The 72,089-nt window shown below is 43.8% G+C and overlaps 1 protein-coding gene across 1 annotated transcript; it reads left to right on the top strand.

Moving 5' to 3' along the window:
* The first annotated feature begins 52,702 nt into the window (after positions 1 to 52,702).
* LOC109903040 (calcium-activated chloride channel regulator 1) lies at positions 52,703 to 65,356 on the top strand. Its single transcript, XM_020499705.2, has 14 exons — positions 52,703 to 52,880; positions 53,127 to 53,264; positions 54,119 to 54,269; positions 54,368 to 54,473; positions 59,326 to 59,485; positions 59,628 to 59,852; positions 60,023 to 60,247; positions 61,133 to 61,304; positions 61,412 to 61,518; positions 61,609 to 61,824; positions 62,021 to 62,291; positions 62,395 to 62,559; positions 62,969 to 63,202; positions 63,443 to 65,356. Exons 1-14 carry the CDS (start codon positions 52,731 to 52,733, stop codon positions 63,844 to 63,846), a joined length of 2,724 nt encoding a protein of 907 aa, XP_020355294.1. The 5' UTR covers positions 52,703 to 52,730; the 3' UTR covers positions 63,847 to 65,356.
* The last annotated feature ends 6,733 nt before the right edge of the window (positions 65,357 to 72,089 follow it).

The following is a 72,089-nucleotide window of genomic DNA, read 5'->3' as shown; positions in this document are numbered from 1 at the left end:
GCCTTGAAACAGAGAGAAGCTTTAAGCTTGCTAACTAGAATTCCACTCCTATAAAATCCCTGTTTCATTTCATGAGAGGGATGAGAGAATGGCTTGAAAGGGCAGTTGTCTTTATCTCTGGTGATACTATTAGTGTGGTAGTAATTGATGCCAAACGTCTGTGTGAAGTTCAGCCAGTGCCACAGGATGATCGTCTAACACAATGAGTTAAATAACTGTGACATAATTGAATGATTCACAACAAAAGTCTATTATTCTAGGTCCAGGAGAAAGTTAAGAGAGGTACAAAGTGGAGAGAATGTACGTAGTCCTACAGATTTGATGACCTGTTAAATTGAGACACACAATATTCACATGTCCCTTTAAAAGCCGGGGGGTGGCGGTGACGTCAGCACTAGCGCAGCCATATCAGTCAGCCATATAATGGCTTTGAGACAGCTACTAACCTCAACCCAACCTGGTCTCATACAGACAGTCCTAAAGCAGTCAGTATGCCCTAAGAAGAAAGAGAAGTGTTACGAGGCTGTCATGCTCTTGCCTCCTTCCCAAAACACTTAGTCATCTCTGTCCTACACTGAGGTTATCTGTCTGCATACTTTAAGTCTGGTATGACTTTGCCCTTTATAACATATGATTTGTCCAGAATTACATTTTCAACTAAATCACATCACATCTCTTGGCATATTGAGGGTTTATGTCTCTCCACTATAAAAATAGAATGATATATAGAATAGAATAACTTTATATTTCCCAGAGGAAACTTCAGGAGTGAGAGGTCATGATCTGGATTTGTTTGATTGGATGTTAGATTCTGGGTTGGCTTCCAGAACAGATCAGGGCAGCATTTGATGGCAGGTTAGAGTCTGGGTTAGTTGCTGGCATGACGTCAGGAGACAGCCGTCATGTTCGGGAGGACAGGGATGCTGGTGGGGGCTGGGGTGGGAGGGGGACTTGGGCAGCAATCAGCACTACAGGCCCCTCTTTCATGGGCGGAAGTCCCAACCAAGGGGAGAGTTCACACCAGTACGCCACCACCTCTCCTGAACTCAAAGAGGAGCGGAAATATTTCACATGTCTGCCTTAGCCCCAAGACCGTTTTACCGCTTAGCCTTTCAGGTCTCTCCCCTTACCCTTTCTTCTTTCCCTCCTTCTTCCTCCCCCGTTCCCCCATCACATCCCCACCGGCACCATCATATGGTCCAGATTAAAGGTGTGGGATTGTGAAGACCAGGACACCGTTAAGGCACTCTGAACACCGTTTAGTTATATGTTGACACGGTCAGTCCTTTAAGAGAGGTGTGGCACCTGTCACGAACAACAGATCGGATCACGGCAGTCCCCTTTCACATGAAATCCAGCTGAGGAAGAGAGGCTCAGAGCTATCCCAGGACAATGGGGGAAACCACAAATCATCGGGTTTCATACAGGGGCGCAAATGCAATCAATAGGGAACAACAAGGCCAGATGGGGCAGCAGAATGATTCCTGAAAAACTAAGGAAGAGGAGATAAAATAGAGAGAGAAACATCCCAATGTGTTTTTTTGCTGTAGAGCAGTTATGGCTTTGACATGTGTGGATTTTATGGTGGTTCATATAGCTGTTTGGATGATCCAGTGAGGAACTGCATGCCTCTCTAGAAGACAAAGCCCATATGAGGACAAAACCCTGGTTGATTTATTCTGTTCTCTTCTCACTACCTGTAAGTGAAACTGCAGTCAGGCCTGTTGCTTAGTGAGGCCCAAGTGTGTCCACTCTAAACTTCAAATGGCCAGCAATGAAAAGTAGGCATATTTACTCCTTGAGAGGAAACGCAAAACATTGTGTTCTGCTGAAGGTTGACAACAATTTTCTGAGCAGTTGTTTCTAGTCTCCACAAGGGAAAACATACATTTAGTGCAGCTTCAGGAGAGGCCCTGCTTCACACTCTGCCTGGTTTCTACCACATCATCCAGGAGGAGAAAAAAAAGGGAGAAAACAAACTTCATACTCAGCATCTTTGGAAAAAATTTAAACAATGAAACATACGTTTATTTTTGACCATGCCATGTTGTTATATATAATGTTTAAGTAGTATACGATGGTCAGAGGAAATGCAGAAGAATAATAACCCATAACTCCTCAGCTTTATGTATCATTAAGAGTTACAAAAATATTTTTTAAGAGTTATTAGGGAATTAAAATGACAGAAGCAATAACTATTATGGTAACAATGCCAGGTAACATACTGTAAGGAATCCCTCTGTAACTGCAGGTAAAAGCCTGGCCTTAGAGCTAATTGCTGGAGGGTGATATGTCCTAAATTCTAGCTGCCTATTAAATCAGAGGTTGACCCCTCTCTGAGGATAGGGGTTACCATAAAACAGCACTTATACAGCATTAATGCCCTAAGTGACATTCCTGAGGCTGATGGCTGTAGTACAGCTTATCCTTGGTTCACTCAGGCCTTGCAAGTTGGCTTACGTTTTGACCAGGGCCTAGGCCCTCGGAGGCAGCTTGAGAGAGAACAGAGATAAGGATGAACATAGTGTCTTGTCTTTGGCAGATTGTTACGAACCTCTCAGAGGAACGTGTCTGTCTCCCCATATGAATATGTCTGTATATTGTTTGCCCTAATCCTATTGTTTGCCCTAATATATAAGTTGTTTGCCCTAATCCTACAGGGGGCAGAGACAGGCACCTTTTGTCCCTTGTCTGTTACGACAGCTATAAGCCCCCTGGTCACTGTGTCCATCAAGGCAGCTGTCCTGGCTGCATGGCTGGTGTCAGCAACAGAGGCTAAAATAGGAAATAGCCCAGCTCTCCTTCCCATGGCTCTGCCACCTGTCCTGTCGGCTGGAACACGGGTTAAAGAGTCAGACTCCATCCCTAGCAACACAATACATCCACACAGACACACCACAATTACCTCATGTGTGGTGGGTCCTGTGTTGGTGGAACACTCTGAGTGAAGTATGCTCTCTGAGCCTGGTGTAGATGTCAGTCAAACAGACTTATGTCTCTGTGGGGCAAAACCCTGACCCAGTCTGGGGGGGGGGGGGGATTTTGGATCTGCTCCAGTGATGGCTGTCTTGAAGGAAACAAGAACAAGGCTGGTCGAGAAGGACATGATTAGGCCGGTAATACCAGGGTTGTGCAGTACACTCTAAAAATAAAAGGTTCCTGGGATATCCTTTAGTGGTTCTTCAAATTGAAACTGTGGGGGAACACCTACAGTTGAAGTCAGAAGTCTACATGCACCTTAACCAAATACATTTAAACTCTGTTTTTCACAATTCCTGACATGTAACCCTAGTAAAAATTCCCTGTCTTAGGTCAGTTAGGATCACCACTTTATTTTAAGAATGTGAAATGTCAGAATAATAGTAGAGAAAATTAGATTTCGGATTTGATTTCTTTCATCACATTCCCAGTGGGTCAGAAGTTTACATACACTCAATTAGTATTTGGTAGCATTGCCTTTAAATTGTTAAACCTGTGTCAAACGTTTCGGGTAGCCTTCCACAAGCTTCCCACAATAAGTTGAGAGAATTTTGGCCCATTCCTCCTGACAAAGCGAGTGTAACTGAGTCAGGTTTGTTGGCCTCCTTGCTCGCACATGCTTTTTTAGTTCTGCCCAAGCATTTTCTATAGGATCGAGGTCAGGGCTTTGTGATGGCCACTCCAATACCTTGACTTTGCTGTCCTTAAGCCATTTTGCCACAACTTTGGAAGTATGCTTGCGGTCATTGTCCATTTGGAAGACTCATTTGCGGCCAAGCTTTAACTTCCTGACTGATGTCTTGAGATGTTGCTTCAATATATCCACATCATTTTCCATCCTCATGATGCCCTGTAATTTGTGAAGTGCACCAGACACTCTTGCAGCAAAGCACCCCCACACCATGATGCTGCCACGGTTGGGATTGTGTTCTTCAGCTGGCAAGCCTCCCCCTTTTTCCTCCGAACATAACAATGGTCATTATGGCCAAACAGTTCTATTTTGGTTCATCAGACCAGAGGACATTTTTCCAAAAAGTACGATCTTTGTCCCCATGTGCAGTTGCAAACGATAGTCTGTCTTTTTATGGCGGTTTTGGAGCAGTGGCTTCTTCCTTGCTGAGCGGCCTTTCAGGTTATGTCGAAATAGGACTCATTTTACTGTGGATATAGATACCTTTGTACCTGTTTCCTCCAGCATCTTCACAAGGTCCTTTGCTGTTGTTCTGGGATTGATTTGCACTTTTCACACAGAGGTACGTTTATCTCTAGGAGACAGAACGCGTCTCCTTCCTGAGCGGTATGACGGCTGCGTGGTCCCATGGTGTTTATACTTGCGTACTATTGTTTGTACAGATGAACGTGGTATCTTCAGGCATTTGGAAATTGCTCCCAAGGATGAACCAGACTTGTGGAGGTCTACAATTTTTTTCTGAGGTCTTAGCTGATATCTTTTCATTTTCCCATGATGTCAAGTAAAGAGGCACAGAGCTTGATGGTAGGGCTTGAAATACATCCACAGGTAAACCTACATTTGACTCAAATTATGTCAATTAGCCTATCAGAAGTTTCTAAAGCCATGACATCATTTACTGGAATTTTCCAAGCTGTTTAAAGGCACAGTCAAGTTAGTGCATGTAAGCTTCTGACCCACTGGAATTGTGATTCAGTGAATTATAAGTGAAATAATCTGTCTGTAAACAATTGTTGGAAAAATTACTTGTGTCATGCACAAAGTAGATGTCCTATCCGACTTGTTTGTTAACAAGAAATTTGTGGAGTGGTTGAAAGCAAGTTTTAATGACTCCAAACTTCCGACTTCTACTGTAGGTGTGTAACAGTTTGGGTCTAGAGTGTCTCCCCCTTTGAAGAGGGGGATGACCGTGGCAGCTTTCCAATCTTTAGGGATGATACGAAAGAGAGGTTGAATAGGCTAATAGGGGTTGCAACAATTGTGGTGGATAAGTTTAGAAGGAGAGGGTCCAGATTGTCTAGCCCAGCTGATTTGTAGAGGTCCAGATTTTGCAGCTCTTTCAGAACATCAGCTACCTGGATTTGGGTGAAGGAGAAGTGGGGGAGGCTTGGGCACATGTTTAGCAATAACATCTGCTAACCATGTGTATGTGACCAATACAATTTGATTTGATTTGAAGCAAATTTAAGTAGGACCATACTGTTACTCTGCTCAAACCCTTTTATTACGCTACTGTCATCACCCCACTGTGAAACCATGGATACTGCTGGCTAGCCTATCTTCAAAAAAGCATCTTCAAGAGTGCATGGAAGGAACATCAACTCTGTAGTTCTGTTCAGGACTACACGTCAAGTCACAGGACACTGGACAGCTACGAAGAAGGACAACAGTAGAAGACTTGTTGGAACCATTTCGCGAAGAGCCTTACAAGCGTACCAACCCCCCTTCCAAGGCTGCCCCATTCACCAAGAGATCCCAGCGAATCCGGGCATTTCACGTGAATACATTCAAGATTTCTTGCTCAAAGCGGGCGGCGGTTTGTGTGCAAAGTATATGGTTATTGTAAGTCAGGGTAGTTTCTGAATGTGGCAATGTTAAGTGTCTCTATCCCTCTCTCTCCCTCTCCATCTCTTCTTTAACCTCTCTGGGATATGTGGGACGCTACCACCTGGCCAAAAGCCAGGGAAAATGCAGAGCGCCAAATTCAAATAAATTACTATAAAATCAAACTTTCCTTAAATCACACATGCAAGATAGCAAATTAAAGCTACACTTATTGTGAATCCAGCCAACATGTCAGATTTCAAAAAGGCTTTTCGGCGAAAGCAAACGATGCTATTATCTCGTAGATTGCGATCCATGTTTAATAAACAAACGTAAAACACAAATTAATACAAACACTACAAAACAAAGAACGTAATGAACGTAACGAAAACCGAAGCAGCCTATATTTGTGTAAACTAACACAGAGACAGGAACAAGGACACTAAGGACAATCACCCACGAAACACTCAAAGAATATGGCTGCCTAAATATGGTTCCCAATCAGAGACAACGATAAACACCTGCCTCTGATTGAGAACCACTTCAGACAGCCATAGACTTAACTAGAACACCCCACTAAGCTACAATCCCAATACATACACACCACATACAAAAACCCATGCCACACCCTGGCCTGACCAAATAAATGAAGATAAACACAAAATACTTAGACCAGGGCGTGACAGAACCCCCCCCCTAAGGTGCGGACTCCCGGACGCACCTCAAAACAATAGGGAGGGTCCGGGTGGGCGTCTGTCCATGGTGGCGGCTCCGGCGCAGGACGTGGACCCCACTCAATCAATGTCTTAGTCCCTCCTCCTCGCGTCCCTGGATAGTCCACCCTCGCCGCCGACCATGGCCTAGTAGTCCTCACCCAGAACCCCACTGGACTGAGGAGCAGATCGGGACTGAGGGGCAGCTTGGGACTGAGGCAGCTCGGGACTGAGGGGAAGCTCGGGACTGAGGGGAAGCTCAGGAGTGAGAGGAAGCTCAGGAGTGAGAGGAAGCTCAGGCAGGTTGATGGATCTACCAGATCCTGGCTGGCTGGTGGTTTCGGCAGATCCTGGCTGACTGGCAGATCCTGGCTGACTGGCGGATCCTGGCTGACTGGCGGATCCTGGCTGACTGGCGGATCTGGCAGATCCTGGCTGACTGGCGGATCCTGGCCGACTGGTGGATCCTGGCCGACTGGCAGATCCTGGCCGACTGGCAGATCCTGGCTGACTGGCAGTTCTGGCAGATCCCGGCTGACTGGCGGATCTGGAAGAGTCTGGTTGACTGGCAAATCTGGAAGAGTCTGGTTGACTGGCGGATCTGGAAGAGTCTGGTTGACTGGCGGATCTGGAAGAGTCTGGTTGACTGGCGGATCTGGAAGAGTCTGGTTGACTGGCGGATCTGGAAGAGTCTGGTTGACTGGCGGATCCTGGCCGACTGGCAGATCCTGGCCGACTGGCAGATCTGGCAGATCCCGGCTGACTGGCGGATCTGGAAGAGTCTGGTTGACTGGCAGATCTGGAAGAGTCTGGCTGACTGGCGGATCCTGGCTGACTGGGGGATCCTGGCCGACTGGCAGATCCTGGCCGACTGGCAGATCCCGGCTGACTGGCAGATCTGGAAGAGTCTGGTTGACTGGCGGATCTGGAAGAGTCTGGTTGACTGGCGGATCTGGAAGAGTCTGGTTGACTGGCGGATCTGGAAGAGTCTGGTTGACTGGCAGATCTGGAAGAGTCTGGCTGACTGGCGGATCCTGGCAGACTGACGGCTCTGGCTGCTCCATGCTGACTGGCGGCTCTGGCTGCTCCACGCTGACTGGCGGCTCTGGCTTCTCCATATAGGCTGAGCTCTGGCGGCTTCTTACAGACTGGCAGCTCTGGCGGCTCCGTGCAGACTGGCAGCTCCTTGCAGACTGGCAGCTCCTTACAGACTGGCAGCTCCTTGCAGACTGACAGCTCCTTGCAGACTGGCAGCTCCGTGCAGACTGGCAGCTCCTTGCAGACTGGCATCTCCTGGCAGACTGGCAGCTCCTTGCAGACTGGCAGCTCCTTGCAGACTGGCAGCTACTTGCAGACTGGCAGCTCCTTGCAGACTGGCAGCTCCTTGCAGACTGACAGCTCTGGCTGCTCCATGCAGACTGACAACTCTGGCTGCTTCATGCAGACTGACAGCTCTGGCTGCTCCATGCAGACTGGCTGATCTGGCTGCTTCATGCAGACTGACAGCTCTGGCTGCTCCATGCAGGCTGGCAGCTCTGGCTGCTTCATATAGGCTGGCAGCTCTGGCTGAGCTGAACAGACAGGAGACTCCAGCAGCGCTGTAGAGGAGGAAGGCTCTGGCAGCGCTGAACAGGCGGGAGACTCCGGCAGCGCAGGAGAGGAGAAAGGCTCCTGCAGCGCTGAACAAGCGGGAGACTCCGACAGCGCTGAAGATGAGGAAGGATCTGTGCTAGATAGGCGGGAGACTCCGGCAGCGCTGGAGAGGCGAAATGCTCTGGCAGCGCTGGGCAGACTGGCGGCACTGGGCAGACTGGCGGCACTGGCGGCGCTGGGCAGACTGACGGCACTGGCGGCGCTGGGCAGACTGGTGGCGCTGGGCAGACTGGCGGCGCTGGGCAGACTGGCGGCGCTTGCGGCGCTGGGCAGACTGGCGACTCTGATGGCGCTGGGCAGACTGACGGCACTGACGGCGCTGGGCAGACGGGAAGCTCCGGCAACGCTGGAGAGGAAAGCTCTGGCAGCGCTGAACAGGCGGGAGACTCCGGCTGCGCTGGAGAGGAGGAAAGCTCCGGCAGCGCTGGACAGGCGGGACGCACTGTAGGCCTGATGCGTGGTGCTGGCACTGGTGGTACTGGGCCGAGGACACACACAGGAAGCCTGGTGCGGGGAGCTGGCACTAGTGGTACCGGGCCACGCACCTCTGGGTGAGTGCAAGGAACAGGCACACCGGGTTGTGAAGGTGTACTGGAGACCTGGTGTGTATAGCCGGCATCAAATCCCCCGGAACTCCAACACACGTTTCAGGCTGAGTACGAGGAACTGACACGGGTGACATCGGACAGCTAACACGCTCCTCAGGGCGAATGCCGTGCATACTATGCCAAACCAACAGCTTTCTCTCTACTCTGTCCAATACATCCTCAACACTCTCAGACTCAGCACTCAGTTTCGCCGACAGCTCCAATTCCATCCATGGCTCCTTACGGTGAACAGGGGGAGTTGGCTCAGGTCTGACTCCTGACTCTGCCACACTCTCCCTGTGCCCCCCCCCCCAAGAAATGTTTGGTGGTGCCTCTCGGGCTTCCAGCCGCTCTGCCGTGCTAGCTCCTCATAATGCCGCCTCTCTCCTTTCGCTGCCTCCAGCTCGGCTTTGGGGCGGCAATATTCCCTGGCTCTGCCCAGGGTCCTTTCCCATCAAGGATCTCCTCCCAAGTCCATTTATCCAAATAGTGCAGCCTCTCCCACTGCTGCTGCTGCTGCCTCTGTTGCTTCTCCTGCTGCTGCCTTTGCTGCTGCTGTTGCTCCTGCTGCACCTGTCGCTTCTCCTGCTGCTGCTGTTGCTGCTGCCTCTGTTTACCACGCCGCTTGGTCCTTGGTTGGTGGGTGATTCTGTAACGGTTCTCTTGTGGTGAAGGAGAGTCGGACCAAAATGTGGCGTGTAGATTGCGATCCATGTTTAATAAACAAACGTAAAACACGAATCAATACAAACACTACAAAACAAAAAACGTAATGAAAACCGAAACAGCCTATACTTGTGTAAACTAACACAGAGACAGGAACAAGGACACTAAGGACAATCACCCAGGAAACACTCAAAGAATATGGCTGCCTAAATACGGTTCCCAATTAGAGACAACGATAAACACCTGCCTCTGATTGAGAACCACTTCAGACAGCCATAGACTTAACTAGAACACCCCACTAAGCTACAATCCCAATACATACACACCACATTAAAAAAAACATGCCACACCCTGGCCTGACCAAATAAATGAAGATAAACACAAAATACTTCGACCAGGGCGTGACACCAGATATAATGAGGGGACTGGGGAGCATGTAGCCTAGAGTCAAGATATAATGAGGGGACTGGGGAGCATGTAGCCTACAGTCCAGATATAATGAGGGAACTGGGGAGCATGTAGCCTACAGTCAAGATATAACGTGGGGACTGGGGAGCATGTAGCCTACAGTCCGGATATAATGAGGGGACTGGGGAGCATGTAGCCTACGGTCAAGATATAACGTGGGGACTGGGGAGCATGTAGCCTACAGTCCAGATATAATGAGGGCACTGGGGAGCGTGTAGCCTACAGTCTGGATATAACGAGGGAACTGGGGAGCGTGTAGCCTACAGTCCGGATATAATGAGGGTTCTGGGGAGCGTGTAGCCTACAGTCCAGATATAACGAGGGGACTGGGGAGCGTGTAGCCTGCAGTCCAGATCTAATGAGGGAACTGGGGATCATGTAGCCTACAGACCAGATATAATGAGGGGACAGGGGAGCATGTAGCCTACAGTCCAGATATAATGAGGGGACTGGGGAGTATGTAGCCTACAGTCAAGATATAATGAGGGGACTGGGGAGCATGTAGCCTACAGTCCAGATATAACGAGGGGACTGGGGAGCGTGTAGCCTGCAGTCCAGATCTAATGAGGGAACTGGGGATCATGTAGCCTACAGTCCAGATATAATGAGGGGACAGGGGAGCATGTAGCCTACAGTCCAGATATAATGAGGGACCTCGGGAGCATGTAGCCTACAGTCCAGATATAACTAGGGGACTGGGGAGCGTGTAGGCTATAGTCCGGATATAATGAGGGGACTGGGGAGCATGTAACCTACAGTCAAGATATAATGAGGGGACTGGGGAGCGTGTAGCCTACAGTCCAGATATAATGAGGGGACTGAGGGGCGTGTAGCCTACAGTCCAGATATAATGAGGGGACTAAGGAGCCTGTAGCCTACAGTCCAGATATAATGAGGGGACTGGGGAGCATGTAGCCTCCAGTCAAGATATAATGAGGGGACTGGGGAGCGTGTAGCCTACAGTCAAGATATAATGAGGGGACTGAGGAGCATGTAACCTACAGTCAAGATATAATGAGGGGACTGGGGAGCGTGTAGCCTACAGTCCGGATATAACGAGGGGACTGGGGAGCATGTAGCCTACAGTCCAGATATAACGAAGGGACTGGGGAGCGTGTAGCCTACAGTCCGGATATAACGAGGGGACTGGGGAGCATGTAACCTACAGTCAAGGTATAATGAGGGAACTGGGGAGCGTGTAGCCTACAGTCCAGATATAATGAGGGGACTGGGGATTATGTAACCTACAGTCAAGATGTAATGAGGGGCCTGAGGAGCATGTAACCTACAGTCCAGATATAGGGAGGGAACTGGGGAGCGTGTAGCCTAGAGTCCGGATATAATGAAGGGACTGGGGAGCGTGTAGCCTACAGTCCGGATATAACGAGGGGACTGGGGAGCGTGTAGCCTAAAGTCAAGATATAATGAGGGGACTGGGGAGCGTGTAACCTACAGTCAAGATATAATGAGGGGACTGAGGAGCATGTAACCTACAGTCCAGATATAATGAGGGGACTGGGGAGCATGTAGGCTACAGTCCAGATATAAGGAGGGAACTGGGGAGCATGTAGCCTACAGTCCGGATATAACGAGGGAACTGGGGAGCGTGTAACCTACAGTCAAGATATAATGAGGGGCCTGAGGAGCATGTAACCTACAGTCAAGATATAATGAGGGAACTGGGGAGCATGTAGCCTACAGTCCGGATATAACGAGGGGACTGGGGAGCGTGTAGCCTACAGTCCTGATATAATGAGGGGACTAAGGGGCGTGTAGCATACAGTCCAGATATAATGAGGGGACTGAGGAGCATGTAGCCTACAGTCAAGATATAATGAGGGGACTGAGGAGCATGTAACCTACAGTCAAGATATAATGAGGGGACTGAGGAGCATGTAACCTACAGTCCAGATATAATGAGGGGACTGAGGGGCGTGTAGCCTACAGTGCAGATATAATGAGGGGACTGGGGAGCATGTAGCCTACAGTCAAGATATAATGAGGGGACTGAGGAGCATGTAACCTACAGTCCGGATATAATGAGGGGACTGGGGAGCGTGTAGCCTACAGTCCAGATATAATGAGGGGACTGAGGGGCGTGTAGCCTACAGTCCAGATATAATGAGGGGACTGGGGAGGTTGTAGCCTACAGTCCAGATATAATGAGGGGACTGAGGGGCGTGTAGCCTTCAGTCCAGATATAATGAGGGGACTAAGGAGCATGTAGCCTACAGTCCAGATATAAGGAGGGGACTAAGGAGCATGTAGCCTACAGTCCAGATATAAGGAGGGGACTGGGGAGCATGTAGCCTCCAGTCAAGATATAATGAGGGAACTGGGGAGCATGTAGCCTACAGTCCAGATATAACGAGGGGACTGAGGAGAGTGTAGCCTACAGTCCGGATAAAATGAGGGGACTGGGGAGCATGTAGCCTACAGTCCGGATATAACGAGGGGACTCATGAGCATGTAACCTACAGTCAAGATATAATGAGGGAACTGGGGAGCGTGTAGCCTACAGTCCGGATATAACGAGGGGACTGCGGAGTGTGTAGCCTACAGTCCTGATATAATGAGGGGACTAAGGGGCGTGTAGCATACAGTCCAGATATAATGAGGGGACTGAGGAGCATGTAACCTACAGTCAAGATATAATGAGGGGACTGAGGAGCATGTAACCTACAGTCAAGATATAATGAGGGTACTGAGGAGCATGTAACCTACAGTCAAGATATAATGAGGGGACTCATGAGCATGTGACCTATAGTCAAGATATAATGAGGGAACTGGGGAGCGTGTAGCCTACAGTCCAGATATAATGAGGGGACTGGGGAGCATGTAACCTACAGTCAAGATATAATGAGGGGACTGGGGAGCATGTAGGCTACAGTCCAGATATAAGGAGGGAACTGGGGAGCATGTAGCCCACAGTCCAGATATAACGAGGGGACTAAGGAGAGTGTAGCCTACAGTCCAGATATAACGAGGGAACTGGGGAGCGTGTAGGTTACAGTCCGGATATAATGAGGGGACTGAGGAGCATGTCACCTACAGTCAAGATATAATGAGGGGACTGAGGAGCATGTAACCTACAGTCCAGATATAATGAGGGGACTGGGGAGCGCGTAGGCTACAGTCCGGATTTAATGAGGGGACTGAGGAGCATGTAGCCTACAGTCAAGATATAATGAGGGGACTGGGGAGCATGTAACCTACAGTCAAGATATAATGAGGGGCCTGAGGAGCATGTAGCCTACAGTCAAGATATAATGAGGGGACTGAGGGGCGTGTAGCCTACAGTCCAGATATAATGAGGGTACTGAGGAGAATGTAGCCTACAGTCCAGATATAATGAGGGGACTGGGGAGCATGTAGCCTACAGTCCAGATATAATGAGGGGACTGAGGGGCGTGTAGCCTACAGCCCAGATATAATGAGGGGACTGGGGAGGTTGTAGCCTACAGTCCAGATATAATGAGGGGACTGAGGAGCATGTAGCCTACAGTCCAGATATAATGAGGGGACTGAGGAGCATGTAACCTACAGTCAAGATATAATGAGGGGACTGGGGAGCGTGTAGCCTACAGTCAAGAAATAATGAGGGGACTGAGGAGCATGTAACCTACAGTCAAGATATAATGAGGGGCCTGAGGAGCATGTAACCTACAGTCAAGATATCACGAGGGGACTCATGAGCATGTAACCTACAGTCAAGATATAATGAGGGAACTGGGGAGCGTGTTGCCTACAGTCCGGATATAACTAGGGGACTGGGGAGCGTGTAGCCTACAGTCCGGACATAACATTGGGAGAGAGGATTGATCAAGTCCCTAGCTGTCTCTATGCTCTAAATGTGTGGAGACCAGAATGACCACAAGCAGTCTCTTGCACAACGGCATGGTTATTTATCCCTAAAAACTCTTTACTGACTCTACTGACTACACTCAACACACACAGGGAGGTTTCCATCCAAAGGGACTGTCAGTTAGTATAGATCAGTATGACATGTTTTCCAGTGACTCATTGCATGGACGCTCTTATAAAACCATACAATTCACATCAATGTGCATCAGCTCAGTAAATAAACATGTTGTTTCGTTTAGGTTCCTACAATCCGGCCCCCACGATGGCTCCATTACCAAAAGGAAAACAGGGAGAGTGTAAACCCACTGATAGACTACTCAGGAGGATGTGGGGCAAACATAATGGCTAATGGGCTGGGTGTGTTTCTTGGAGAGTTTAATAAAGTGTGTGTTTTTGTAGAGTGTAGAAAGGTATGTGCTTTTGGAGAGTTTTATAAAGTGCCACAGGCTACTAAGTGTGTCGTAAATTGTTCACAGATCTAGTTGCACAATCACTGTCTGGATCAACGTGCCTTCTCCACCTGGAGGAATCTAGTGTGTGTGTGTCTCTGTGTCTGTGTGTGACTGTTTTTGTGGTTGAAATGTGTCTATGTTTACAGCATGTTTGTGTGTTCACGTGTTTGTACTGTATGTGTGCTATCGTGTGTGTGTGTGCTATTTTTGTCATTGTGTGTGTGTTTGTGTGGATCAGTTCAGATTACTCTCATTATGTGCCAGCTGTTAGTTATTTTCTACGATGCTCTCATGGAAAACCTATAACGAGAAGCAATTAAAGTATTTCTATACTAATGATATTTTCTGGTGATGCACTGGTCTCACTATGGGTCCATGTCCTCCATAGGACATGTGCTTACTGTACACAATTAGGGGTTCAACAAGGGTTTTTCTAAGATCCTCAAACCTTACAGATCTTTGCACTGAAAATTGCCACCAAAAGGTTTTTCCAAGAACCCCATAGGAGGTGGGATTCATTGAGGAACCTCCTTAGTTAGTGGGGGTTCTTGAAGGAACCTAACTGCCCAACTGAAACATTTGGATTTGAATTTGAAAGGACAACAGGTGCAAGGACTTAACTGAAAAATGTAAAGATCTCCTCAATTTAAGGTAAGGTTTTTTATGATGATACCATGATCAATCTTTTCATATTTGTGCAAATGTTTCTACAACAGAAAATGGACACAATTCAATGGATATCAATCAACAAAGAGGTAAGAATATGTAGCTATAAGACTATGTTGAAGGCTAGCTGTATTGGGTGCAGATGACTGAACTGCTCAATTTTGTGTCTGTAGGTATTCAGACGAGGAGGCATACAAAGGTATGTCAGTATGTTATGCAGATCACATGTACCATCCTCCTGCCTTACCTCTTCAATGAATATCCCAGAGGCCTCTACGTTATGGACATGGTATGTGTTTGAAAACCATTATCCAAAAAATAGTGTGTTATTGTTGTAATGAGCATTATTATTAATAATAATAATAGGGGGGTAGTTCAAACATTAACCCGAAAAGGTTCTTCCAAAGGTTCTCTGAGGATCCATTTAAAGGGGTTCTTATACAGAACTTATACAGTTGAAGTTGGAAGTTTACGAAACACTTAGGTTGGAGTCATTAAAACTAATTTTTGAACCACTCCACAAACTTCTCGTTAACACACTATAGTTTTGGAGAGTCCGTTAGGATCCTGTCTCAGGATGGTAAGTTGGTGGTTGAAGATATCCCTCTAGTGGTGTGGGGGCTGTGCTTTGGCAAAGTGGGTGGGGTAATATCCTTCCTGTTTGGCCCTGTCCGGGGGTGTCCTCGGATGGGGCCACAGTGTCTCCTGACCCCTCCTGTCTCAGCCTCCAGTATTTATGCAGCAGTAGTTTATGTGTCGGGGGGCTGGGGTCAGTTTGTTATATCTGGAGTACTTCTCCTGTCCTATTCGGTGTCCTGTGTGAATCTAAGTGTGCGTTCTCTAATTCTCTCCTTCTCTCTTTCTTTCTCTCTCTCGGAGGACCTGAGCCCTAGGACCATGCCCCAGGACTACCTGACATGATGTCTCCTTGCTGTCCCCAGTCCACCTGGCCATGCTGCTGTTCCAGTTTCAACTGACCTGAGCCCTAGGACCATGCCCCAGGACTACCTGACATGATGACTCCTTGCTGTCCCCAGTCCACCTGGCCATGCTGCTGCTCCAGTTTCAACTTCCACCTGACTGTGCTGCTGCTCCAGTTTCAACTGTTCTGCCTTATTATTATTCGACCATGCTGGTCATTTATGAACATTTGAACATCTTGGCCATGTTCTGTTATAATCTCCACCCGGCACAGCCAGAAGAGGACTGGCCACCCCACATAGCCTGGTTCCTCTCTAGGTTTCTTCCTAGGTATTGGCCTTTCTAGGGAGTTTTTCCTAGCCACCGTGCTTCTACACCTGCATTGCTTGCTGTTTGGGGTTTTAGGCTGGGTTTCTGTACAGCACTTTGAGATATCAGCTGATGTACGAAGGGCTATATAAATACATTTGATTTGATTTGATTTGATTTGATCCCTAGGAGGGGACCTGAGCCCTAGGACCATGCCTCAGGACTACCTGGCATGATGACTCCTTGCTGTCCCCAGTCCACCTGGCCGTGCTGCTGCTCCAGTTTCAACTGTTCTGCCTGTAATTATTATTTGACCATGCATTTATGAACATTTGAACATCTTGGCCATGTTCTGCCACCCCTCATAGCCTGGTTCCTCTCTAGGTTTCTTCCTAGGTTTTGGCCTTTCTAGGGAGTTTTTCCTAGCCACCGTGCTTCTACACCTGCATTGCTTGCTGTTTGGGGTTTTAGGCTGGGTTTCTGTACAGCACTTTGAGATATCAGTTGATGTACGAAGGGCTATATAAATACATTTGTTTTGATTTGATTTGCTAGCGGGCCATGTCGGTGGCACTGTATTGTCCTCAAAGCACCCAAAGAAGTTGTTTAAGTTGTCTGGGAGCAAGACGTTGATGTCTGGTTTTCGTTTTGTAATCCAGGATTGTCTGTAGACCCTGCCACATACATCTTATGTTTGAGCCGTTGAATTGCGACTCCACTTTGTCTCTATACTGACGCTTTGCTTGTTTCAAATCAAATCAAATCAAATGTTATTTGTCACATACACATGGTTAGCAGATGTTAATGTGAGTGTAGCGAAATGCTTGTGCTTCTAGTTCCGACAATGCAGTAATAACCAACAAGTAATCTAACTAACAATTCCAAAACTACTGTCTTATACACAGTGTAAGGGGATAAAGAATATGTACATAAGGATATATGAATGAGTGATGGTACAGAGCAGCATAGGCAAGATACAGTAGATGGTATCGAGTACAGTATATATATATGAGATGAGTATGTAAACAAAGTGGCATAGTTAAAGTGGCTAGTGATACATGTATTACATAAGGATGCAGTCGATGATATAGAGTACAGTATATACGTATGCATATGAGATTAATAATGTAGGGTAAGTAACATTATATAAGGTAGCATTGTTTAAAGTGGCTAGTGATATATTTACATCATTTCCCATCAATTCCCATTATTAAAGTGGCTGGAGTTGAGTCAGTGTCAGTGTCAGTGTCAGTGTGTTGGCAGCAGCCACTCAATGTTAGTGGTGGCTGTTTAACAGTCTGATGGCCTTGAGATAGAAGCTGTTTTTCAGTCTCTCGGTCCCAGCTTTGATGCACCTGTACTGACCTCGCCTTCTGCATGATAGCGGGGTGAACAGGCAGTGGCTCGGGTGGTTGATGTCCTTGATGATCTTTATGGCCTTCCTGTAACATTGGGTGGTGTAGGTGTCCTGGAGGGCAGGTAGTTTGCCCCCGGTGATGCGTTGTGCAGACCTCACTACCCTCTGAAGAGCCTTACGGTTGTGGGCGGAGCAGTTGCCGTACCAGGCAGTGATACAGCCCGCCAGGATGCTCTCGATTGTGCATCTGTAGAAGTTTGTGAGTGCTTTTGGTGACAAGCCGAATTTCTTCAGCCTCCTGAGGTTGAAGAGGCGCTGCTGCGCCTTCTTCACGATGCTGTCTGTGTGAGTGGACCAATTCAGTTTGTCTGTGATGTGTATGCCGAGGAACTTAAAACTTGCTACCCTCTCCACTACTGTTCCATCGATGTGGATAGGGGGGTGTTCCCTCTGCTGTTTCCTGAAGTCCACAATCATCTCCTTAGTTTTGTTGACGTTGAGTGTGAGGTTATTTTCCTGACACCACACTCCGAGGGCCCTCACCTCCTCCCTGTAGGCCGTCTCGTCGTTGTTGGTAATCAAGCCTACCACTGTTGTGTCGTCCGCAAACTTGATGATTGAGTTGGAGGCGTGCGTGGCGACGCAGTCGTGGGTGAACAGGGAGTACAGCAGAGGGCTCAGAATGCACCCTTGTGGGGCCCCAGTGTTGAGGATCAGCGGGGTGGAGATGTTGTTGCCTACCCTCACCACCTGGGGGCGGCCCGTCAGGAAGTCCAGTACCCAGTTGCACAGGGCGGGGTCGAGACCCAGGGTCTCGAGCTTGATGACGAGCTTGGAGGGTACTATGGTGTTGAATGCCGAGCTGTAGTCGATGAACAGCATTCTCACATAGGTATTCCTCTTGTCCAGATGGGTTAGGGCAGTGTGCAGTGTGGTTGAGATTGCATCGTCTGTGGACCTATTTGGGCGGTAAGCAAATTGGAGTGGGTCTAGGGTGTCAGGTAGGGTGGAGGTGATATGGTCCTTGACTAGTCTCTCAAAGCACTTCATGATGATGGAAGTGAGTGCTACGGGGCGGTAGTCGTTTAGCTCAGTTACCTTAGCTTTCTTGGGAACAGGAACAATGGTGGCCCTCTTGAAGCATGTGGGAACAGCAGACTGGTATAGGGATTGATTGAATATGTCCGTAAACACACCGGCCAGCTGGTCTGCGCATGCTCTGAGGGCGCGGCTGGGGATGCCGTCTGGGCCTGCAGCCTTGCGAGGGTTAACACGTTTAAATGTCTTACTCACCTCGGCTGCAGTGAAGGAGAGTCCGCATGTTTTCGTTGCAGGCCGTGTCAGTGGCACTGTATTGTCCTCAAAGCGGGCAAAAAAGTTATTTAGTCTGCCTGGGAGCAAGACATCCTGGTCCGTGACTGGGCTGGATTTCTTCCTGTAGTCCGTGATTGACTGTAGACCCTGCCACATGCCTCTTGTGTCTGAGCCGTTGAATTGAGATTCTACTTTGTCTCTGTACTGACGCTTAGCTTGTTTGATAGCCTTGCGGAGGGAATAGCTGCACTGTTTGTATTCGGTCATGTTACCTGTCACCTTGCCCTGATTAAAAGCAGTAGTTCGCGCTTTCAGTTTCACGCGAATGCTGCCATCAATCCACGGTTTCTGGTTAGGGAATGTTTTAATCGTTGCTATAGGAACGACATCTTCAACGCACGTTCTAATGAACTCACACACCGAATCAGCGTATTCGTCAATATTGTTATCTGACGCAATACGAAACATATCCCAGTCCACGTGATAGAAGCTGTCTTGGAGTGTGGAGTCAGCTTGGTCGGACCAGCGTTGGACAGACCTCAGCGTGGGAGCCTCTTGTTTTAGTTTCTGTCTGTAGGCAGGGATCAACAAAATGGAGTCGTGGTCAGCTTTTCCGAAAGGAGGGCGGGGCAGGGCCTTATATGCGTCGCGGAAGTTAGAGTAACAATGATCCAAGGTTTTTCCACCCCTGGTTGCGCAATCGATATGCTGATAAAATTTAGGGAGTCTTGTTTTCAGATTAGCCTTGTTAAAATCCCCAGCTACAATGAATGCAGCCTCCGGATAAATGGATTCCAGTTTGCAAAGAGTCAAATAAAGTTCGTTCAGAGCCATCGATGTGTCTGCTTGGGGGGGGATATATACGGCTGTGATTATAATCGAAGAGAATTCTCTTGGTAGATAATGCGGTCTACATTTGATTGTGAGGAATTCTAAATCAGGTGAACAGAAGGATTTGAGTTCCTGTATGTTTCTTTCATCACACCATGTCTCGTTAGCCATAAGGCATACGCCCCCGCCCCTCTTCTTACCAGAAAGATGTTTGTTTCTGTCGGCGCGATGCGTGGAGAAACCCGCTGGCTGCACCGCCTCCGATAGCGTCTCTCCAGTGAGCCATGTTTCCGTGAAGCAAAGAACGTTACAGTCTCTGATGTCCCTCTGGAATGCTACCCTTGCTCGGATTTCATCAACCTTGTTGTCAAGAGACTGGACATTGGCGAGAAGAATGCTAGGGAGTGGTGCACGGTGTGCCCGTCTCCGGAGTCTGACCAGAAGACCGCCTCGTTTCCCTCTTTTTCTGAGTCGTTTTTTTGGGTCGCTGCATGGGATGCATTCCGTTGTCCTGTTTGAGAGGCAGAACACAGGATCCACGTCGCGAAAAACATATTCTTGGTCGTACTGATGGTGAGTTGACGCTGATCTTATATTCAGTAGTTCTTCTCGACTGTATGTAATGAAACCTAGGATGACCTGGGGTACTAATGTAAGAAATAACACGTAAATTTTTTTTTTTAAATGCATAGCTTCCTAGGAACGCGAAGCGAGGCGGTCATCTCTGTCGGCGCCGGAAGTTACTGTTTGTTTGATTGCCTTACGGAGGGAATAACTACACTGTTTGTATTTGGTCATGTTTCCAGTCACCTTGTTATGATTAAATGCGGTGGGTACGTACTTTCAGTTTAGCGCGAATGCTGCCATCAATCCATGGTTTCTGGGTAGGGAAGGTTTTAATAGTCACAGTGGGTACAACATCTCCTATACACTTCCTTATAAACTCGCTCACCGAGCCACTGTATACGTGAATGTTATTGTCTGAGGCTACCTGGAACATATCCCAATCCACGTGATCGAAGCCATCTTGAGGCGTAGAATCTGATTGGTCAGACCAGCATTGGATAGATCAAAGCACGGGCGCTTCCTGTTTTAGTTTCTGACAATAGGAGGGGATCAACAAGATGGAGTCATGGTCAGATTTTCCAAAGGGAGGTTGGGTGTGGGCCTTGTATGCATCACTGAAGTTAGAGTAGCAGTGGTCGAGGCATTTGATTGTGAGGAATTCTAGGTTAGGTGAACCAAAGGACATGAGTTGTTGTATGTTGTTACGTTTACACCATGAGTCTTTAATCAGAGAGATGTTTGTTCCTGTCGGCGCAATGCATTGAAAATCCTGTTGGCTGTATGGACTCCGACAGCATGTCGGACAGCTAGCCGTGTCTCCTTGAAACAGAGTATGTTATAATCCCGGATATCTCTTTGGAAAGCAACTCTTGCTCTAATTTTGTCGACTTTGTTAACTAGGGACTGGACATTAGTCAGCCATATCAGTGATTATCTAGGAGGTGAGTTTATTGTCTCCACCTTGTGTTGAGATTCAAAGTTCAAACCATTTTAAACGCACAGCTGCCACTTCACACTTTTTCTGGTCCAATGTGTTAATTTCTTAACCAATCATTTATACCTTTTCCTCGAAAAGGGTGTTTCTGACAGAATGTCACACTTCCTGACCTCACTCCGGGGTGGAGACTACTCACTGTGCAAAGTTATGGAAAACAATTATCTCTTATAACTTCTCAAATCAGATCCCTCTCTTAACAAAAACACTTTCATCAATTTCCATATTACATGCACAACCCATAGTATGGAAACTTCCTCCATGTAGTGGGTATTCTTTCCAAGTTACAGTATAACATTTTTAATGACATCACAAAATATCAAACAAAATGACCTTAGTGTTCTACAGATCGCCTCTGACCATTCCCCAAGTTCCAGGTTAGAAATATTGTTCCAGTATTCACTTTTGAACATGTTAGAGTGTCAGCAGGAAAAAGGTCTGAAGAGACAAAGCACATTTCTTTGGTTAATTTGGAGAACACAGGTCTGGATTTTCTCCGTTGATTTACAACAGGACGTGAGTGTCCATCCCCACTAGTTATTTCCTTCCCCCTCTACGGGTGAGAGGTGCTCTGATTGAAGTTAATCATTGCAAACCTGATCTGACCTATTTGGATTCTTGTGGACAGTCATGACAACAGAAATAATGGGTGAAAACTGAGAGAGAGAGAGAGAGAGAGAGAGAGAGAGAGAGAGAGAGAGAGAGAGAGATAGAGAGAGAGAGAGAATTCTCCGTCAGATATAGAAGTTTTTCCTTCTTGTTGAACCCTTTTTCCCCATACATAAAGTTCTTAGAACATCTCATGCCCCCCCCCCTTCCTTCTTCAAACCTCCCATCTGCTACTGCTAGCACACTTTGCAGCACATGCAGCTATAGCTGACACAGCAATTCCCTGATCAAACAGAAAGATGAGGGGTAGGGCTTCAGTGACAAACCCATGTTGTTGAATCATGGAATGTATGTGGAATCTAATACACCAGCTCCAACCCCTCCTGTGACCCTGTCGACCTTGTCCTATGGCTGGTGAGACACCTACTGTAGGCTTACATGGGGGGATACCCCTCTCCTTCTTCCTGTAACACAGCTTCCCGTAACCAAAAGCCAGTGGGTCATCTAAGACCCTTCACTGCTCTGTAACACTGTGAATACCGTGACCAGACATAAACTGATGACCTGGATTCTATTGTTTTTGTTTGTTTGTTGTATGGCTGTGATAGATATACATTCTCATTCATGGGCAAAGCCTAACCCATAAACCCTACAGCAAACTCTCCAGTATTCCCCAGAGTAGCGGTCTATCCTCTTTCAGTATATGGGATAACAGTGCGTCAGGCAGGGCAGTACTCTGTTCAGCGACAGACGGGGTCATCAGGAAGACATCTTCCTGTTAGACACAGGGTCAATGAGACAGAACACCTGTTGTTGCCAACAGCAATGCCTGTGTAACTGACAGGCGTTAACACTCCTATAACTACATGCTATGATGCATTACATACGCTGCGTTGCATTAGGAAACAGTGTACACAGACTTGCTGTGCTGCGGTGTGTCCGTATCCATACCCTCTGTGATTAGTAGCACTCCTATAACTACATGCTAAGATGCGTTATATACGCTGTGCTGCATTAGGAAACACAACACTGTCTGCAGTGTCCCTCTGATTGATTAGCACTCTTTCCCTCCCTCCCTCCCTCCCTCCCTCCCTCCCTCCCTCCCTCCCTCCCTCCCTCCCTCCCTCCCTCCCTCCCTCCCTCCCTCCCTCCCTCCCTCCTTCTCTCTCTCTCTCTGTCCTCCCTCTCTCTCTCTCTCTCTCTCTAACTGGCTAATTTCACTCTAAATAACGTCACCACAGGGTGACATTCGCTAAGCCCCTGCTCAGAGATTGCCTCGCTGTTGGAACCCGCTGGTTTGGTTTATGAACTTAGCTGGAAAGCATCTTTAGGCTGGTTCACTTCACTGAGCACACCTAATGAGTCAGAAAATCACATTTTCCATGTTTTCAGTGTTCAGTGTCAGAGGTATTTCAAAAGGGTGTTGCAAATATGAGAGAGAGAGCTACAGTGTCAAGCAAGAATTTCTTTGAGATATGCATTTCACGATTTGGTGTGAGCAGACTACTGTATGGCCGATGATCACTTGACAATGATTATGGTTATTTGATGGTTATTTCAGTGTTAGCGTAGAGTGCAGGCGATCATTGGGGATCATCAGGCAGAGGAGTGAGTGAGGGAGGGTAGCTGGGAAGCGGGGGAGAAGAGGGGGGTTAGGGATTACCCCTTTGATCTACAGACCGTGTCCACTCCAGAGACTGTCTGCCCTCGCCTTCTCAGACAGGTGAACCGTGCACCATCCCCCCCTTCACTCACCCCTGAGGTGTGAAATGAACCCCCTGTCCTCTTCCTGACACTCCTAGTCACAGGGGCAGCCTCTCTCTGAGACTGAACTTTCTCTCTGGCTCTCTGGTGAACCATTCTCCAGTGAGGAGTAACTTTGACTGAGAACTGACGTTTATGAATTTATGTGTTGGCAAAAATACCCCTACACCAGGAGACGCAGCAAATTATCTAGTGAACAGTACAGTATCTAGTGAAGTACAGTACCAGCATTACTCAGCAATGTTAAATCACACAGAGTAATTTGGTACAGCCAGGTCTGTAACAGGCATAGTTGTTCCTGTAGTGTCATGTTTTGGCTGATCTGGTATCAGGCAATCTGGACCTGAACTAAGCAGAACAGACTGCTGCAGCCAGAGAGAGAGCTGACCTGGGGCCAGCTATGAATTCTCTGACACACAGCCATCTGGCTCGACCACTCACTAATTTAAATGCACACACCTGACAACTGTCTCTGTAGCGTAGCCCAGCCATTTAGCATCGTTTGTCTCTGTCTCTCTCGCTCTTTCTCTGTCTCTCTCTCCCTCTGTCTCACTCTCTCTTTTTCTCTCTTTGTTCTCTCTGTCTCTAGCTCTCTCCCTCTCTCTGTTCTCGCTGTCTCTAGCTCTCTCTCTCTCTCTATTTTCTCTCTCTCTGTTTTCTCTCTCTGTTTTCTCTCTCTCTGTTTTCTCTCTCTCTCTCTCTCTCTCTCTCTCTCTCTCTCTCTCTCTCTCTCTCTCTCTCTCTCTCTCTCTCTATCTCTCTCTCTCTATCTCTCTCTCTCTATCACACACACACACACGCTGGGAAATATGGAGAGAAGAGCAGCCTGGCAGTCCTTGGGGCTGGAAAGGATCTATTACACAGGAACACAAAGGCCAAAACTACAATTCTCTCTCTCTCTCTCTCGCTCGCTCGCTCTCTCTCTCTCTCTCTCTCTATTTTATTTAAATGTAAGGAGCTTAATTGGCATGAGAAACATATACTTACGTTGCCAAAGCAAGTGAAATAAATAATACAAGACATTTAAAATGTCATATTATGTACACTACCGTTCAAAAGTTTGGGGTCACTTAGAAATGTCCTTGTTTTCCATGAAAACATACATGAAATGAGTGGCAAAATTAATAGGAAATATAGTCAAGACGTTGACAAGGTTATAAATAATGATTTTTAATTTAAATGTGTCAAATCAATCACATGTATTTATAAAGCCCTTCTTACATCAGCTGATGTCACAAAGTGCTGTACAGAAACACAGCCTAAAACCCCAAACAGCAAGCAATGCAGGTGTAGAAGCATGGTGGCTAGGAAAAACTCCCTAGAAAGGCCAGAACCTAGGAAGAAGCTTAGAGAGGAACCAGGCTATGAGGGGTGGCCAGTCCTCTTCTGGCTGTTCCGGGTGGAGATTATAACAGAACATGGCCAAGATGTTGAAATGTTCAAAGATGACCAGCATAGTCAAATAATAATAATCACAGAGGTTGTAGAGGGTGAAACAGGAGTAAATGTCAGTTGGCTTTTCATAGCCGATCATTCAGAGTATCTCTACCGCTCCTGCTGTCTCTAGAGAGTTGAAAACAGCAGGTCTGGGACAAAGAATCCTCCATTCAGCAATTACAGCCTTGCAGACCTTTGGCATTATAGTTGTCAATTTGCTGAGGTAATCTGAAGAGATTTCACCCCATGCTTCCTGAAGCACCTCGCACACGTTGGATTGGCTTGATGGGCACTTCTTATGTACCACACGGTCAAGCTGCTCCCACAACAGCTCAGTAGGGTTGTGATCCGGTGACTGTGCTGGCCACTCCATTATAGACAGAATACCAGCTGACTGATTCTTTCCTAAATAGTTATTGCATACTTTGGAGCTGTGCTTTGGGTCATTGTCCTTTTGTAGGAGGAAATTGGCTCAATTAAGCACCATCCACAGGGTATGGCATGGCATTGCAAAATGGAGTGATAGCCTTCCTTCTTCAAGATCCCTTTTACCCTCAACAAATCTCCCAGTTTACCACCACCACAGCACCCCCAGACCATCACCCCCAGACCATCACATTGCCTCCACCATGCTTGACAGACGGCGCTAAGCACTCCTCCAGCATTTTTTCAATTTTTCTGCGCCTCACGTATGTTCTTCTCAAACTTAGATTTGTCTATCCATAACACTTTTCTCCAATCTTTCTCTGTACAGTGTCTGTGTTCTTTAGCCCATCTTCATCTTTTCTTTTCAATGGCCAGTCTAGGATATGGCTTTTTCTTTGCAACTCTGCCTAGAAGGCCAGCATCCCGGAGTTGCCTCTTCACTGTTGACGTTGAGACTGGTGTTTTGTGGGTCCTATTTAATGAAGCTGCCAGTTGAGGACTTGTGAGGCATCTGTTTCTCAAACTAGACACTCTAATGTAATTGTCCTCTTGCTCAGTTGTGCACTGGGGCCTCCCACTCCTCTTTCTATTCTGGTTAGAGCCTGTTTGCGCTGTTCTGTGAAGGGAGTAGTACACAGAGTTGTACAAGATCTTCAGTTTCTTGGCAATTTCTCGCATGGAATAGCCTTCATTTCTCAGAACAACAATAGACAGACAAGTTTCAGAATAAAGTTCTTTGTTTGAGCCTTGGATTAGCTAACACATTGTGCCATTGTAACACAGGAGTGATGGTTGCTGATTATGAGCCAATGTAAATATTCCATAAAAAATCTGCCGTTTCCAGCTACAATAGTAATTTACAACATTAACAATGTCTACACTGTATTTCTGAACAATTTGATGTTATTTTAATGGACAAATGGCTTTTCGTTTGAAAACAATGGCTTTTCGTTTGAAAACAAGGACACTTCTAAGTGGCCCCAAACTTTTGAACGGTAGTGTATATATACAGTGTTGTAATGATGTGCAAATAGTTGAAGTACAAAAAGGAAAATAAACATAAATATGGGTTGTATTTAGAATGGTGTTTGTTCTTCACTGGTTGCTCTTTTCTTGTGTCAACAGGTCATAAATCTTGCAAAGAAATCTTTCAAATTCTTTGTGGGTCTGTGTAAATCAGAGAGAAATATGTGTCTCTAATATGGTCATACATTTGGCAGGAGGTTAGGAAGTGCGGCTCAGTTTCCACCTCATTTTGTGGTGATCTACGCCTCATTATTTGGTGATCTACGTTGTACACAGAGGATATTTTTGCAGAATTCTGCGTGCAGAGTCTCAATTTGGTGTTTGTCCCATTTTGTGAATTCTTGGTTGGTGAGCGGACCCCAGACCTCACAACCATAAAGGGCAATGGGCTCTATGACTGATTCAAGTATTTTTAGCCAAATCCTAATTGGTATGTTGAAATTTATGTTCCATTTGATGGCATAGAATGCCCTTCTTGCCTTGTCTCTCAGATCGTTCACAGCTTTGTGGAAGTTACCTGTGGCGCTGATGTTTAGGCCAAGGTATGTATAGTTTTTTGTGTGCTCTAGGGCAACAGTGTCTAGATGGAATTTGTATTTGTGGTCCTGGTGACTGGACCTTTTTTGGAACACCATTATTTTGGTCTTACTGAGATTTACTGTTAGGGCCCAGGTCTGACAGAATCTGTGCATAAGATCTAGGTGCTGCTGTAGGCCCTCCTTGGTTGGTGACAGAAGCACCAGATCATCAGCAAACAGCAGACATTTGACTTCAGATTCTAGTAGGGTGAGGCCGGGTGCTGCAGACTTTTCTAGTGCCCGCGCCAATTCGTTGATATATATGTTGAAGAGGGTGGGGCTTAAGCTGCATCCCTGTCTCACCCCACGACCCTGTGTGAAGAAATGTGTGTGTTTTTTGTCAATTTTAACCGCACACTTGTTGTTTGTGTACACCGATTTTATAATGTCGTATGTTTTACCCCCAACACCACTTTCCATCAGTTTGTATAGCAGACCCTCATGCCAAATTGAGTCGAAGGCTTTTTTGAAATCAACAAAGCATGAGAAGACTTTGCCTTTGTTTTGGTTTGTTTGGTTGTCAATTAGGGTGTGCAGGGTGAATACATGGTCTGTTGTACGGTAATTTGGTAAAAAGCCAATTTGACATTTGCACAGTACATTGTTTTCATTGAGGAAATGTACGAGTCTGCTGTTAATGATAATGCAGAGGATTTTCCCAAGGTTACTGTTGACGCATATTCCATGGTAGTTATTGGGGTCAAATTTGTCTCCACTTTTGTGGATTGGGCTGATCAGTCATTGGTACCAAATATTGGGGAAGATGCCAGAGCTAAGGATGATGTTAAAGAGTTTTAGTATAGCCAATTGGAATTTGTTGTCTGTATATTTGATAATTTCATTGAGGATACCATCAACACCACAGGCCTTTTTGGGTTGGAGGGTTTTTATTTTGTCCTGTTCTCTCTGTCTCTCGTTCTCTCTCTCTGTTCTCTCTCTTGCTCTCTCCCCCCCCCTCTCTCTCTTTATTTCTCCCCTCTCTCCTCTTTCCTTCTCTCTCTCTTTCTCTCTCTCTCTCTGTCTCTCGTTCTCTCTGTCTCTCTCTCTCTGTTCTCTCTCTCTCTGTTCTCTCTATTCTCTCTCTCTCTGTTCTCTCTATTCTCTCTGTCTCTCTCTCTCTGTTCTGTCTCTTGCTGTTCTCTCTGTCTCTCGTTCTCTCTCTCTGTTCTCTCTCTTGCTCTCTCCCCTCTCTATCTCTCTTTATTTCTCCCCTCTCTCCTCTTTCCTTCTCTCTCTCTTTCTCTCTCTCTCTCTCTCTCTGTCTCTTGTTCTCTCTGTCTCTCTCTCTCTATTCTCTCTCTCTCTCTGTTCTCTCAGTTCTCTCATTCTCTCTCTCTCTGTTCTCTCTCTCTCTCTCGCTCTCTCCCCCCCTCTCTCTTTTTATTTCTCCCCTCTCTCCTCTTTCCTTCTCTCTCTCTTTCTCTCTCTCTGTCTATCTCACACACACACACATACTGGGAAATATGGAGAAGAGAGCAGCCTGGCAGTCCTTTCGTTTGGAAAGGATCTATTACACAGGAACACCAAGGCCAAAAACTACAATATCTCTCTCTCTGCAAGGTTCTGCTTTTCTTTTCTTAGTCAACCTTGAGTTCTTTTTCTTTGTGTTCTGGAACGTAGCCCTGTCTTTCATTTTGTTCATTGATTTCACCTGTATTTGTTTCTCACCTGGTCTCATTAGCTCCGTATTTAGTTCAGTTCTTTCTGTTTATGTGGTTGTGAGGTATTGTTTGTTTTGACTGCCTACCTGTGTTTGACCATTGTCTGTGACCACAATTCCTGACACCTGCGAAGGCTTAATAAACATCTTCTGTGCTCTGCGTGTGAATCTACACATTTTTCTCCTTGAGTATTCATTACAGATCTTCCTGAATCCTGTGTTAACACCACCATCCTTGTCATAGTAGACCGTTTAAAAAAAATTTGCCATCTGGTTCCTCTTCCTCAACTACCTAACACCATGGAACTGGCGGAGTATTTGTTCCAGCAGGTGTTCCGTCTGTATGGGACTCCGGAGGACATTGTCTCTGATCGCGGGCCACAGTTTGTCTCCTGGGTGTGGCGAGCGTTCTGTGACCGACTAGGTGTCGCCCTCAGCCTCTCCTCCGGGTACCACCCCCAGACCAACGGGCAGACGGAACGCCTGAACTAAGAAATAGGGAAGTACCTCCGCCAACAATGTTCGGCCTCTCCACACGACTGGAGTCGGTATATGGCCTGGGCCGAATACACTTAGAACTCACTCATGCACTCCTCCCTCCGCCTTACTCCGTTTCAGTGTGTCTTTGGTTACCAACCCACCATGTTTCCCTGAGATGCGGAGCCTGTTACTGTCCCAGCTGTCGACGACTAGTTTCGGCGTAGTGAGCGGGTATGGGAGACCGCTCACCGGCATCTGCAGGAAGCCTCTAATACCCAGAAACACTTTGCAGACAGATGCCGCTGACCTACGCCACTCTTTCACCCAGGAGAGCATGTGTAGCTCTCTACCAGAGACATCCGGCTCAGCCTCCCCTGCAAAAAGTTCTGTGCTCCCTTCATTGTTCCCTTCAAGATAACCCATCGCATCAACCCTGTCATGTACCGCCTTCAGTTACCCCGTCAGTATAAAATCTCCTCGTCCTTCCATGTGTTTTTGTACGTAGCCATGTTTCTTTGTGTTCTGGAACGTAGCCCTGTCTTTCATTTTGTTAATTGATTTCACCTGTGTTTGTTTCTCACCTGGTCTCATCAGCTCCGTATTTAGTTCAGTTCTTTCTGTTTGTATGGTTGTGAGGTATTGTTTGTTTTTGACTGCCTACCTGTGTTTGACCATTGCCTACCTGTGTTTGACCATTGCCTGCCTGTGTTTGACCATTGCCTACCTGTGTTTGACCATTGCCTACCTGTGTTTGACCATTGCCTGCCTGTGTTTGACCATTGCCTACCTGTGTTTGACCATTGCCTACCTGTGTTTGACCATTGCCTACCTGTGTTTGACCATTGCCTACCTGTGTTTGACCATTGCCTGCCTGTGTTTGACCATTGCCTGCCTGTGTTTGACCATTGCCTACCTGTGTTTGACCATTGCCTGCCTGTGTTTGACCATTGCCTGCCTGTGTTTGACCATTGCCTGCCTGTGTTTGACCATTGCCTACCTGTGTTTGACCATTGCCTGTGACAACAATTCCTGACTTCTGAAAAGGCTTAATAAACATCTGCCGCGCTCTGCACGTGAATCTAAACCTTTTTCTCCCTGAGTATTCATGACACTCTCTCTCTATTCTCTGTTCTCTCTGTCTCTCTCTCTGTCTTTCTCTGTTCTCTGCTTCAGTTCCTATCCAGCTGAGAAGGAGCTATATATAGCTGCTGACCGTCTGATCCTCAAGTATCCCTCTCTCAAATCACGCTCTTTGTTTTGGAAGAGGATAATTGACAGGCAGAGAGTACTGTATGGGAGTGCTTGAATTATGCATTCAGAATATAGATGTTTCTGGAGTTGGATCAACGCATTCTTCAATGATATGTGCAGAATATACAGAACGAGGGGCCCCTTTCACTCTGTTTAGCGGGGACAAATCTGTTCCACAGATTGCCTTGAATCTAGTCCCCTAACATCCTATTTAGTTTCTCTGGTCTGAATAAGGGACACTCAAAGTGGGATCCGCCTTCCTGAAAAGTAGGTTTAGATGAAGTGCAAACTAGAAACAAACATAACAGCTACAAAACCACCGGCTTTTACATGTGGATTTCTGTCTGAATTCAATAAAAAGGAACAGTCTCTTTCTGTGTTCAGTCAGTACACCAGGTTCTTTCCTTTTGGTAATGGAGCCACCAGCTCCCACACTCTCTAGTACTGCTGATGAGGGGCTGCTGCCAACTCGCTCCCCAGCCCAGTCCATGCATTTGGGCCATATTTACAGAGCATCTCAGAATAGGATTGCTGATTTATGATCAGATCCAGCCTCTCAAAACTGATCCTAGATCAGCACTCCTATCTGAAGCGCTATATGAATACGGGCCCGGATGAATCCCATGCCAGCCTCCAGCCACGAGCCCCAACAGGCAGCACAGCACATACTGCCTCCAGCCACGAGCCCCAACAGGCAGCACAGCACATACTGCTTCCAGTTTATGTAATAAGATAAAGAGTGCCACCGCTCTGGTTTTAAATCACCTTAAGTGTTAAGTGACCAGAGCAAACATGGTGGTAGTGTGTGTGTTTGTGTGTGTGTGGGAATGTGTACTCATGCATGTGTGTGCATATATGTTTGAGCATGTGTGTGTTTGAGAGAGAGAAATAGAGCAAAAGAATAGGTGAGGAAAGGGCTGTAGCCTACGTTTACTAGGAGATGTATTAATAAACAAAACATGCTTTAACATGAATGTTGACTCTTAACTTAAACAAACAGCCGGCTTTCTCCTCTTTGCCTGTAGGAAGCCCCTGTCCAAGAAAAGGACCTGCCATGACAGGACATGTTATTTCCATCTCAGACGCTTCTGTATCATTGCTGAATATGGAGCAGAGAGAGAAAGAGAGAGAGAGAGAGCAAGAGAAGGGGGAAGAGAGTGAAGGAAGGAGGGGAGAGAGAAAGAGATAGGGTGGGTGGAAAAGAGAGAGAGAGGAAGGGAGAATAAGGGAAAGAGAGAGGGGGAAGAGGGGGGAGAGGGAAGGAAAGGTAGAGGGAGAGAGAGAGAGAGACAGTGAAGGAGAGAGAGAGTGCAAAAGAGAAAGGAAGAATGAGAGGTGGAAAGAGAGAGAGAGAACTCTAGATCAAACAACAGATGAAGGAATGTGTGGACTAAACAGAAGAGGAAATGGCCTCAATGAAACAAACATGAGCGTTGGTGCTGTGGGTGTCCAGAGGCCCTATTATTTAACTACCACAGTTTTAATGCTGTCCGTGATGTAGAGTCTACAAAACCCCCCCACCCACAAACACCCAGAGACACACTTATTCATGAATTAGATGAAGTGTTGATGATCACTGACTATAGGGTTGTATTTGCTCACTAGATGTATTTGTCGACTTGGTCAGTCAGTGATGTTATGTATTCAGAGCCCATACCCCTCCTCGTCCTCTCCCTAAAACACTGTGCTTCCAGCTATGGACTTTCTTCTCCCTAAAGAAAGAATACTAAATGTATAAAACAAGTATTTCAAGGTCTGTTTTTCTTCACTCTGTCAACCAAACAGACAGCAGTGCCTTCCTTGGGCTTTGAAGAGTTGTTTATGTGTATTAGTGAATGCATGAATGTTCGATATCTGAGAAATAATAAAGTTGTTTATTGGAAGGCATCTTGGGACAAAATCAAAAAGGTATAAATCTGAAAATCTGAAGCTTTCCTGTCTGATACAAGTATCAAGTACAGCAGGGGTCCCCAATTACATTCAGCCCGGGGCCAATTTTTCCTTGAGTGGATTGTCGGTGGGTCAGAACATGGTTGTACTGTAAATCATTTGTCCACTGCAAACAGACCGCAAAAATCACAAACAGATATAGTATTTTTACAAAACCAGAATTATTTAAAGCCTTACATTAGGATACGAATACATATGCCTCTAGATTTATGCGTGGGAATATTTAGAAAGATATTTCCTGAATTAAAATCACGTTGGACTGATTTCCTGGTAATTTTACAGTCTTTCATGTCCAACAACAAAAATGATTGCTCAGAAAACTTGGGTGGCCAAATAAAATAATCCACGGGCCGAGTTTATACAATGGCATTAGCCTGAGATAACTGAGCCTCAGACACTGTCTGTCTGCAATGAAAGTACTGGCAGGAGAGAAACAACACTGGAGCTTAAAGTATTCCTACAGTATTCAGCTTGGTGAAGATGACTGAACGTTGTCATGCCAAGCTCTGGGCCTTAGCCATGGATAAAATAAAGATGTTTAAGAGATTATGCATAGCTAAATTAAACAGAGACTTAGCGAAGTGTGGTTTTGCACCTCTATAAGGAATGTCTCACTTCATGGGCAGGCTCCAGGGAAAATGAGGGCGAAAAAGGCCTCCTCCTCCATGACACTTTCCTCCCTGCTGCTTTTGTGTTCCATGTAGAACCCTCTGTTGAAAGGTTTCTACATGGAACCCAAAATGGTTCTACCTGGAACCTAAAAGGGTTCTTCAAAGGGTTTTCCTATGGGGACTGCCAAAGAACCCTTTTAGGTTCTAGATAGCATTTTTTTTTGTACGCAAATAAATTGCCGTATCGTCACACATGTACACATGAGCGTGCACAAGCATCAAATGCTAGCACACACAACCACACCATAATAAGATGATTTTATAGTCAAATGTATGTAGAGTTCCTTGTTATAACTGTTCCTAAGCCAGAAGGCTCCTGTCTTACCCCATGCACTCTGAGAGCTCAGGGGAGAGAGAATCCTCCCCGTCGGAGCTGGGTATATCACATATAGTATCATCTCTGCGGATGCAGCCCTTTCAGATGTTACAGGCGGACACAGTGTCATTACCAGTGTACTGTACAGTCACAGGGTCTCTCTGTGGTCTATGCTTGTTGGGTTGGGTTGATCTGGGCTGGGTCCACTCCTTCCGTGGCAGCCGGTGTTCTGCTGTGAGGAGAGAGAGATTAGTGGGCAGGTTACACGTAGTTGAACTGTAGATCAGGCATAGATCCTTGTACGCCTGCCTCTACCTGCTGTTTAACCTCTGTGTGGGGCAGTGGTAGTTCACCAGACAGAAACTGTATTCACCAGACAGAAACTATATGGCTTTTCTTCAGACTCACTTTCCCATTGATTTAGATAAGTGATGTGGCGCGAGTGACAGTATGGCCTGAACTCGTTCAGTCTTGTTATGTAAATGAGGTCTGATAATCAAGCCAAATTAATTCTATGCACATACTTTTGTTGTGGTTTAGTCAAAAGTAATAGAAAACATTTGGGCAAATGACTCAAATGCCTCCAGTCAATATATGATTTGTGAAATATAGCTTTACATTGAGATAATGTTGAGATCATGTTGAATACATAGTGGATGTTCAAGAATCCCCAGTGATCTATTTTACTTGACTCCTAAAGTCATACTGCTCTCTAGTGGTCAGATGATGTAAACAGAGGTGAGACATTATTTAATCTGTTCTCTGAAACACTCACCTGGGTGAATAAAGGTTGAGCCAAATAAATGACGGTGAAACTGCCCAGTACCTTACACTGTGTAAAATGGCCTGTTTCCGAGTCTGTACATGTAAGTCAGAATATCTTTAAGGATAAGAAGTAGAAACTCAGTATTGAGAAGTCAGAATAAAAACAGAGTTTGACCAGTCTTAATTAGTCAGCTCTTGAAAGTCATACCTTGTCTAAGGTATTCATATCACACCCCAGTTCAGCTCTGCAGGCAATCAACTCCAAACATATTTATTAGGCCTATAACCTAGTTCATCCATTTTAAAAACATTTTAATACGAATGATAGACTATAAAGTTAATGGAGTCTTTATTCATACAATCATCAATTAAGGATCCAATATCAAACTTCAATTCAAATCAAATCAAAATCAAATCAAATTTTATTTGTCACATACACATGGTTAGCAGATGTTAATGCGAGTGTAGCGAAATGCTTGTGCTTCTAGTTCCGACAATGCAGTAATAACCAACAAGTAATCTAACTAACAATTCCAAACTACTGTCTTATACACAGTGTAAGGGGATAAAGAATATGTACATAAGGATATATGAATGAGTGATGGTACAGAGCAGCATAGGCAAGATACAGTAGATGGTATCGAGTACAGTATATACATATGAGATGAGTATGTAAACAAAGTGGCATAGTTAAAGTGGCTAGTGATACATGTATTACATAAGGATGCAGTCGATGATATAGAGTACAGTATATACGTATGCATATGAGATGAATAATGTAGGGTAAGTAACATTATATAAGGTAGCATTGTTTAAAGTGGCTAGTGATATATTTACATAATTTCCCATCAATTCCCATTATTAAAGTGGCTGGAGTTGAGTCAGTGTCAGTGTCAGTGTCAGTGTGTTGGCAGCAGCCACTCAATGTTAGTGGTGGCTGTTTAACAGTCTGATGGCCTTGAGATAGAAGCTGTTTTTCAGTCTCTCGGTCCCAGCTTTGATGCACCTGTACTGACCTCGCCTTCTGGATGATAGCGGGGAGAACAGGCAGTGGCTCGGGTGGTTGATGTCCTTGATGATCTTTATGGCCTTCCTGTAACATCGGGTGGTGTAGGTGTCCTGGAGGGCAGGTAGTTTGCCCCCGGTGATGCGTTGTGCAGACCTCACTACCCTCTGGAGAGCCTTAAGGTTGAGGGCGGAGCAGTTGCCGTACCAGGCGGTGATACAGCCCGCCAGGATGCTCTCGATTGTGCATCTGTAGAAGTTTGTGAGTGCTTTTGGTGACAAGCCAAATTTCTTCAGCCTCCTGAGGTTGAAGAGGCGCTGCTGCGCCTTCTTCACGATGCTGTCTGTGTGAGTGGACCAATTCAGTTTGTCTGTGATGTGTATGCCGAGGAACTTAAAACTTGCTACCCTCTCCACTACTGTTCCATCGATGTGGATAGGGGGGTGTTCCCTCTGCTGTTTCCTGAAGTCCACAATCATCTCCTTAGTTTTGTTGACGTTGGGTGTGAGGTTATTTTCCTGACACCACACTCCGAGGGCCCTCACCTCCTCCCTGTAGGCCGTCTCGTCGTTGTTGGTAATCAAGCCAACCACTGTTGTGTCGTCCGCAAACTTGATGATTGAGTTGGAGGCGTGCGTGGCCACGCAGTCGTGGGTGAACAGGGAGTACAGGAGAGGGCTCAGAACGCACCCTTGTGGGGCCCCAGTGTTGAGGATCAGCGGGGAGGAGATGTTGTTGCCTACCCTCACCACCTGGGGGCGGCCCGTCAGGAAGTCCAGTCCCCAGTTGCACAGGGCGGGGTCGAGACCCAGACCCACGTTTCATCTTCAATGCCCTTGCTGATGGAAGGAGGTTTTCACTCAAAATCTCACGATACATGGCCCCAGTCATTCTTTCCTTTACACGGATCAGTCGTCCTGTTCCTTTGCAGAAAAACAGCCCCAAAGCATGATGTTACCACCCCCATGCTTCACAGTAGGTATGGTGTTCTTTGAATGCAACCCAGCATTCTTTGTCCTCCAAACACGACGAGTTGAGTTTGTATCAAAAAGTTATATTTTGGTTTCATCTGACCATATGACATTCTCCCAATCTTCTTCTGGATCATCCAAATGCTTGCTCCCCGCACCCACCTACCCGACTAGCATCACTACTCTGGACGGTTCTGACTTTGAATATATGGACAACTACAAATACCTAGGTGTCTGGTTAGACTGTACACTCTCCTTCCAGACTCACATTAAGCATCTCCAATCCAAAATTGTATCTAAAATTGGCTTTCTATTTCGCAAACAAAGCCTCTTCCACTCATGCTGTCAAACATACCTTCGTAAAACTGACTATCCTACCGATCCTAGACTTCGGCAATGTCATTTACAAAATAGCCTCCAGCACTACTCAGCAATTTGGATGTAGTCTATCACAGCGCCATCTGTTTTGTCACCAAAGCCCCATATACTACCCACCACTGCGACCTGTATGCTCTCGTTGGCTGGCCCTCGCTACATATTTGTTGCCAAACCCACTGGCTACAGGTCATCTATAAGTCTTTAGTAGGTAAAGCCCCGCCTTATCTCAGCTCACTGGTCACCATAGCAGCACCCACTCGTAGCACGTGCTCCAGCAGGCATATTTCACTGGTCATCCCCAACTACAACACCTCTTTGGCCTTCCATTCCTTCCAGTTCTCTGCTTCCAATGACTGTAACGAATTGCAAAAATCACTGAAGCTGGAGACTTATATCTCCCTCACTAACTTTAAGCATCAGCTGTCAGAGCAGCTTACCAATCACTGCACCTGTACACAGCCCATCTGTAAATAGCCCACCCAACTGCCTCATCCCCATATTGTTTTTTTCTTTCTTTCTCTTTTGCACCCCAGTATCTCTATTTGCACATCATCATCTGCAGATTTATCACTCCAGTGTTAATGCTAAATTGGAATTATTTCGCAACTATGGCCTATTTATTGCCTTACCTCCCTAATCTTACTACATTTGCACATACTGTATATAGATTTTTCTATTGTGTTATTGACTGTATGTTTGTTTATCCCATGTGTAACTCTGTGTTGTTTTTGTCGCACTGCTTTACTTAATCTTGGCCAGGTTGCAGTTGTAAATGAGAACTTGTTCTCAACTGGCCTCCCTGTTTAAATAAAGGTGAAATAAATAAAAAATAAGATATTTGTTAAATGAAATACTGCTGTGAATATCCTGCATGAACTTAATTGAATGTTTAGCTTTGTCATGTCTCAGTAAGAACAGTCTGCACAACACCTGTGTACTGTCTGCTGGTCAGTCAGCTAAGATTAAAGTACAGAGATGGAGAGTGGAACATGGCAGATTTTGAAGCAGAGTAGCCCCATGAAGACATGGACTGACTGTAACATAGTTCTGCAACTTACAATATTCTGAAGGATTTTGATGCATATAACCATTGCTAATGCACCACACTGAATCCTGAGATGCAGCTGAAAATTGATATTGGACTGAAAGAGAGGCATAAGTCGACGGACACCCCAGACAGTGCAAAGGAACGGGACGTAAACAGGCAAAGGCAGCATCACTTGATATACCCACTATATATACAAAAGTATGTGCACACCCGTTTAAATTAGTGGATTTGTCTACTTCAGCCACACCCATTGCTGACAGGTGTATAAAATTAACCACACTGCCATGCAATCTCCATAGACAAACATTGGCAGTAGAATGGCCTTACTGAAGAGCTCAGTGACTTTCAATGTCCGAGCAGCCGCACACAGGCCTAAGATCACTATGCTCAATACCAAGCGTCGGCTGGAGTGGTGTGAAGCTCGCTCCATTGGACTCTGGAGCAGTGGAAACGCGTTTTTTGGAGGGATGAATCATGCTTCACCATCTGGCAGTCCGACGGACGAATCTGGGTTTGGCGGATGCCAGGAGAATGCAACCTGCCCAATGCATAGTGCCAACTGTAAAGTTTGGTGGAGGAGGAATAATGGTCAGAGACTATTTTTCCTGGTTTGGGCTAGGCCCCTTTACCACGTTTCAGGTAAGACCCAAGTGCAGACTGTGTTGAAGTAACAAAGTTTATTACAGCAACAGGGGCAGGCAAACGACAGGTCAAGGCAGGCAGGGGTTGATAATCCAGAGTGGTGGGGCAAAGGTATAAGACGGCAGACAGGCTCAGGGTCAGGTCAGGCAGAGTGGCCAGGCAGGCAGGCTCAGAGTCAGGACAGGCAAGGGTCAAAACCAGGAGGGCAAGAAAAGGAGACTGAGAACTGAGAGCTGAGAACAAAACGCAGGTTGACTTGACAAACAAGACGACCTGGCAACAGACAAGCAGAGAACACAGGTATAAATACACAGGGGATAATGGGTATGATGGGCGACACCTGGAGGGGGGTGGAGACAATCACAAGGACAGGTAAAGCAGGTCAGGGTGTGCCACCCTTATTTCCAGTGAAGGGAAATCTTAACGCTACAGCATGCAATTACATTTTTGATTATTCTGTGCTTCCAACATTGTGGCAACAGTTTGGGGAAGGCCCTTTCATGTTTCACCATGATAATGCCCACGTGCACAAAGCGAGGTCCATACAGAAATAGTTTGTCGATATTGGTGTGGAAGAACTTGACTGGCCTGCACAGAGCCCTGTCCTCAACCCCATCGAACACCTTTGGGATGAATTGCAACGCCGACTGCGAGCCAGGCCTAATCGCCTGCACTAAATGCTCTTGTGGCTGAATGGAAGCAAGTCCCCGCAGCAATGTTGCAACATCTAGTGGAAAATCTTCCCAGAAGATTGGATGCTGTTATAACAGCAAAATGGGGACCAACTCCATATTAATGCCCATGATTTCGGTCATGTAGTGTAGGTTAGTTTATCAAACCAATCAATACATTTTAAATGCAGTACAGAGTTTTTAAAAGTTTACACGTTTCACAGGTTTTAGTGTGTGCTTTTTGTTGCTTTGAGGGTCCAGTGTTCAAGACTGTTTGTTTATTGTGCAGAATAACATAGTCACATTATTTGTAAAAAAAATGCTAAGTTAAATACCTTATTTACATAAGTATTCAGACCCTTTGCTATGTTTCCATTGATCATCCTTGAGATGTTACTACAACTTTATTGGAGTCCACCTGGGGTAAATTTAATTGATTGGACATGACTTGGAAAGGCACACACTTGTCGAAATAAGGTCCCACAGTTGACTGTGCATGTCAGAGTAAAAACTAAGCCAAGAGGTCAAACTAATTATCCGTAGAGCTCCGAGACAGGATTGTGTCGAGGCACAGAAAGGGTACCAAAAATGTTTTGTAACATTGAAGGTCCTCAGAACACAGTGGCCTCCATCATTCTTAAAGAAGTTTGGAACCAACAAGACTCCTCCTAGAGCTAGCCGCCCAGCCAAACCGAGCACCGAGCACCTTGGTCAGGGAGGTGAGCAAGAACCCAATGGTCAGTCTGACAGAGCTCCAGAGTTTCTATGTGGAAATGGTTGTCCTTCTGGAAGGTTCTCCCATCTTTTTAGCAGTCCACCAATCAGGCCTTTATGGTAGAGCGGCCAGATGGAAGCCACTCCTCAGTAAAAGGCACGACGGCCCCTTGGAGTTGGCCAAAAGGCAGCTAAAGGACTCGTAACCACGAGAAACCAGATTATCTGGTCTGATGAAACCAATATTGAACTTTTTGGCTTGAATACCAAGTGTCACATCTGGAGGAAACCAGGCACCGCTTATCACCTGTCAAATACCATCCCTACGGTGAAGCATGGTGGTGGCAGCATCATGCTGTGGGGATGTTTTTCAGCAGCAGGGACTGGGAAACTAGTCAGGATCGAGGGAAAGATGAACAGAGCAAAGTACAGAGAGAGCCTTGATGAAAACCTGCTCCATAGCACTCAGGACCTCAGACTGGGAAGAAGTTTCCCCTTCCAACAGGACAACGACCCTAAGCACACAGCCAAGACAACGCAGGAGTGGCTTTGTCACTAGTCTCTGAATGTCCTTGAGTGGCCCAGCCAGAGCCCAGACTTGAACCCGATCAAACATCTCTGGAGAGACCTGAAAAAAGCAGAGCAAAGACTCCCCATTCATCCTGACAGAGCTTGAGAGGATCTGAAGAGATCAATGGGAGAAACTCCCCAAATACAGGTTTGCCAAGCTTGTAGTGTCATACCCAAGAAAACTGAAGACTGTAATCGCTGCCAAAGGTGCGTCAGTAAAGGGTCTGAATACTTATGTCAATGTGATATTTAATTTTTATTAATTAATTTGTAAACATTCTAAAAATGTTTTTTTGCTTTGACGTTATGGGGTATTGTGTGTTGATGAGGGGGAAACAATTTCATCCATTTTAGAATAACATCACACCCACACTGCTCGCTTGCGCAATATAAAGTCCAAAGTAGAAGAGTAAGCCTGAAGGAGGAGTGATTACTAGAAACTAACTCTGTTTACTCTCTTACCTGTGGATGAATTGTCGGAGAAGAGGACCTGTGCATTTCAGGTAAAATAACAACCCAATGTTTATATCCCAGGACAAATTAGCTAGCAACAGCAAGCTAGCTAGCTAAATTTCCATAAATGTTCAATGCTTTTCAACCTGTCCCCAAATGAATATAGTTGGTTCAGAGTTTGCTGATATTTCAACCTGTGTGTCCTGATTTGTGTCTGGTGTGGGTGGACAAAATTCATGCGTGAGAATGTAATTCTGTAACGTAACAAAATGTTGAAAAAGTGAAGGGGTCTGAATACTTTCCGAATGCACTGTATACCATGGCTGTCTGCCAATCAGCATTCAGGGTTTGAACCACCCAGTTTACAATGAATAATATTATGTGGACAGATCCTAGATCAACACTTCCACTCTGAGACGCTTTGTAGATATGGGTCCAGTTCCCCTCTGTCCATGTAATGTTATTCATTATGATCTGTAATAGGCTTTGGGGTTTTTGCTCGATTTCGTTTTTTCGAGGTGGGTTCTATTTGGGTGCGGCTTTCCCTAATTGCAATCATACTCGTTGGTCAGGATGTGTTGTACCTGTCACCTCGTTAGTCAGTCATTATTATCACTAATGCTTGCACAGGTGATATTTAAGAGTGGCAGGCCTAGTTCTCCAGGTGGCATGAGAGATGTTGGAAGCGTTAGACCGATGTTTAGTGCGCCCTGTGGTGGCATATTTCTCCTTTACCAAATGAGGAGAGAGTTACACACTTCACACACCAGTCAGAGTTATACTTAAACTACACATTTTTTAATAATAAGCTTTGCAATAGACTTTTGACTTTCAATGATGCGCTATCTCTAATGAACCATTGAAAAGTACCAACAGAAAAGTACAAAGATCTTTTATAGCCAAGATACACCCCTCTCAATTTACATGACGAACAACAGATACTAGGAACTGAAAGGAGTATCCCTTAGCCAGATAACATTCGCTATAAATTATCGTTCAGTTTGGTCCCTCAGACGAGGTTCTAATCTTGTTCCTGGTACTTCATAGTACAAAAACACCAACTCATCCAATGGCATATATCAATTATCAACTCTAGATACTCCCATCTCAAGTAAACCCCATCTTGACCCCACTCCTTGACAAGCTCACTGAGGGGAGTGAGCCTCAATGTCATACACTATCCCAGGATGAGTGTAAGATCAAAGAGGACATACAATGTTTCCAGACACTGCCATACACCTCCCCCCAATGGGAAAAAGAGGGAGTGCCTGGTGCACAGACATTGTGGAGACAAGTAATTGGTTCCCCATTAATCACGCCATCCCTTCACATGTTTTAAGAATAGGTAAAGACACATTCACATATGAAGACAATGTTCCATTCTGTCCTCTTCCCTTTCTGATATTCTGCATAGCACCAGGGACATGTGGAAGACAAGCCTGACCTCTCCCCTCTCTGGGCCCCAAGTGACTGAGCCCCAGCTGAGGGAAAAGTGCAACTGCCAACACTATAGTCCAAAAGGATACATTCTAATGACAAGTATCTCACATAAGCATATAAGCATATAGATAGCACCAGGGACATGTGGAATCTATCTATCTATGATCTATGTTACCCTATGTTACCCAACTACCCAACTACCCAACTAACATTGAGTGGCTGCTGCCAACACACTGTCAATGACACTGACTCAACTCCAGCCACTTTAATAATGGGAATTGATGGGAAATGATGTAAATATATCACTAGCCACTTTAAACAATGCTACCTTATATAATGTTACTTACCCTACATTATTCATCTCATATGCATACGTATATACTGTACTCTATATCATCGACTGCATCCTTATGTAATACATGTATCACTAGCCACTTTAACTATGCCACTTTGTTTACATACTCATCTCATATGTTATACTGTACTCGATATCATCTACTGTATCTTGCCTATGCTGCTCTGTACCATCACTCATTCATATATCCTTATGTACATATTCTTTATCCCCTTACACTGTGTATAAGACAGTAGTTTTTTGGAATTGTTAGTTAGATTACTTGTTGGTTATTACTGCATTGTCGGAACTAGAAGCACAAGCATTTCGCTACACTCGCATTAACATCTGCTAACCATGTGTATGTGACAAATAAAATTTGATTTGATTTGATTTGAATTCTGATTCATCCGCCACAGCCCTCTTTAAGTTGTTAAACAAAACCTTTATCTTTTGTCTCCCCTGTTTGGTTTGCTCCACATTTATTTGCACATCCTTACTGTTTGGTTTGCTCCACATTTATTTGCACATCCTTACTGTTTGGTTTGCTCCACATTTATTTGCACATCCTTACTGTTTGGTTTGCTCCACGTTTATTTGCACATCCTTACTGTTTGGTTTGCTCCACATTTATTTGCACATCCTTACTGTTTGGTTTGCTCCACATTTATTTGCACTACCTTACTGTTTGGTTTGCTCCACATTTATTTGCACATCCTTACTGTTTGGTTTGCTCCACATTTATTTGCACATCCTTACTGTTTGGTTTGCTCCACATTTATTTGCACATCCTTACCTAAGTTGGTGTGGGTTTTCTTTTCCTTTAGTTTGTCTGATATCAGGCAAATCTAGTGGGGGTCCATGGTGTTTAAGACCCTACTCGAGTTTGATTGGCCAGCAGTCAGTAGTCACCCCATGGTTGCCTTTCAAAACCCATTTTAAAACCCCACCTGTTTCATTCTGGTTGTCAGTTTTCTATTGAGAAATGGTTTTTGGTTTCTTATTGGGGAACGTAACAGATCTCAAAGGCAAAACTGATCCTAGATCATCACTCCTACTCTGAAACACTTGAAAATGGGCATGGATGTTTTCATCATCTCACCCATGGACGTTGATTCTATTTTACGCTAACTTTCACTATATAAAGGTTAAATGCTTTATATATGTTTCATCATTTATTTAATGATTTAATGATATATTTCTGGTTATTTTTACTACTTAGTCGTGATATCCAGTTGGTAGTTACAGTCTTGTCCCATCGCTGCAACTCCCATATGGACTCGGGAGAGGCGAAGGTTGAGAGTCATGCATCCTCCAAAACACAACCCAACCAAGCTGCACTGCTTCTAGACACACTGCTTGCTTAACCCGGAAGCCAGCCACTCCAATGTGTTGGAGGAAACAACATACAGCTACAAGGAGTCGCTAGAGCATGATGGGACAAGGACATGCCAGCCGGCAAACCCTCTCCTAACCCGGACGACACTGGGCCAATTGTGCACTGCCTCATGGGTCTCCCGGGCCCGGCCCGGGATCGAACACAGATCTGTAGTTACGTTTCTAGCACTGCGATGCAGTGACTTAGACCGCTGCGCAACTCAGGAGGCCCTATTTATGGTTTTAATGATAGATACTGTTAATAATATAGTTTATTGATGCTTATTTGTGAAGGTTTTTTTTATGAAATGTTTGACCTTACTCAGTCTGACCTGAGACAAAGGATCTTAACTATTATTGTTCTTGGTGAAAAAAATGTCAAAGCTCCTCCTCACTGCAAAATCACCTCATACTCATTACGTAATTTAAAGTTGTACATTTTTCAAATGTACCCCAAACATTATTGGATAGTTAACCAACAAAAGTGACATCTCAAAGGACTGCACCACGGACCACATGACTGGGTTATACACCAAAGACTGTGTATTCATTCCTGAGAAGAACCAGGCAACCCCTGCATCCATCATGTATAATCAAGGACTTCATTCTGAGAGTGTAATCTCTTCAAAGCCTTCCTCCTACCCCAGCTCACTGAAGACATGTTTTGTTGCAAAAAATACCTAATTATTGTAACTGTTATTAAAATGACTTTTGTTATGCCAGAAACAAGTTACTGTGTTGTGTACCCCACAGGTAAACGAGTTCTGTACAAAGGACACTCACAACAAGCTTGCTCCAAACATGCAGAACAGAATGTGTGATAACAGAGGTGTAGAGGTTATACTCCATGATTCTGAGGATCACAATGTCTCAGTCCCGTCTCTAAAACCACCGGTTACACCACCCAAAGTGGAGCAGCGACAGCAAAGAGTGGTGTGTCTTGTCCTTGATGTTTCAGGGAGTATGGGGGTAAGTTCAAAATCAAAACCAAAACTACAGTGTATTTAGTTTCACATTTTAGATGTGGACAGTTAATTGATATTTTCTTTTCCCCTCTTGATAATAGATAGCCATACTATCCGGTAATGTGGTCATTAAATGGAAAATGAAACTTGAGTTTTCTATTTATATAACCTGTATGAGAAATTGCCAAAATATAGTTGCTGTCTTGAAAGTGAAATGATGTTATTTCAGCTGTACGTTCTTCTCAATAACCAGGTTTTATTTATACTGACAATAATACCCTGTAGAGGGAGAAAATGTCTTGGAGATTTCTGGGAGAAAGCAAGACTTAGTGGAGACAGGAGCTGTCTACACTATTCCAGCACCATTTCAACTTCAATATTTCAATATCAAATCACTTATGCTTAGTCTAATGTTAGTGTTTACATACTGGAGAGGGAATGCAAAACAACGACGCTGGACAGAGTGGAATCAGGTGTATCAAAAGGCAATTTATTGAGTCAAAGATATTTTGTCCTGCCGTTTATCGTGCACGGACCTAAGCAATATGACTCTGTGAGGAGTCAGAAAAATTAGGCTGCCTCGCCAGAGTTTACAACAGAATGTATACACAGAATAATGTAGGTGGGGTCTCGTCGTGTTGATCTTCTGACTGGTCCTGAAGATTTGGAGGCGGGCCCTGCTCTAGCCAGAGCAGAAGCCCCATTAGTGCACAGCAAAGTCCTTTGCTCTTGGCACCCGACCAGTAGGGGGGGTAGAGTGTGAGTGTACAGATGCTCATGAAATGTATGTGTGTCAAGGAAGCGTGGATTTTAGGGACTGGTAATGTCTGCTTTAGGCTCAGGTGTTTCCTGTTTATGCAGGAGTGCATGCAAGGGTCAATGTCAGTGAGATAGCTTGGCACTTCTAAGCTCGTTAGTGTTGCAGGCTGCTCTTTGTAGTTTACAGGGGAGTATATTTGCGTGATGGCAGCTGTGTGTCCTTCGGATAATCATGTTATTGCACGTAGGCTCTAAACTTGACTGAGGACACTGGGCCCAGAGTTATCTGAGGGCATCCGGTTTAACCAGAGCGTTGGTCTGCTAGTAGTGCTCGATATTAGAATTGTTTATATAACACTAACACAGTGACAACTAAGATACCAAAAACAATATAGTCCAAACAACATAAGATAAATATGATATGGATATCCATGGTACTGGTTTATGTGTGTGTGTGTGTGTGTGTGTGTGTAAGTAGGAAACACATGTTGACTGACCCAGAAAACGCTTATGTCATCCTCCTCTTGTTTATCACTGTCACGCCCTGGTCAAAGTATTTTGTGTTTATCTTTATGTATTTGGTCAGGCCAGGGTGTGGCATGGGATTTTTGTAATTGTGGTGTGTTTGGCTTGGGGTTTTGGTGGTGGTATTGGGATTGTAGCTTAGTGGGTTATCTAGCAAAGTCTATGGCTGTCTGGAGTGGTTCTCAATCAGAGGCAGGTGCTTATCATTGTCTCTGATTGGGAACCATATTTAGGCAGCCATATTCTTTGAGTTTGTCGTGGGTGATTGTCCTTAGTGTCCTTGTTCCTGTCTATGTGTTAGGTTACACAAGTATAGGCTGTTTCGGTTTTCGTTACGTTTATTGTTTTTGTAGTGTTTGTTATTGATTCGTGGTTTACGTTCATTATTAAACATGGATCGCAATCTACACGCTGCAGTTTGGTCCGACTTTCCTTCACCACCACTAGAAAACCGTAACAATCACTCTATTATACAGTTTTCATTGTCCTAGGCTACCTGTAACGTGCAATGAGTGAAGAGGTGTGGAGTCAGGCGCAGAGAGCAAAAGGATGTGGGGAAAAAACACACTTTAATGTCCAGGAAAAATAACATGAACAGAAATATAAACGGACAGCGCGAAACCCAAAATGCAAACAAAATACACTCTAACACAAAACAGACGAACAAGCCCGCACGAAACAGAAGCTGGCTGAACAAACTTAAATAACCCCACCCTAACAACCAAACAAGAAACAGGTGATACCAATTAGACAAAACCAAACGAACACAGAACAAAGGATCAGTGATAGCTAGTAGACCGGCGACGACGACCGCCGAGCGCCACCCGAACAAGAAAGGGAGTCACCTTCGGTAATATTCGTGACACTACCTGGCTAAAATGCTCGCTCGCTAGCATAACTTCCTTTCATGGTCAAAGATACGCCAGTCTAGAAGAAAAAGAAACACACACCTATTTAGGCGAGGTGCTGGCTAGTGGAGTAGAAAGCTTGAAAATAAAGGAGAGCCGCACACTCTAGGAGCTCAGATGCAAAAATGTAATACCAACGTTTCGACAGCCAAGCTGTCTTCATCAGGGTATAATCACAAACACTGCGGGATGACTCATTTATATAGTGTCAAAAGACACACAGGTGTCTGTAATCATGGCCAAGAGTGGCCTAATATCATTGGTTAATTCTCAAATATAAAAATGGCATACAAAGAACAGCATACAAAAAAACTAATGGATAGCATACGATCATAGATTCATTTTAGACTACACAAGCTTACAAACAATTACAATGGCAAAGTCACAATAACCACAAGAATGGCTTCAGATCAAAGTCTACGTTGAGACTGAAGGGTCTTTAAGTTAAAGATAAAGGTATTGTCAGGGAGAAGATCAAGAGATTCAATGATAGAGATCATACTGCTGGTGTCCTTTACATACAAAGGAGGGGAGCTGTTCTGCGAGTGGTCTAATAGAAAAGTCAACAAAAGTAGATAGAGGAGCCATTACTGCAGCAATGCCCGCAAATTGGCAATTTTAGGGTGTTGAATAGCCAAAATGTCATGTTCTTTCTTGGTGATCTGACCAGAAATTAAATACCCATCTAGGACAGTAAAGATAGTATTCTGAAATTGGGAAGTAGGGTCACTTCTGAGTTTGTTGTTAAAGGTGTTGTCAAGCAGTTGTCTATGACACTCATTTACATAAACTGTCCTATCCATAAGTACAACCGACCCACCCTTATCAGCAGGACTAATAAGGACTGACATATCGGATTGTAAATCAAGCAAAGCTTGTTTTTCATCCTTGGGTAAATTATGGAAAGATTTGGACTCCTATTTGTTCTTAAGTAGATGAGCAACATCTTTTTCAACGAGTCTGCAATATGTCTCGATCGAGTGATTGTGATTGGCTGGAAACATAAAATAACTCTTACTTCTAAAAGGAGTCGGAGTATGTGCAGGTGAGTAACCTGCTGGTTCCGCAGAAATATAACGATTAGGGGAGCTAAAGTATTCCCTTAAACGGATGTTACTAAAAAACTTAAACTTGTCTACCTTTAAATCAAAATCGTTTCACTGGGTTGTACGCACAAAATAACCCTTTATTAAGCAAAGAGACATGGGCATGGCTCTATATCTTGCTTGCCTCTGCCTCTGATAGTCGTTTCTTCTTACCCCGTGGGGTGCGGCATCTCGTCGATGCATGTGGCTGCGGCCACCTCCGCCCTCCCGTCAGCCAAATGGCGCTGGTTGTAGAGCGTGGGTCAGACAGGGGTGGATAGAAGTAAGCGGCATCCCTCCTGCGTCTGCCATGGAGAGGAGGAGCAGGACCTCTTGTCAGGGTTTCTCCAGAAGTAGACTTTACCATCGGTCTTGTCTTTTATGTCTTGGTTGAATTTCTTGATTTTAAGCTCCTTTATTTCTGTAGACAACTTGTCCTGGAGCGCTTGGTTAGATTTCATCAGTTCATTGAATATGCCATCATCATTAACAGCTATTTGTAGAGCTGTGCGTTTGTCTTTAATCGTGTTTACCATTTCAATAAAATCATTTTTCAACTGGTCAACAATTAATGTAATTAAATCAATAGAGCATTTGTTCAGGATGGCACACCAGCGCTCACAGAAATCACCTGTATGCTGTCCCAATGATATTCAACACCAGTTGAATATGGCTGGTGTCAATAAACATCGGCAAAAAAAACGTTATTAAATTGTTGCCAGCAGCACGGTTACAGTCACCAATTCTCTAGATAACATGAAAACAGCCTAACCAGCTCTGCTAGGGGGGTAAAATGCTCAAAGTGAGATGTTCTTTCATGTGTGTCTGGAAGTAGCTTACAAGCTATCCAACGTTAGTTTGGCCAGAGTGTCCAGTGTGTGCTCTGAACCCACTGAAAGCAAAACGCTCTGAATATAGGAATGGCAAATCTGACAATGCTCTGATTCATGAGCGCACTCTGTCTGAGCGCACTCTGAGCGCACTCTGGCACTCCAGATTGAATTTACGAACACACCCTTACCTGGACTAAGAAAAATACGCATTATGACACTGTAAATAAGCATTATGACCATCATAATCATATAAGCCAAATAGGTCTATGACGTACATGGCGTTATCAGTCAGAGGGTGTCTTGTTATTTTCCTGAAAATCTGATCCTGCATTCATCCCAGTCATCAGCAACAATCTCAGTCTCATCTAGAATGACATAATGATCATTATGGTGAAAGGGAAATTCCTTGCTGATGGACCATGTCAGAATAATAAAAGATAAGTACATTTACTGGAACAATATAACATGTAACAATGTAACAATGTTTGACTAGTGAACTTCCTGGTAGAGCTGAAAGTTGTGGGTACCATTACACAGAAAACAGCACGTTTTAAAGGGACAGCCCAAGATTGGTACATACATTTTTTTACTTTTCAATTAATTACCTATATCCATTCATTCTTGAATAATATAACTTATCAGTTATGAGCTTAGTTCAACTTCATTGTTTGTTAAAAATGTAAAACACTTGAGATTCAAAACATGGTTATTCAGAACTTTGTCTATTAATTTGAGATTTGATCAAATTTCTCTAGTCCCATCGCTCAGCTGTTTACCAAAACAAGCAGCTGGTTGACCGCTTGTTGTTTTTCAAATACCAGATGTTCCCTTTAAAACTGCCTCATCAACTTGATGTGATATGCAGCATCCCTACTTCTGTGCTCAGAGAGAGACACATTTTCATTGTTCCATCATGATTCTATGATTATAAACAGAGGTCAGATACCAATACAGAGCAGTGTTGGGAATGCATAACAGAATGCAATTTCATACTTCTTTGTGACTTATAAGAATCATGGTTTTATATGGACTACTGTCACTATCACTATGACTGTCTCAGGTTTCCCAGACAAATATAGTATATTCTATGACTATAAAGAATCTTGGATTCTGTAATGATGGGGTGGTGAGTCGGAAGCAGGTGCAGGTGAAACGTTTTAATCAAACAACAAAACTAAGAACACGATACTAACAGGCTGATACACAAGAACAGTACCAACTGGTGAGAGAAGATGGGAGAGTGACATATAAAGGGAAGGAAATCATGAAGGTAACGTAGTTCAGGTGTGAATCATAATGATTACCAGGTGTGCGTAATGATGAGTGCCAGGTGTGCGCCGTCCACAGGGTACGGGGTGGGGTTGCAAAATTGAGTGATTAGCCTTCCTTCGTCAATATCTCTTTTACCCTCTACAAATCTTCCACTTTACCACCACCAAAGCACCCCCAGACAATCCCATTGCCTCCACCATGCTTGACAGATGGCGTCAAGCACTCTTCCAGCATCTTTTCATTTTTTTCTGCGTCTCACGAATGTTCTTCTTTGTGATCCGAACACCTAAAACTTAAATTCGTCTGTCCATGACACTTTTTTCCAATCTTCCTCTGTCCAGTGTTTGTGTTATTTTGCCCATCTTAATCTTTTATTTTTATTGGCCAGTCTAGGATATGGCTTTTTCTTAGCAACTCGGCCTAGAAGGCCAGGATCCCGGAGTTGCCTCTTCACTGTTGATGTTGAGACTGGTGTTTTGTGGGTACTATTTAATGAAGCTGCCAGTTGAGGACTTGTGAGAGGTCTGTTTCTCAAACTAGACACTCTAATGTACTTGTCCTCTTGCTCAGTTGTGCACCGGGGCCTCCCACTCCTCTTTCTATTCTGCTTAGAGACAGTTTGCACTGTTCTGTGAAGGGAGTTGTACACAGCTTTGTACGAGATCTTCAGTTTATTGGCAATTTCTCGCATAAAATAGCCTTCATTTCTCAGAACAAAAATAGACTGACGAGTTTCAGAAGAAAGGTCTTTGTTTCTGGCCATTTTAAGCCTGTAATCAAACTCACAAAGGCTGATGCTGCAGATACTCAACTAGTCTAAAGAAGGCCAGTTTTAATGCTTCTTTAAACAGAACAACAGTTGTCAGGTGTGCTAACATAATTGCAAAAGGGTTTTCTAATGATCAATTAGCCTTTTAAAATGCTAAACTTAGTTTAGCTAACACAACGTGCCATTGAATACAGGATGGTTGCTGATAATGGGCCACTGTACGCCTTTGTAGATATTCCATAAAATATCAGCCGTTTCCAGCTACAATAGTCATTACAACATTGACAATGTCTACACTGTATTTCTGATCAATTTGATGTTATTTTAATGGACAAACATTTTTGCTTTTCTTTCAAAAACAAGGACATTTCTAAGTGACCCCAAACCTTTTAACGGTAGTGTGTATATATATATACACTGCTCAAAAAAATAAAGGGAAGACTAAAACAACACATCCTAGATCTGAATGAATGAAATATTCTTATTAAATACTTTTTTCTTTACACAGTTGAATGTGCTGACAACAAAATCACACAAAAATTATCAATGGAAATCAAATTTATCAACCCATGGAGGTCTGGATTTGGAGTCACACTCAAAATTAAAGTGGAAAACCACACTACAGGCTGATCCAACTTTGATGTAATGTCCTTAAAACAAGTCAAAATGAGGCTCAGTAGTGTGTGTGGCCTCCACGTGCCTGTATGACCTCCCTACAACGCCTGGGCATGCTCCTGATGAGGTGGCGGATGGTCTCCTGACCATCTCCTGAGGGATCTCCTCCCAGACCTGGACTAAAGCATCCGCCAATTCCTGGACAGTCTGTGGTGCAACGTGGTGTTGGTGGATGGAGCAAGACATGATGTCCCAGATGTGCTCAATTGGATTCAGGTCTGGGGAACGGGCGAGCCAGTCCATAACATCAATGCCTTCCTCTTGCAGGAACTGCTGACACACTCCAGCCACACAAGGTCTAGCATTGTCTTGCATTAGGAGGAACCCAGGGCCAACCGCACCAGCATATGGTCTCACAAGGGGTCTGAGGATCTCATCTCGGTACCTAATGGCAGTCAGGCTACCTCTGGCGAGCACATGGAGGGCTGTGCGGCCCCCCAAAGAAATGCCACCCCACACCATGACTGACCCACCACCAAACCGGTCATGCTGGAGGATGTTGTAGGCAGCAGAACGTTCTCCACGGCGTCTCCAGACTCTGTCACGTCTGTCACGTGCTCAGTGTGAACCTGCTTTCATCTGTGAAGAGCACAGGGCGCCATTTGCCAATCTTGGTGTTCTCTGGCAAATGCACGGTGTTGGGCTGTAAGCACAACCCCCACCTGTGGACGTCGGGCCCTCATACCCTCAGAGTCTGTTTCTGACCGTTTGAGCAGACACATGCACATTTGTGGCCTGCTGGAGGTCATTTTGCAGGGCTCTGGCAGGGCTCCTCCTGCTCCTCCTTGCACAAAGGCGGAGGTAGCGGTCCTGCTGCTGGGTTGTTGCCCTCCTACGGCCTCCTCCACATCTCCTGATGTACTGGCCTGTCTCCTGGTAGCGCCTCCATGCTCGACACTACACTGACAGACACAGCAAACCTTCTTGCCACAGCTCGCATTGATGTGCCATCCTGGATGAGCTGCACTACCTGAGCCACTTGTGTGGGTTGTAGACTCCGTCTCATGCTACCCCTAGAGGGAAAGCACCGCCAGCATTCAAAAGTGACCAAAACATCAGCCAGGAAGCATAGGAACTGAGAAGTGGTCTGTGGTTACCACCTGCAGAACCACTCCTTTATTGGGGGTGTCTTGCTAATTGCCGATAATTTCCACCTGTTGTCTATGCCATTTGCACAACAGCATGCAAAATGTATTGTCAGTCAGTGTTGCTTCCTAAGTGGACAGATTGATTTCACAGAAGTGTGATTGACTTGGAGTTACATTGTGTTGTTTAAGTGTTCCCTTTATTTTTTTGAGCAGTATATATATATATATTTTATTATTTTTTCTTCCCTAACACTACCACCCTTCCCTAAAATACAGTTCTAGGTGAATCAGCACTTGTGGCTTCTCGAAAACACTGGGTGTGATTATGTCATCTGACTCAATGACATCTGATTTACATAATTATGGGGCAATTCTCTGTTTATTTCCACCCTCTGCTATCTCTGCTAATATAACTGGCAGATCACAGATCCTTCCCACACATCACTGAGTCCATCACCATGGCCTCTAAAGCAGCAGCTGTGTTGCTGCTGGTTTACCTGTCAGGATCTACATTTGGGATCAAGCTGACTGGAAATGGATACACTGACATTCTGATTGCTATTAACCCTGAGGTGCCTGAGGACCCAGTGCTCATCACACAAATCGAGGTAATAAATTAATGACAAAAGCATTCTTTCCCCACTCAACAGGTAATATATATTTTAGGATATTGTGAATGTTATTGAATGTAATGTTGAATGTAGGATATTGCTGTTTTTGATGTTGAAATTCAAATGCTGTATCTAACCATAGGACAGGCATGCTGTGATTGTTTTACTAATAATGACAGTACACAAAAACATTAAATTAGACACCACAGCTTTTGTTTAATTTTATTTAATTTGTTACTTCAGGAAATGTTTAAAGAAGCCTCCAGACATCTACTCAATGCAACAAAGAAACATTTATATTTCAAGGAAGTCGCAATATTAGTGCCACCTAATTGGAATAAAGGAAATTACTCCAAAGCAAAGACGGAGGTCTACGATAAGGTACTGAGAGAATCTAAAACATGCAAATGTTGTTGAAGTCATCATTACCACCAATGACAGAGAACGATCCTGACTGACATTCTATTAGTTTTTGATTCCTCATCATTACAATTATTTAAATCATTAATTGATAGGAAGACACACCACACACTACAAAAGTATATGGACACCCCTTCAAATTAGTGGATTCAGGTCTTTCAGCCACCTGTCAGACCCGTTGCTGACAGGTCTATAAAATCGAGCACACAGAAATGCAATCTCCATAGACAAACATTGGCAGTAGAATGGCCTTACCAAAGAGCTCAGTGACTTTCAGTGTGGCACCGTCATAGGATGCCATCTTTTAAATAAGTCGGTTCGTCCACATACTTTTGACCATGTAGTGTAGATTTCCAGTTATAATCTGGGTGGTTCGAGCCCTGAATGCTGATTGGCTGACAGCTGTGGTATATTAGACCCTATACCATGGGTATGACAAAACATGTATTTTTACTGCTCTAATTACGTTTGTAACTAGTATAGAATAGCAATAAGGCACTTCGGGGGTTTGTGGTATATGGCCAATTTACCACGGCTAAAGGCTATGTCCAGGCAACTATAATAGTAACCTTAACTGTAATTGTTAAAATACAACAAGGAAGATATACATTAAACTGTTAAAGTTAAGGGGAAAATGTGACAAAATTGTACATCAATATATAACTCATAAGACCGGGTAGTCAGAATGTAAATAGGCATGGTATCATCTTTGCAAAATTCTAAAGTATACGCTTTTTCCTAGTAATTACAAACACTTTGAAGTATTATGGTAAATCTAGTTATTTTGTTACTACTTTGCATTGTCTCTGTTATAGGCCAATATAATAATTGATGAGCCAAATAAATTACATGGAGATCAGCCTTACACTCTGCAGTATGGTGAATGTGGATCTGAGGGCCGGTACATTCATTTGACTCCTGACTTCATGCTGAATGATGATGTCTCTAAATACTATGGACCCAGAGGTTAGAGTCACCTGCCATAAACTCTATCTCTTGTTACTGTGTAAGACCCAATACAGAAATCCTATTTGTTGAATTTTCCTTCTAAAACTCACTTCCAGGTAAGGTTTTTGTCCATGAATGGGCACATCTAAGATGGGGAGTTTTTGATGAATATAATGAAGAAAAACCATTCTACCTGTCAGGTTCCATAATCGAGGCAACAAGGTAATCTTTATCATTTTTACATTTATTTTATTTTACCTTTGTTTAACCAGGTAGGCAAGTTGAGAACAAGTTCTCATTTACAACTGCGACCTGGCCAAGATAAAGCGTAGCAATTCGACATATACAACAACACAGAGTTACACATGGAATAAACAACATACAGTCAATAATACAGTAGAACAAAAGAAAACGAAAAGTCTATATACAGTGAGAGCAAATGAGGTAAGTTAAGGAAATAAATAGGCCATGGTGGCGAAGTAATTAAGATATAGCAATTAAACACTGGAATGGTAGATCGGCAGAAGATGAATGTGCAGGTAGAGAAACTGGGGTGCAAAGGAGCAAAATAAATAAATAAATAAATAAATACCAGTATGGGGATGAGGTAGGTAGATAGATAGGCTGTTTACAGATGGGCTATGCACAGGTGCGGTGATCTGTAAGCTGCTCTGACAGCTGGTGCTTAAAGCTAGTGAGGGAGATGTGAGTCTCCAGCTTCAGAGATTTTTGCAATTCGTTCCAGTCATGGGCAGCAGAGAACTGGAAGGAAAGACGACCAAAGGAGGAATTGGCTTTGGGGGTGACCAGTGAGATATATCTGCTGGAGCGCGTGCTACGAGTGGGTGCTGCTATGGTGACCAGTGAGCTGAGATTAGGTGGGGCTTTACCTAGCAGAGACTTGGAGAGAACCTGTAGCCAGTGGATTTGGTGACGAGTATGCAGCGAGGGCCAACCAACAAGAGCGTACAGGTCGCAATGGTGGGTAGTGTATGGGGCTTTGGTGACAAAACGGATGGCACTGTGATAGATTGCATCCAGTTTGTTGAGTAGAGTGTTGGAGGCTATTTTATAGATGACATCACCGAAGTCGAGGATCGGTAGGATGGTCAGTTTTACGAGGGTATGTTTGGCAGCATGAGTGAAGGGTGCTTTGTTGCGATATAGGAAGCCGATTCTAGATTTAATTTTGGATTGGAGATGCTTAATGTGAGTCTGGAAGGAGAGTTTACAGTCTAACCAGACACCCAGGTATTTGTAGTTGTCCACGTATTCTAAATCAGAGCCGTCCAGAGTAGTGATGCTGGACGGGCGGGCAGGTGCGGGCAGTGATCGATTGAATAGCATGTATTTAGTTTTTATTTGCGGTTAAGAGCAGTTGGAGGCCATGGAAGGAGAGTTCTATGGCATTGAAGCTCGTCTGGAGGTTAGTTTTAACACAGTGTCCAAGGAGGGGCCAGAAGTATACAGAATGGTGTCGTCTGCGTAGAGGTGGATCAGAGAATCACCAGCAGCAAGAGCAACATCATTGATGTATACAGAAAAAAGAGTCGGCCCGAGAATTGAACCCTGTGGCACAGCCATAGAGACTGTCAGAGGACCGGACAACAGTACCTCCGATTTGACACACTGAACTCTATCAGAGAAGTAGTTGGTAAACCAGGCGAGGCAATCATTTGAGAAACCAAAGCTGTCGAGTCTGCCAATAAGAATTTTGTGATTGACAGAGTCGAAATCCTTGGCCAGGTCGATGAATACGGCTGCACAGTAATGTCTCTTATCGATGGCGGTTATGATGTCGTTTAGAACCTTGAGTGTGGCTGAGGTGCACCCATGACCAGCTCTGAAACCAGATTACATAGCGGAGAAGGTATGGTGGGATTCGAAATTGTCAGTAATCTGTTTGTTAACTTGGCTTTCGAAGACCTTAGAAAGACAGGGTAGGATAGATATTGGTTTGTAGCAGTTTGGGTCTAGAGTGTCACCCCCTTTGAAGAGGGGGATGACCGTGGCAGCTTTCCAATCTTTGGGAATCTCAGACGATATGAAAGAGAAGTTGAACAGGCTAGTAATAGGGTTTGCAACAATTTCGGCAGATATTTTTAGAAAGAGAGGGTCCAGATTGTCTGGCCCGGCTGATTTGTAGGGGTCCAGATTTTGCAGCTCTTTCAGAACATCAGCTATCTGGATTTGGGTAAAGGAGAAATGGTGGGGGCTTTGGCGGGTTGCTGTGGAGGGTGCTGGGCAGTTGACCGGGGTAGGGGTAGCCAAGTGGAAAGCATGGCCAGCCGTAGATAAATGCTTATTGAAATTCTCAATTATAGTGGATTTATTGGTGGTGACAGTGTTTCCTAGCCTCAGAGCAGTGGGCAGCTGGGATGATGTGCTCTTATTCTCCATGGACTTTACAGTGTCCCAGAACTTTTTTGAGTTAGTACTACAGGATGCAAATTTCTGTTTGAAAAAGCTTGCCTTAGCTTTTCTAACTGCCTGTGTATATTTGTTCCTAACTTCCCCGAAAAGTTGCATATCACAGGGGCTATTTGATGCGAATGCAGAACACCACAGGATGTTTTTGTGCTAGTCAAGGGCAGACAGGTCTGGAGTGAACCAAGGACTATATCTATTCCTAGTTCAACTTTTTTTGAGAGGGGCATGCTTATTTAAGATGGTGAGGAAGGCACTTTTAAAGAATAGCCAGGCATCATCTACTGACGGGATGAGGTCAATGTCATTCCAGGATACCCCGGCCAGGTCGATTAGAAAGGCCTGCTCGCAGAAGTGTTTTAGGGAGCGTTTGACAGTGATGAGGGGTGGTCGTTTGGTCACAGACCCATTACGGATGCAGGCAATGAGGCAGTGATTGCTGAGATCTTGATTGAAAACAGCAGAGGTGTATTTGGAGGGCGAGTTAGTTAGGATGACATCTATGAGGGTGCCCGTGTTTACTGATTTGAGGTTGAACCTGGTAGGTTCATTGATCATTTGTGTGAGATTGAGGGCATCAAGCTTAGTTTGTAGGATGGCTGGGGTGTTAAGCATGTCCCAGTTTAGGTCACCTAGTAGCACGAGCTCAGAAGATAGATGGGGGGCAATCAATTCACATATGGTATCGAGGGCACAGCTGGGGGCAGAGGGAGGTCTATAGCAAGCGGCAACAGTGAGAGACTTGTTTCTGGAAAGGTGAATTTTTAGAAGTAGAAGCTCAAATTGTTTGGGTACAGACTTGGATAGTAATACAGAACTCTGCAGGCTATGTCTGCAGTAGATTGCAACACCACCCCCTTTGGCAGTTCTATCTTGGCGGAAAACGTTATAGTTATAGGAATGGAAATTTCAAGTATTTATTTTTATTTTTTACATGGAGTAAAACAAACATACAGTCAATAATACAGTACATAAACAAGCCTATATACAATGTGAGGAAATGAGGTGAGATAAGGGAGGTAAAGGCAATAAAAAGGCCACGGTGGCAAAGTAAATACAATATAGCAATTAAAAACACTGGAATTGTAGATTTGCAGTAGGTGAATGTGCAAAGTAGAAATACTGGGGTGCAAGGGAGCAAAATAAATAAATTCAGTAGGGGATGAGGTAATTGTTTGGGCTATTTATAGATGGGCTATGTACAGGTGTAGTGATCTGTGAGCTACTCTGCTCTGATTTATACAATTCCATATTCATATTGTATCCAGGGGAATTCCAACATGGAGCATTTCTACATTCTGTAGTGAAAAAAATTTTTTATTTCAAAGACTATGAGATACACTGTGATGCGGGGAGTAGTAAAATAACTGGTTTTACTTTTGATAGCATCATCAAATTGCACTTTTTTAGGACCTTATCTTTTTCAGCACAAACATAGAAATGCTCTATTTATATGTAGAAACTTGTATGGTGCTGGAGATAATGAATATGGGTTGAAAAGTGGTGGAATTCACCTTTAAGTGTCATCATTTGTCCCTAAAACAAGGAGTTTAAAAAGTTGCCTTTGAAGGTCCCAGTTAAACTGCCCATTTTCATTGTCTGTTATGTCCAGTGAAAAGCATGAGCTGGCGCACACCAAAACAAGTTAGTAGATGTGCTGATCTAACAGCAAGTAAACTGTTGGCCTGAAGAAGGTACAGTGATGCCGAAACGTTGGTGTTTTACCCAGTAAATAAAACATGTGGTAAAGAAATTAACTTTATGTCCTGAATACAAAGTGTTATGATTAGGGCAAATCATACACAACAAATCACAGAGTACCACTATTCATATTTTCAAGCATGGTGGTGGCTGCATCATGCTATGGGTTTGCTTGTCATCGGCAATGGAGTTTTTTTTAGGATACAATGAAACCGAATAGAGCTAAGCACAGGCAAAATCCTAGTAGAAAACCTGCTTCAGTCGGCTTTCCAACAGACACTGGGAGATAAATTCACCTTTCAGCAGGATAATAACCTAAAACAAAAGGTCAAATATACACTGGAGTTGCTTACCAAGACAACATTGAATGTTCCTGAGTGCCCAAGTTACAGTTTTGACTTAAATAGGTTTGAAATTCTATGGCAAGACATGAAAATGACTGTCTAGCAATGATCAACAAGCAATTTGACAGAGCTTGAAGAATTAAAAAAATTATAATGTGCAAATATTGTACAATCCAGGTGTGCAAAGCTCTTCGAGACTCACATCTGTAATCCTTGTCAAAGGTGATTCTAACATGTATTGACTCAGGGGTGTGAATACTTATGTAAATGAGATATTTCTGTATGTCATTTTCAATAAATGTGCAAACATTTCTAAAAACGTGTTCACTTCATCAAATCAACGTAATCCATGTTGAATTCAGGCTGTAACACAACAAAATGTGCACTAAATCAAGGGGAATGAGTACTTGCTGAAGGCACATTGATTAGTCACTGTCTTGATTTTTATAGCCCATTGTCTATTTATGAACATTTAATTCAGTTTCCACTATGACATGCATCTACCAACAAATAAATAGTGATTTTTCTTAAATTATTTTGACTTGGAGTCAACCCTAACTGTACAATCAATGTATTGTTAATGTTCATTTCACATTTTTCAGATGTACCATAAACATTACAGGAAAGTACATCCACAAACGTGACCAAAGGGACTGCACCACTGACCCTGTTACTGGGTTATACACCGAAGACTGTGTATTCTACCCTGACAAGCAACAGACAACCTCTGCATCTATCATGTACAATCAAGGCCTTAGTGCTGTGAGTACAAGTCTACACAGCCTTTCAACTACCTTGATATCTACCCAATGTGTTATGTAGTTGTAATGCTCAACGTACCATTTTTAACTGTAATGAAGATATGTTTAAACTAATGACAGAAACGTTTGTGTTGTGTGCACAGGTAAAAGAGTTCTGTACAAAAGAAACTCACAACACTGAGGCTCCAAACATCCAGAACAGACTGTGTGGTAACAGAGGTGTAGAGGAAGTTATCACTTCACTTTCTGTAGATGCCGGTGTGGCAGTTGTGCCAACACCACCAAGTATACTACCCACATTCACTGTGGTGCAGTGCCGGCAAAGGGTTGTCTGTCTTGTCCTTGATGTTTCAGGAAGCATGGCTGCAGTAAGTTTTTATGGACTGATTTTTCAAATCAAACCATATTTTATAAAAACAATTCAAGATCTGACAACGGTAACACAAATTCCTGGTATTATTGGTGTTTGTGCCCGGGCACGTGTGTGTGTGTTTTGTCTAACTGTACTGATGGTTGCTCATATATTTTTCCTATAAAGGGTTCTAGAATGTTGAACCTGAGACAAGCGGCAACACTCTTTATACAGAAGATTGTTGAAGACCAAGCTTATATTGGCATTGTACAATTTACAGCTACGGCTACAATTCGTGAACCATTGACTTTAATTGATGGTGAAGCGTCGAGAGATAAGCTTGTAGGCAGTCTGCCACTATCAGCTGGTGGAGGCACAGACATTTGTGCAGGTGTTAAGAAAGGTCTGGAGGTAAATACAATACCAATCTATATTTATTTGGCACCGTTCATATAATACATTGCAAATGGCTTTAAATGATCACTGGTACATAGTGCTGCAACAATAATACTGGTACATAGCGCTGCAACAATAATACTGGTACATAGTGCTGCACCAATAATACTGGTACATAGCGCTACAACAATAATACTGGTACATAGTGCTGCAACAATAATACCGGTACATAGCGCTGCAACAACAATACTGGCACATAGTGCTGCAACAATGATACTGGTACATAGTGATGCAACAATAATACTGGTACATAGTGCTGCAACAATAATACCGGTACATAGTGCCGCAACACTAATACTGGTACATATTGCTGCACCAATGATACTGGTACATCGTGTGAAACCAATAATACTGGTACATAGTGCTGCACCAATAATACTGGTACATAGTGCTGCAACAATAATACTGGTACATAGTGCTGCAACAATAATACTGATACATAGTGCTGCAACAATAATACTGATATATAGTGCTGCAACAATAATACTGGTACATAGTGCTGCAACAATAATACTGGTACATAGTGCTGCAACAATAATACTGGTACATAGTGCTGCAACAATAATACTGATACATAGTGCTGCAACAATAATACTGGTACATAGTGCTGCAACAATAATACTGGTACATAGTGCTGCAACAATAATACTGATGCATAGTGCTGCAACAATAATACTGATGCATAGTGCTGCAACAATAATACTGGTACATAGTGCTGCAACAATCTGGACAAAACCGTTTGACACATGAATACACATATATAGTACATTTAGAAAGAAACCCATTAAAATGACATTAACATATAATTTCAATAACTCAATGATGCTTCTATGCTCCAAGGTACTTGGGGGAGATGGAGATGGTGCAATAGGAGATGCAATCATATTACTAACTGATGGGGAATCAAGTATCAACTGTCAAAAAAGGGTTAATGAAAGTGGTGCAACTGTGCACACAATAACTCTTGGGCCAAAAGCAAACATAGATGTAAAAGAATTGTCAGACATATCAGGTAACACAGAGAGCAGTATCTTTCCTAAGTATGCATTTTAAATTATATCTGAAATTCCTTTTTACTTGTTAAAATGTTTTACCTAAATATCATCCTTCCTGCTGTAGGTGGTAAATATCACAATGCTGCTGATGGTGTGGATTCCAATGACCTTGTGGATATTTTTACTTCACACACAACATCTGATGGAAATCTGACCAAGCAGACAATCCAGGTGTGATGAAGTTGCAGGGAATTATGAGAAACATAATATACTATAAGTGTTTACAGATATTTGAACATGATCTGTCTGTTTTTCCAACAGCTTGAGAGCACTGGATTGAATATGATTGGTTGGTTTAATGGATCTGTATCCATTGACAGGACAATTGGAAACAAGACAAGCTTTTTAGTTATCTATGAAAGAAGTCCACCTGACATCCTTGTTTTAAGCCCCTTTACACGGACCTATGACACATCACATTTCAAACATGATGCTCCTGCTAAGACTTTAACGCTCGATATTGAAGGAACTGCTGAGGTCTGTCTGGTTGTGTTTATTTGATGTGTTCAGCTAGATTCAAAAGTTATATTCATATTTATTATAGTTGTGTGCATTATTTTTCCAATTACTACAAGTTACTAATTTAGACATTTCAGTTGTTCAATATGGACCATATAATGCATTACTACAATTTCATTAGATTGAATGGTGATGATATTATTTAAAATTGTAGACTGGACAGTGGAAATACAGCCTGCTAAATAAAGAGTCAACTGCCCAATCTATGTCAATGACTGTGACAAGTCGTGCTGTCAGTGACGCTATACCACCGGTCATGGTCAAAACCCACATGAGCCAACAGTCCAGCAACGGCAGCAAACCCATGTTGGTGTATGCAGAGGTCAACCAGAAAGGTGTTCCAGTGATTCTGGCAGATGTGATGGCCACACTGAAGTCTGATTCTGGGGACCAATATCAGCTACAACTGCTGGATAATGGAGCAGGTGATGTAGAGCCACAATACATATGTTTTAGAACCAAAATGCAGTAGGGTGTTACAAAAACAATTATTTATTAAAGTTTTAAGATGAAATCCTATTTTTCCAGGTGCTGATGCTTTCAGAAATGATGGCATCTATTCCAGTTACTTCACTGAACTAACAACAGGAAAATACAGCTTGAAAGTGAAAGTACATAACAATGATGGCATGGCCAGATTCTCCCTCAGGAGACACAGTGGAGCACTTTACATACCTGGATATGTGGTTAATGGTACAGTACATTCCATCTGAAACTATGTGTTCTTCATTCATGAACTGGCGGCAGGTCGCCTTGTGGTTGGAGTGTTGGGCCAGTAACTGAAAGGTTGCTAGATTGAATCCCTGAGCTGACAAGGTAAAACTCTGTCGTTCTGCTCCTGAACAAGGCAGTTAACCCACTGTTCCTAGGCTGTCTTTGTAAATAAGAATTTGTTCTTAACTGACTTGCCTAGTTAAATAAAGATAAAATAAAATACAAATTGTGATACCATATTATGTATATACCAAAACATATTTAATTTGATGGATCAGTACCCATACCTATTCTCAACAACTAGCCTTATAATGATCAAGGGTATGATTTGGTAGTTGGGATTGTAAGAATATGTATGCATTCATATGTTTGATGACTGTCTTCCCAGGACAAGTAGTGATGAACCCCCCAAAGCCCCCAGTCAGTGAGGATGACCTGCAGGCTGATGTGGGCAGCTTCACCAGGACAGTCATAGGAGAGAGCTTCTCAGTCCTTCTCCCACCTGGTGTCCCCCCTCCAAATTTCCCCCCTAACAAAATCACAGACCTGAATGCAGAGATAGAGGAGGACAAAGTGCTGCTCACCTGGACTGCACCTGGGGAAGACATGGACCAAGGCACAGGTACAAAAATGTATAAATAATGAGCATCTCAACAACAAGTTGTGGATATAACTTTTTTGCTTAGATGTAATCCTAATATTCACAAAATATGAAAAAAAATAACACTGCAACACTGACATGTACAGTATTTCACCAATCGTTAAATTTCATATGACGGGTACAAAATGCTAACAATCAGATAATCACTGTGCTGTCTTGGTGTATATTTACATTTATTTACTTGCCATTTCTATTTTTCAGCAACGGCCTATGAGATCCGTTTTAGTGAAGATTCGGACCTACTCAGATCCAACTTCAGTACCGCTCATCTTGTCACATACGACCTCTCACCAAAGAAGGCAGGCTCCCCAGAAAAGCTCTCTTTCACTCTCTTCTCAATCATCAAAAATGGCACCACTCTGTTCTTTGCAGCAAAAGCAGAAGACAAATCTTTCCTGAAATCTGAAACATCCAACATTATTCAAGTGACCAAGATTGTTCCCAAAGCTCCTGTTCCTTCTCCAACTGATGCGCCTGATACATCAGGCAGTGGTGTGAACATTACTGCTATAGTCATATCAGTCACCACAGTAACAATGGTGGCTTGTCTGATTGCTAGTGTTACAATGTGTTCAATTAAATCAAGGAGAGTTAATCATGCTTAAAACAAATTATGACGATGAACAAATGTAGCTCCAGCTCATTGCACTGAATCATAGCAAAGCTTCCTGTGTTTTTGATTAACACTAAAAAAACATATGAAGTAGAGGGAATAAATGAGCTTATCTACCATTCTTTGTTTTTTAAATAGCTGAAAGGTTAGAATGAGATCATAGCTAACCAAATTAAATTGATCGTGCTATAATAGATTGATTAGACCGATTCTCTTAAGATCTCATTTGAAGCTTTGTGTTTGTGCATTAACCATCATGTGTTTACAATGAAGAACATGTTCTGTTAAGGTACAATATGTAAGATTTATCATAAAATTGATTGACATTAATGTGTATTATGTCATGACTGGCCTCCTCGGGTCAGGTTACCGTGGACCACAGTCCTACAGGGAGATCTCACACCCACCAGCGGGGAAAAGATCGAGAGGTATGGAGATGTATTGTTTTTTTGACACCTCACGACCATTGTAAATCTAATGCAGCAGACCAAATTCCTTTGTCCTCTCACTATGGAGAACTGGCTTCTGAACATTAACATGCAATAAATGGACTTTGGGACAATAGGTTTCGTCAGCCACAATGGTGGTAATGACGATAGATGGAATATGAAAATTAATGTTGTTTTTGTTATGTTATTAAAAGGTAAAGGACGACGTTATAACGAAAACATTGTAACTTTAAGAGTTTTCCTAGTATATGCTGGATGTTTGCATATTGTACATTGTGTGGAAAATGTCCAGATCAAAGAGAATGTTTTTGTAAAGATGAAATGTGAAGTTAGTTGTCTAAATTGGATCTGAGATAGTTGTATAAATTGAATCCGGTCACCACTCTCCATCGAATCGTGTGTCTACACTGATTTCATTCCTACACTGTGAGCCCTGAGCTACAGGGCTGGCTGTTCTCAAAATACCCCTTTCAGAACAAGGGCGAGGAAACAGACCACTAAGACAATGGACACTGACATGATGAGGACAACCAGAGAGTTATATACCCTGTAACCAGAGAAGTGCGTCATCAGAGAAGCCGAAACTGTCCACGCAGAGACCCCCATCGGAGACCTTTAACATGTAATTACATCGTCATATTCTGACCCATGAGAGCGGCAGTTCGGGGCAAGGTTAGGGTTAAAATAATCATAGCTAACAAATGCACCCAAGTGTATTTTTCTCTCGTGTACTCTCTTTTGAAATCCTCATTCTGTGTAACGTGTCATATTGTGTTGGCCCGCTAGGGACTGGTTCATCGTACTAAGTTCTAATCAAAAGCCTAGACGGTAGGTTTGTGTATGTGTATCTAATATTATTTTAGCTTGTTAGTAAATAAATAATCAAATCACGGGTGGGACTCGGGTTTGTGCAGATTCACGGATTATGCAACGTTCAGAATGAGACTGTAGAGGAAATTGATTAAGTAGCGACTGTTGTAAAATCGATATTCTGATATTTTTTGAGTTAATTTTGAAAATAGAAACTCAATAAAACCAAACTTTCCCATGGTGCCCCAGGTTAATGAGTTAATAATTACCTGTTTCATTTAATCACATAATTATACGTGCCTGGCTTTGCCACATCGTAGAGGTGGCCCTGGTTTAATTTGCATTAACTATACTTAATCTAACTCAATATTTTTTTCAATACGGAACTGAACATTTTTTGTTGGACAAAAACGATTATTATTTTGAGTTAGATCTACTAGCTAAGACAGTTGTTTTATGTCCTTAAAAAGCACAAGATAAATCAATGCAGAAGTTCCTTTCAGACTGTTGCCTTTGTTGTTGTTTTTAAAGAAAATTGAACACAATTTTTTGCCAACTAAATGGTTCCCTGCATTTGGTCCGTTCACAAAATACTGTAAAGCCAAGTCTATGTTTGTATAAATAACATTTAGCTCATCGGGCAATGTATCACTTGGTCATTATGGACAAACAGTACAGTTCACAAACAGTACATTCTAACTGCTGTATGGAATCTCCAACTTTCCTCTTTAACATTGAGATACTTGCTGAATTAGGTCTACAAGAAATGAACAATCTGCATTTACAGCTAGGAACACCTAGCTGTAACATGCTGGTTTTCCTGTCAGGATATACTTTTGGGATCACGCTGGAAGGAAATGGTACACAGATATTATGATTGCTATCAACCCTGCAGTTCCTGAGGAATCAATACTCATCCCACAAATCAAGGTTAAATTGAGGATGGATTAAATCAAAAGTTAGTCATGTATATATTTATGATATTAAAATATATACATAATTATATAAATGTATAAACTGTGTGATGAATCATTGATGAAGTTAAGCCCTTTTGGGCAATAAAATGTTTTGGAAAGCACCATGTGAGAAATCATAAGTACTAGTAATCTGCTTATTTAACATCATAGAACTGATCTTCTCCATGAACTCAGCAAAAAAAAAAAGTCCTCTCACTGTCAACTGCGTCTATTTTCAGCAAACTTAACATGTGTAAATATTTGTATGAACATAACAAGATTCAACAACTGAGACATAAACTGAACAAGTTCCACAGACATGTGACTAACAGAAATGGAATAATGTGTCCCTGAACAAAGAAGGGGTCAAAATCAAAATCAGTCAGTATCTGGTGTGGCCACCAGCAGCATTATGTACTGCAGTGCATCTCCTCATGGACTGCACCAGATTTGCCAGTTCTTGCTGTGAATTCTTGCTGTGAGATGTAACCCCAGACTTCCACCAAGGCACCTACAAGTTCCCGGACATTTCTGCGGGGAATGGCCCTAGCCCTCACCCTCCGATCCAACAGGTCCCAGACATGCTCAATGGGATTGAGATCCGGGCACTGCCATTCCAGAACACTGACATTCCTGTCATGCAGAAAATCAAGCACAGAACAAGCATTATGGCTGGTGGCATTGTCATGCTGGAGGGTCATGTCAGGAAGAGTCTGCAGGAAGGGTACCACATGAGGGAGGAGGATGTCTTCCCTGTAACGCACAGCGTTGAGATTGCCTGCAATGACAACAACTCAGTCTGATGATGTTGTGACACACCGTCCCAGACCATGATGGAACCTCCACTTCCAAATCGATCCCCCTCCAGAGTACAGGCCTCGGTGTAACGCTCATTCCTTCGACAACAAACGCGAATCTGACCATCACCCCTGGTGAGACAAAACCGCGACTCGTCAGTGAAGAGCACTTTTTGCCAGTCCTGTCTGGTCCAGCAACGGTAGGTTTGTGCCCATAGGCAACATTGTTGCCGGTGATGTCTGGTGAGGACCTGCCTTACAACAGGTCTACAAGCTCTCAGTTCAGCCTCTTTCAGCCTATTGCGGACAGTCTGAGCATTCCTGGTGTAACTCAGGCAGTTGTTGCCATCCTGTACCTGTTCCGCAGGTGTGATGTTCGGATGTACCAATCCTGTGCAGGTGTTGTTACATGTGGTCTACCACTGCGAGGACGATCGGCTCTCCGTCCTGTCTCCCTGTAGCGCTGTCTTAGGCGTCTCACAGTACCAACATTGCAATTTATTGCCCTGGCCACATCTGCAGTCCTCATGCCTCCTTGCAGCATGCCTAAGGCACGTTTACGCAGATGAGCAGGGACCCTGGGCATCTTTCTTTTGGTGTTTTTCAGAGTAAGTAGAAAGGCCTCTTTAGTGTCCTAAGTTTTCATAACTTAATTGCCTACTGTCTGTAAGCTGTTGGTGTCTTAACGACCGTTCCACAGGTGCATGTTCAGTAATTGTTTATGGTTCATTTAACAAGCATGGGAAACAGTGTTTACCCTTCGCAATGAAGATCTGTGAAGTTATTTGGATTTTTACGAATTATCTTTGAAAGACAGGGTCCTGAAAAGGGGACATTTCTTTTTTTGCTGACTTTATTTAAGATGTCTATTTCGAGCCTGCACCAAGATGGCAGGAAATGTTTGGGACACAGTAAAACAATCATCACTAAACAATTGCGTAATGAATAAACAGTGCTTATTATACACTACATGGCTCAAACATCTCATTCCAAAACCATGAGTATTAATATGGAGTTGGTCCCCCCTTTGCTGCCATAACAGCCTCCACTCTTCTGGGAAGGAGTTCCACTAGACGCTGGAACATAGCTGCGGGGACTTTCTTCCATTCAGCCACAAGAGCATTAGTGAGGTCGGGCTTGCTAGAGCGTTAAGATTTCCCTTCACTGGAAATAAGGGGCCTGAACCATGAAAATCAGCCCCAGACTAATATTCCTCCTCTACCAAACGTGACATTTGACACTATGCAATGGGGCAGGTAGCATTCTTCTGGTATCTGCCAAACACAGATTTGGCCATCGGAATGCCAGATGGTGAAGCGTGATTCATCACTCCAGAGAACGCATTTCCACCTCTCCAGAGTCCAATGGTGGCGAGCGTTACACCACTCCAGCCGACGCTTGGCATAGCACTTGGTGATCATAGGCTTGTGTGCGGCTGCTCGGCCATGGAAACCCATTTCATGAAGCTCCTGGCAAACAGTTATTGTGCTGACGTTGCTTCCAGAGGAAGTTTGGAACTCGCCTGAGTGTTGCAACCGAGGATTGACGATTTGTACGCGATATGGGCTTCATTACTCAGCAGTCTTTTTCTATGAGCTTGGGTGGCATACCACTTCGTTACTGCTCCTAGATGTTTCCACTTCACAATAACAGCACTTACAGTTCACCGGGGCAGCTCTAGCAGGGCAGAAATTTGATAAACCGACTTGTTGGAAAAGTGGCATCCTATGACAGTGCACGTTGACAGTCACTAAGCTCTTCAGTAAGGCCATTCTACTGGCAATGTTTGTCTATGGAGACTGCATGGCTGTGTGCTCGATTTTATTCACCTGTCAGTAAAGGATGTAGCTGAAAAAGCTGAATCCACTAAATTGAACGGGTATGTATAACATAATATAATATAGTGTAAGTATTCAGCCCACTTGGATTTTATTGTGTTACAAAGTGGGATTCAAATGTATTTAATTGTGTATTTTTTGTCAACGATCTACACCAACTACTCTAATGTCAAAGTGATTTTTTCCCCCTAACATTTGTAAAAAAAAAAATAAGAATATTGAAACACGAATATTGATCAATACAAGAAACACCTTTGGCAGCAATTACAGATTTAAGTGTAATGGCTTTGAACACCTGGATTGTGCAATATTTACTGTTTTTAAAATGAACATTGGCCTTATGTTGAAATCCCTGAGAGGTTTCCTTCCTTTCTGTCCACTCAGTTAGGAAGCACTCCTGTATCTTTGTTGTGACTGGGTGTATTGATACACTATCCAAAACCTAATTAATACATTTACCATGGTCAAAGGGATATTAAGTGTCAGTTGTTGTTTTTTCTACCCATTTACCATTGATGCCCTTCTTTGCAAGGCATTGTAAAAGCTCTGTGGTCTGTATGTGGTTGAATCTGTGCTTGAAATTCTGTATGTGCTTGAATCTGTGCTTGAAAACAAAATGAATGTTAACCCGTATTAATGCAAACAGAGTGAAACCATGCAACTTATGTGATTTTTTAAAGAAAATGTTTAATATACAGTGCCTGTCAAAAGTTTTAGAACACCTACTCATTCAAGGGTTTTTCTTTATTTGGACTATTTTCTACATTGTAGAACAATTATGAAATAACACATATGGAGTCAAATAGTAACCAAAAAAGTGCTCAATAAATCTACTTCTTCAAAGTAGCCACCCTTTGCTTTGATGGCAGCTTTGCACACTCTTGGCATTCTCTCAACCAGCTTAACCTGGAATGCTTATCCAAGAGTCTTGAAGGAGTTTCCACATATGCTGAGCACTTGTTGGCTGCTTTTCCTCCACTCTGCAGTCCAACTCATCCCAAACCATCTCAATTGGGTTGAGGTTGGGTGATTGTGGAGGCTAGGTCATCTGATGCAGCACTTCAGCACTATCCTTCTTTTTCAAATAGCCCTTACACAGCCTGGAGGTGTGTTGGGTCATTGTCCTGTTGAAAAACAAATGATAGTCCCACTAAGCGCAAACCAGATGGGATGGTGTTTCGCTGCAGAATACTGTGGTAGCCATGCTGGTTAAGTGTGCCTTGAATTCTAAATAAATCACCAACAGTGTCACCAGCAAAGCAACCCCACACCGTCACACCTCTTCCTCCATACTTCATGGTGGGAACCACACACGCACCTACTTTGCGTCTCACAAAGACATGGCGTTTGGAATTAAAAATTAAAACATTCTCAAAATCTCAGATTCCCACTGGTCTAATGTCCATAGCTCATGATTCTTGGCCCAAGTTTCTTCTTCTTATTGATATCCTTTAGTAGTGGTTTCTTTGCAGCAAAATCGACCATGATGGCCTGATTCACGTAGTCTCCTCAGAACAGTTGATGTTGAGATGTGTCTGTTACTTGAACTCTGTGAGGTGCGTTAGATACAAATAGAGCCGTTTGGTGTGTGTGTTGCACATAGAAGTTGTCCTGGTGTTGCGTATCTGATAACCTCAGGATGTCTTAGGAGATGGTAAAGTTAGTGATTACATTTCTAGTGCTAGGACACGATCCAGCTACTTATAGAAAGTTGGCAAATAGACACGTTGGGCCAAACATGCTATTTCTGTCTCTCGTGTTTCAGAACCGGGTAGACTCGGTCATTATTAATTCCTCGAGCGAGGACATAGGGCCAGGCGATTGAAAGTTGAGGATATATTAGCTTGACCAAGCGATAATCCTCTGTCCCTCGTGTTTTCAGTAGCGTGAGTAGACCACTGTGTATTTCGTTTTCCGGTTTCACCGTTCTGGTTAGAACATTGTCGAAAATAACGCTGAAAAGAGTTTTAACGTAAGACGTTATTGGTCAAAACATTCCCTTGCTTAAGGGGAACCTATTTGGTGCTTGAAAGTGATATTTCTGTACAAATAGGATTAGCAGGGCACGAGATGCTAATCTAACAAAGAGAAAGCAATCCTTTTTTTCCATTGTTCACAGGGTGACACCCTGTGCCTGGGAAAACGGCTCCTTTGGACTCCCGTTTGAGTTCAGCTTTCTGCGATCAGTGACCCCTGGTGGTTGAAGAATTGGCAGTAATATCTTTTTTTAAAAAATGTGTTCTATGTGACATTGGCCATATGCTCACGTCTATTGAAACGGGGTTCATTGTATCTTATGCAACCAATTAAAAATTATTGTATATTGGTCTCATTCAATTTCAACTAGCTAAACTTAAAGTTAAACTTGCCAGACTTACCTTTTCAGATGGATCTTTTAAGTAATATCCAAATGGATTGGTTTTCTACAAAATTTGACAATTTAAACTTTTCCACATTAAGCTAGATAAACAATGTTGTCAGGTTAATTAAAGTTTAATTCCCAAATAGCCTATACAAGTTTGATTTATCATTGACATTGATTTATCAGTAAAACTTGCTTTTGCAAAGCTCATTCAGAACAAACCCCCAGTAAGTCCCACCTTCGCGGAAATCCAATGTGGCTTCGGCCTTAGGGATAAGTGAACCTGGTGGTGAATGTACCCTTACATTTGAACTACTGGTTACACTTTTGATAATCCAGCCAATTTCAATTAATTGGAAATCATTGTCTCAGTCAATTTAATAAGTTAAATTGTCAAACATACCTTTTCAGGTTCTTCTGTATTGAAGTCAGAAGTTTACATACACCTCAGCCAAATACATTTCAACTTAGTTTTTCACAATTCTTGACATTTAATCCTAGTAAAAATTCCTTGTTTTAGGTCAGTTAGGATCACCACTTTATTTAAAAAATTTGAAATGTCAGAATAATAGTAGAGAGAACGATTTATTTCAGCTTTTATTGCTTTCATCACATTCCCAGTGGGTCAGAAGTTTACATACATTCAATTGGTATTTGGTAGCATTGCCTTTAAATTGTTTCATTTTGGTAAAACATTTCGGGTAGCCTTCCACAAGCTTCCCACAATAAGTTGGGTGAATTTTGGCCCATTCCTCCTGACAGAGCTGGTGTAAGTGAGTCAGGTTTGTAGGTCTCCTTGCTCACACATGCTCTTTCAGTTCTGCCCAGAAATGTTCTAGAAGATTGAGGTCAGGGCACGGTGATGACCACACCAATACCTTGACTTTGTTGTCCTTAAGGCATTTTGCCACAACTTTGGAAGTATGCTTGGGGTCATTGTCCATTTGGAAGACCCATTTGCGACCAAGCTTTAACCTGACTGATGTCTTGAGATGTTGCTTCAATATATCCACATAATTTTCT

Source organism: Oncorhynchus kisutch, linkage group LG13, assembly GCF_002021735.2.
Source record: "Oncorhynchus kisutch isolate 150728-3 linkage group LG13, Okis_V2, whole genome shotgun sequence".
NCBI lineage: Eukaryota > Metazoa > Chordata > Actinopteri > Salmoniformes > Salmonidae > Oncorhynchus > Oncorhynchus kisutch.
Note: the sequence above shows the minus strand (reverse complement) of the source record. Positions and strands in the feature narration are given on the sequence as shown.

Coding starts and splice junctions, on each gene's coding strand:
- LOC109903040 (XM_020499705.2), top strand. CDS start 52,731: ATGGCCTCTAAAGCAGCAGCTGTGTTGCTGCTGGTTTACCTGTCAGGA. Junction 54,474..59,325: donor TCCATAATCGAGGCAACAAG/GTAATCTTTATC, acceptor CACATTTTTCAG/ATGTACCATAAACATTACAG. Junction 62,560..62,968: donor ACCTGGATATGTGGTTAATG/GTACAGTACATT, acceptor CTGTCTTCCCAG/GACAAGTAGTGATGAACCCC.